The 72,089-nt window shown below is 45.5% G+C and overlaps 1 protein-coding gene, 1 long non-coding RNA gene and 2 pseudogenes across 2 annotated transcripts; all 4 read right to left on the reverse strand.

Moving 5' to 3' along the window:
* Positions 1-5,893: 5,893 nt before the first annotated feature.
* On the reverse strand, positions 5,894-24,646 carry LOC146201502 (uncharacterized; annotated as a pseudogene).
* LOC146201503 (uncharacterized) lies at positions 8,392-10,497 on the reverse strand. The gene has a single exon (XM_084587374.1). It carries the CDS (start codon positions 10,495-10,497, stop codon positions 8,392-8,394), a length of 2,106 nt encoding a protein of 701 aa, XP_084443500.1.
* A 1,163-nt stretch (positions 24,647-25,809) lies between the features above and the next one.
* LOC146201504 (uncharacterized) lies at positions 25,810-28,253 on the reverse strand (annotated as a pseudogene).
* Positions 28,254-37,047: 8,794 nt separating this feature from the next.
* LOC146201505 (uncharacterized) lies at positions 37,048-37,757 on the reverse strand. Its single transcript, XR_014701649.1, has 2 exons — positions 37,636-37,757; positions 37,048-37,190 (listed from the first exon to the last, which is right to left on the reverse strand). It is a non-coding gene; the product is annotated as an uncharacterized LOC146201505 (long non-coding RNA).
* Positions 37,758-72,089: the final 34,332 nt, after the last annotated feature.

Genomic DNA, 72,089 nt, shown 5'->3' on the forward strand with positions numbered 1-72,089 from the left:
AGCTGTACCCTGACCCTTTCAGGACCATTCGTGCCTATTATTATGGCTCTGGCCAAGAGGAACACAATTGTCTATTATATTTTGCATGATCCTGATTGGTCCAGGGCACCGCTGCCTTTCACAGTGCTACACTCATAGTGAGACAAAGTATACTAATGACTTGAATGTTTTTTCCTTTATTGGTCGCATGTGTTTTCTTTTTTTCTCACTTCGGGCACCATCATTTTTAGCACTACTGTTTCTTTTATCATTCCTCATGGAAAAATCAAGCTGGACAGGCATTCCGCCTGGGTTATAATGCCACTTTTTACATTTTAGACCATGGGGAAACATATAAATCACAAGAAATCCTTCAGATCTTCCTGATAAAGAAGCGCAGATATTCTTGTGTGAGTACACCCTCTATAACAATGACAGATAAGAAATCGAATTTTGGATAATTTATGTGTTTATTTCTCTTCCTGACTTTGGCACATTCATGGCTGTGCTAGTGACTGGTACCCTTGTCTCAAGTACAAATCTAGTTGTTAGTCCACCCATTGCGTTACTCTCAGTTTAGTGCATTACTTTTTAACATGATAGTTTTAAAAGCCCTGTTCTGCAGAAAAACCTACCATTGCCAGTCTTAAGAAAGAAAAATCAGAAGCATAACTCTCCTACAGGTGGTAGTTGGGTGACATGGTCATTCACTGATCGATTTATGAGCTGCATGAATTTACTAAACAGCATGGCAGAAGCTGCCAACCAGGGGTGGATTAAGAGTGATTAGGGCCCAGTTCAAGAAGAAATTAAGAGGGCCCCTATTACTCCCCCTCCCCCCCTTCTGTTACCCTACTCTGCCCCACGCTGTCATGTTTGAAACTTGATGCATTTAATTTCCTACAGAGAACACACCATATTCACTCGAAGGATCTGCAGACTGTTTATGAACATCGTCTAAGCATGTCCATTTCTTCAGAGCACACAGACAGACTGACATCTAGACTGAGCTATTCCAGGAAATTACAGGACACATAAGACCCTCTCCCAAAAATAATAACGCGAAATTGCGAAAAATAGTTTCATCGAGTGGTTATATTCTTTGCTAATTCGATAGCGCAAGACGATTTGCTGCGGGACCAGCTGAAACCCAGGCAGGACCAGTTCAAATCATTTTGGATTTGTTTTTTTATATGGGCGAGTACAACGCTTTATACTTTGACTGGCGAAATATGAGGCTGGCGTTAAAATTAACTGTACGATGTAACGAACAGCTTTTGAAGCATTCCACATTGCAATACATAAGCTCTAACTTTACTTTAATCATGGGAAATCAGGAAGATGATTTCACTATTTATCGGACCAAACCTCGAAATCTGCCATTTTTTCCATCTCTCGGGGGGTCCTTGAGAACGGAGAGCCCGGTTCATTTGAACCCTAGATAATCCGGCCCTGCTGCCAACTAGGACTTGTCATTCAAGACTGGGAAATGAGATGGCAACTGAGCACTCCTCCGTGTTCATACCCTCTCCCCCGTAATCTCACTCAGGAGGAGGAGGTATCTGTGCACCGGATTCGGGCAAGAGCGGCTCTCGCCCCTTCTGTGCGTCATCGGTGGCGTGACAAACGCTTTCAAGGGACTGAAAAGTGCCCGCACTGTGGTGCTTCATCGGAACTGTGTGATGTGAAGCATCTATTGTGGACCTGCCCAGCTATGGCATCCGTGAGACAGTGCTGCCTACGGAAAGTTGGCCTGCGGTGGGACCTTGATTGTGACTACACGAAGTGGACATTAAACAATCAGTTTATCAGCAACCTATGCGATTATTTAAGGGAGACCTGTTTGCACTCCTTCTAGCTTTCTCCTACTCCCCACACTCTTTTCACTCTTTCTTTTAACTTCCTCCTACACCCCGCTCTCTTTTCACTATGCCTGATGGCAAACTTCTCGAATAAAAAAATGCACTCCAGGATCTCTCGGCGAAGAATAAGGCACGCTACTCTTAGGACACATGGGCGCATCCATGTGGCTTGGTCAAAGCAGTGGTTTACACATATCTATGCAGGTAGTTTTTTTACATAATTTGGCAACTTATGACTGTATGCTAATGAATATGTGTGAGATATCAGAGGCATATGTGAAGGGATTGCTAATTAAACAAGTTGCTGCATGTGCGCAGACAACAACCTGCAAGAGAAGCGGCAGAGAGGAGCTGTTAACGCTAAGCTGTCGCATCATACCCCTAAACCCTTACAAAAATGAGTTTTGAAACTCTGTTGTTGGACTATTGACCGCCGTTTGAATTTACTGAATTTCGATAGACATTCAACCCCAGCTGAATGCAAACTTTACAGGGCCAAGAGAATTTTCATTGTGTTCTACCCAATAGACTTTTTGTGCAATTTTTTCTATGTGCTTTTTGTTGTCAGTTTTCAACGTTCACGAACAATTAGCATGTACTGTTCATGCTGACCCATGTTTTTAAGTAGTTTTAGGCACAAATGATAAGAGCATGATGTGACAATTTCGTTATGAATTTTTGGTCTCACTTGTAATCAACTATTGGCCACATTCTGCAAAGGGAAATATAAGAGCAGCATGCAGTTGCGTGCTCGTTCATGTTATATAAAAGTACATATTAACGGTGCACACTTAGCTCAAGCTTCGCAACACAGTGAAAATATGCCCTAAAAACTTCATGATGGCAAAGCCTCTACTAATAATGCAAATACATCGTTGAATGTCAATCAGAATCCGTAATGGATCAGCTTCTGTATGTCGCAGAAGGTAACTTTAGTGGTAGGACATATTTTATATTTATCATAAAACAAGTTCAGTGAGTCATCATACTAACAAACAGGATCCTAGATTGAACCTACCATGTAGGGCAGGACAGAGCTTTTTTTAAACCAGTTCCAAAGTTCACTATATATATGCTTCAGGGTCTGATATTCTGCCCAAGCCTAGGTATTTTTGCCCGTAGCTTTTGCCGCAAAATGAGGTGCAGTCTGTATTGGAATCCTCCACCGCTGTATGTCTTTGGAGAATTTTACTGTTATTTTTTTCTTTTCCTTCCTTTCTTAAAGTGGACACCATGCTAAAATGAAGTCACTTTAAACATTGAGGGGTTCTAATAATCACGGATTGATCCCGCGCATACTATAGAGTCAACACGCATAGCAAAAACATTCGCGTATGAAATAAAAAGAAAAACAAAAACAGGATTCCACGCGTCTTCTATCGGCGACTCTTCTTTTCAAAGAAGCATTCGGCCGCCGCCTTGCTCCTGTCCGTACCCACTTCCCCCGTGCCCCGCGAACGGCGCCAGCATGTCCGGAGGGGTCTCTCCCTGTCGGCTGGGGGGAAAAAAAAAGGGGGGGGGAGGGGTGCTCCCCGCTCTCTGCCTTCTCCGTGGTTTGTCTTCACGGAGATGACCTTGGCAGCGGGGGCGGCGTCTTCCCCTTTTCACCGAAGCTGTTCTGCGCCCCGTTTTCTTTGCACGCAGACGCGGGTACGCTGAGTGCGGCGATGTGCCAGTTGGCGTTTTCCTGCCACCGTGGTCGCATCTTGCACTGTGAACGAAGCACCGTATGTAGGTTTTTCGCTGGTGATTATCACGAAGATCGTTTTGTTCAAATTGGAGCGCGAACGTACGCATTTAAGTCTTCGGAGGAATCCGCTCTTGGGTGGCAGCTTCTGCGCAAGGAGGACGTGTTTAAGAAGTTCAACAGTCGCAGGCGTTTTGGATTCTAGGCGAAAAGCCGGCGCGGGCGGAGGGAGCGTCTGCACTTTGGTGAGTGTTTTACTTTTTCCTATTCGTGTTTGTGCCAGTCTTGTACAGTGTGTGCTACAAGGTGAAGCCCGCATGTAAATATTTCTAGCAGACAAACCAGCCTCGTCGGAAAAAAAAGGAGGGAGAGAGAGAGAACGAGGCTTGTCTCTGCGCGGACGCTGGGGCCGATGGAACGCCAGCTGGCATGGCGACATTTTCTTTCTTTTTTTTTAACCGGTGACCGTTTTTGACGGATTGTTCGGCACAGTGCTGTACTCTTTCGATACGCTACTCGCGCTGAGACGGACACATTATCGAGATCATAATATGCCTCTGTCACACATTGTGGATTATTGAATCTGTGCAGCTCCGCCATTTTTGCAGTGTTTGTTTTTGTTTCCACTCATTTTAGTGCCTATAGTTGGTAATTTTGCTTCACGTTTTCTGGGTAGTAATGCTTGTGACCTGCGCTTTGCTATTTATATTCACAATGGGACCTTTGACGGCAGCATATATTGTTTATCAGGGAGAAATGAACGATGTGGTAGTGCTGCCGAGCTGTGGAGGCGGCGGTCGATGCCGTCTAAGCAGTGAAAGACAGTGACAAATCATTTTAGACAAGAAATTTCTTGAGCTATGACGTGGAGCAGCGCACAAATGCCTTTGCTCTATTTTTAGGTTAGTATATACCGCAACTTAATTATGATTTATATTGTTTATTTCAGCATCACATGCGAGGAGTTCCCGGACGTATCAGCGTTTTACGCAAAGAACAGCCTGGCGTCATACCTTGCACATGAATTGAAATAAAGCAAATAAACAACCCAGCTCATGTTATGGGTTCACCAAAGATGCATATTTTTTCTTTCTCATTAACGCGCATTTTTTATTCTGTGTTCCCTTTCCTCTGCGGATTAACAGAAAATGCTGCGTGATCAACGGTTAGCCAGGAGCAGGCACGACGTGGTTTACATTAATGCAAAAGTAGCACAGCACATATCCTTGCTGCGGTCAGTCAACACATTCTATGTTCTGCTCGACCAATCAACAATTTAGTCAGTTTAGTGTAGGTTAATGAGTGAGTAAGTATAATGGGGCTTAAAAAATCAAGATCTGTTTTGTTCTTTTATGCCTCACTGTGCTTAGCATTAACCAGCACTGATCAGACAGGATTGTTGATTGGTCGGGCAGAACATAGAATGTGGTGACTTATCGCAGCTAGGAGATGTACTGTACTACTTTTGCATTAATGAAAATCACCCCGTGTCTGCTCCTGGCAAACCGATGGTCGTGTACTATTTTCTGTTGTTCAGGAGTGGAAAGGTAGCAGAAAATCAAAAAGCGTCACTTGCAGAGTTTCTGAAGCATTTGAGCCTGAAATCAACAGAATTTCAGTTGCGCGAATTCCAAAAGCGCTCTTAAGAAACACATGGGCCACTATTTCATAAGCGCTCAACAAGAGGTCAACACTGCATCATCCAAGATGTTGACGATTATCGACAGACTTTCAACAGCGTGTATTGACACAACGTTTTCGAATTTCTATAGTAACCCTACATGCATTTTTGTAAGGGAAGGCAGAGGTTAAGTGTCCCCCCACTCTGTTTACTTATTCAAATATATGTAAATAAGATAGTTCATCTCGATAAAAATGCCCATTATGTAATGTACGCAGATGACATTAGTTTATCCTTTAAAATGACAACTCTGAGGATTTAACTAATCAAGCTAATGATACATTGTACAGAACAAATTCATGGGCTCAAAGCAATAGTTTAAAACTTGGCCTTAGTAAAACCAAAGCTGTCCTATTTCATTCTTGTCACAGGCATATTGAGTTACTAAAACAACGTGATATATGAGATGAAGTGGAAGAAATGGGACGACACACAGCCCTCCTCTGGGCATACAAAACGGTTGTGCTATATCCTTTGTTCTGAGTGGTGGAGACAGACACGTTTCTACAGGCCTTACCTTCGCGTCCACTGCAGCCTTGCGAAAAATGAGCAGCAGCGAGTCCGGCTTAATCTACTGCACACAGTATATAACGGAACCTGTTCACATCCCCTTTTTTTCTTTTAGAATATTCTTAGTAGCCAGGAAATGAACTCAGGGCCATATTCTCATGGTGACGACACTGGTCACTGATGGTCATAAACCTAAAAAAAATTGATATGCTGCTGCAATTGCTCATTACAGTAGTTGAGAGGATTAATACTGAACTGTACCTGAGGCTTCTCATTTCGCTCTGCAAGTGGTCCTGGCGGAGATTTTGGCGGAGATTTCGGCAACTGGCACACATCCTCCATTGCCTCATCACTGCATGTGGACATGCAAGCTACTGGAGTCGCATCCACACAGCCTGCTGACATCATGGGAAGAAACAATTCTAGCTGCGGGCAGCGGTCTCCCAACGCCAGGTTGTCCAAGCTGTCGGCGATCTTCAGGAGTCAGCTTTGGGCTATTCAGGAAAAAGCCACCGAAGGCTTTCTGCATAGCAGGCTGATGCTTGCAAAACGCTCCTTGGCTGCCTGTCCAGCAGCTGCAGGTGCCAATGTCGGCGTCTACTTCATAGGAGCCTGTGCCGGAAGAACAAGGAACACTATACGAAGTGCCATCTAGCTGGACTATCGACTTTTCAAAATCACTGGGCAGCTTCTGCAGCAGATGCTGGAAAGCAACAGGGTGAGATGCATCTCGATTGTGAGCATGCCTTAGCAGCCGTGCCTCAAAGTAGCTCTCCCACGTCGTGATGGTGAACTCCACCAGGGCTACTGCATTGTATGCCTTTGTGCGGCACAGAACAACATCTTTCAGAATGCGGATGGACGCCTCGGAATAGTTGTTTGTATTGTGCCCCCTAGTCATTGTGCCCGCACGGTAAAGGAGCACCCATTCTTGTTCATTATTAAGAAAGGTATTGACCCTCTTAACAAAAGCTTTATGCTTCAAACTGCGGAGTTCTTCCTTGGCTTTCTGGAGCTGCTCTGCTGTTTTCGCATACAGAATCTGAAACCGGAACACAAAAAGTTACACAAAAAGTATATGATAAACTCACTTGTGAATAGAAGGCTTTTACCCCAAACAGGGCTAGACTGATCAGACGAGCAATTTCCTGTCATATGAACAATGGTCATAAAAGGTTTTTGAGGGCTACATCAATTTAAACTGTGAAGAAAACATTTTGTTAAAAATCTGATTGATGGCACACTACACGTAACAAACTGCACAAATTTGTCTGGGCAAGAAAAAAGGGAAATAATAGTGTCCAGTCTGCACCGCCTAAGCCACAATGGGCTTTGTGAAAAACTGTAGGTCGGATACAGCTCAAGAACACAGTGGCAAACACCTCTCAAAGGTAGTCGTTAATGGCAATGACCGATTTTACGTCACTGTTAATCTCATTTGAGGGGCCCATCTGCCATTCACCTATGATTACAAGCTACATAAGCACCCGCACTCTATGCCATTGGGCAGAGGGCCTCCTTCGAAGGGCATTTTTCGTTGCATTCTTGAGCTGTATCCAACTAAAGGTAACTTGCATTCGTGAAGAGTAGTTGGTCTGAAACCGTAAATAAACCAAACATTTTGAAAATGAAGCAATTCATACTTTGAAAGTCAATGCAATCAACAGAGAGGCGGTGAGAGGCAACACTGCATTTTTTTATAGGAGCATTTTCTTTCCCTACAGGTGCTTCCACACACAATTAAAATTTGTTCTCTTAGGTTTGCTGTAATACTAGCTGGGCTTTTTCAGTTTGTCGTTATGAAGCTTGCCAGAAGGTTTAAATGGGCAGAATGCAAGGACATAGCACAGAACAGAAATGGTGTTGCTTTGAATACTACTGGGAACCTGAAGAGTTATTTTCGTGACCGAATGAAAAATAATTTATTAAAGTGCTTTTATGGTCTAGATTTTATAAAATAATGAAAGGAAGATATTTATTCATTGTTTTAGTCATCTGTCTTTCTTCCATTGTATAGGACCATAAGTCTTTTGAGGGCCTTTTCACATATTTAAGTTTGATGGTCAGTAAAAAAAAAAAGCTACTGTTTGGCGCTGCCTGATCTCCATCCAATTAATTCAGTGGCCACTGAATCAAGTGGCAATTACACTGCCTACAGGAAGTGGCATATCTTTGCTTTATTAGTCCAAAAGCAATAATTGCCTAGCAAAATTGTCTAATGCTTATATATCCACCTGCTGTGTTTCTCACTGAAAAATAAACAAATAGCGAAACATTACAGCGGAGCAGATTCAAACCTGGTAATTTATCTTGATAAGTGATTGCGAAACGCCATGGCTATCGCCACAGCCGATGACCCCTCATGCACACCACAATGCACTCTTGCACTATGCATTGCACGTCGTCATCTCCATCAACTTCAATCTGTGCACAAAAGCTTTTCACGTCCTACTCGTCCTGGTTCTGTCTATGCGCTATTTTTGTTGACATGTATTACCAACAAGCCCAAACTACCACCTTAATAACTCAGTTTCAGTATGTTAAAACCATGTCACTTTTTTTACCACTGTTAAGCTATACAGTATTCTTTTCATGCCATTGTATGTTTATGTCAAGATGTGTACTATAGATGTCAGAAAGAGAAAGAAAAACACTTTATTTAAGAGCGCAAATTAAGCACTCAACATATCCTTCGCCTGGTTCACCAAGGCAAGCTGGTCTTCCATCTGTGCCGATGACAGCCAGGCACTCCAGGAGGGAGGAGAAGGGAAGGGGATGTAGTGACTGGACTGGGCGGCTGGACAGGAGTAGAGGCAGTGTTCTAGATTGGCATACAGCGAAGGACAGTTGGAACAGGAAGGGTCTGAACGAAGACGGAAATGGAATTGTCGGGAAGGTGTAGTAAGAGTGTTCATTTGAATACTACGGAGTATATGTACTTGAGCAACGTTCAGATGCCGATGGGGGCGGGGTACGTGCCTAAATGACGTTTTTAGTTGGCGGTAGTGTTCCTTAATTGTGAGTTTATAGGCCAATGCATCGTCCCACGCCGGAGGGCTTGACCAAGGGATCACAGGCGCCCGGATGTGAATATCGCGGGCTAGCTGATGAGCCAGCTCATTTCCTGTGATCCCTGCATGGCCAGGGACCCACTGTATCGTGACTGACGATAGAGCCAACGAGAGTAAGGCGTGGTGTAATGCTGTTTCTAGGTCCGAAGGAATTAGCCGACGCTGCAGCAACCGAATAGCCGCCATTGAGTCAGTGTAAATGGTGTACGAAGAAGTGCGAGGAAGTTCAGAGAAGTACATGATGGCATGAATGATAGGTACAATCTCTAGAGTAGCGATGGGGGGAGGATTGCTGTGTGTGCCGCATGTATGAAGGGAAGGGTCCGCCTCCAAAGGGGTGAAGATTACATATGCCGCAGAACCTGTGTCCAATATGGTGGCGTCTGTATATGCTACTGTCTGTGTTGATAAGGGAGGACAGTGGTGAGCTGCCTGAGCTTCCCTGCGACCATTATTCACACAAGGGTCCATATGACGGGGTAGAGGGGCGAAGCGCACGTTGGAGGGAAGGGGTGCAGATGATTCTTCGATAGGCAGGTTGATAGGAGACAGATTTGCTTTCTCTAGGAGCCAGCGACCCTGCAAAGTGCCAGACAGCCGAGCCAGCTGCCTGTCTCTGTAGAGAACGAGTAATGTGGGGAGGGGAAGAAAAAGGCCTGGGTCGTAGAGCCTCTTGTTTGAAGTGTGTACAGGGAGGTTAAGGGATGCTTTATATAGGCTGTTGAGCACTGATGAAGCTTTTATAGTTTGCGGTTGTGTGAGTTCAAAATAAGGAAGAGCGTATAAAATTTTGCTTAGTGCTAGTGCGTGTACTAACTGACTGGCTTGTTTTTCTTGCAATCCTGCTTGGCGTTTAACAACACGCTTGACCAGGTGAGTAACGGAGCGGCACGTGCTAATCGCTGAATTGACACTTAATTGATTGGACCTTTCATGAATATTAATGCCTAGAATTCTGCATGAAGAAACCTGTGGGATAGGATGGTTGGCTAAATGAAGAGATATGTGATGATTGACGGATCTCTGATAGCGGGTACGCGATAAGAGGAGGAGCTCGGACTTTTCTGGTGCTGGCTGGAGCCCAGCAGAAGTCAGAAACTGGGATATAATATCGAGGCCTTGTTGAAGTGTTGCCTCAACCTCCCCTGGGGAGCCTTGTGTGCACCACAGCGTGAGGTCGTCAGCATAAAATATGTGAGACAAGTTTGTAATTTTTTGAAGTTGGCGTGAAAGTGGGGCCATACCAAGATTAAAGAGGGTGGGGGAAAGAACAGCGCCTTGAGGGGTGCCACGGGTGAGAGCAAAGGGAAGGAAATTCTCGCCTGCTATGCGGAAACATGCAGTGCGATCTTTGAAGAAGTTGCGTATGTATGAGTAGAGAGTGGACCCACACTCAGTTTCTTGAACACAGCGGAGTATATGATCGTGGGAGGTATTATCGAATGCTTTTCGCACATCTACTGTGACTAGGGCATGGACTTGGGAGGAGGGCGGTGAAAGGAAGGCATGCTGGAGAAGCAAAAAGAGATCTTGAGTAGACACGTGGGGGCGGAAGCCAATCTGGTTATGCGGGAGAAACGATGTGGTTTCCAGATGACGTTGAAGTCGGTCCAACACCATCCGTTCCATCGTCTTGCCCACACAAAAAGTAAGCGAAATGGGACGGAGGTTTTGCAGTGTCGGTGGCTTGCCAGATTTTGGGATCATGACAATAGTAGAGGAACGCCATTCCTGGGGGAAAGTTCCCTCTGACCAATGTGTATTGATGAAGGAAAGTAGTTGCTCCTTGTCGTGCTCAGGAAGGTTCCGGAGTAATGTGTAAGTGATTTCATCATCTCCCGGGGAAGATGTTTTGGAGTTTCTCGCGAGAGCCCAGTCCAGATCTGCCAGCGTGAATTACTCGTCGAGGTCTGGGTTATCTGGCCCTGAGTACGAGGGGTACGAGCATAGCAGTGGTGGGGGCATATAATGATCCTGCAGTGTTTTAGTAAGCTGTGCTGGGCCATGTATGGTTAGGTGCTTATCTAGAGGCACGGGGGGCGGTTGCGGACCAAGTAAAGCACGAAGTAGGTGCCATGCAGATTTTTGATGCAAGCTACCGTCAACCTGATCATATATTTTTGTCCAGTTCGAGTTCTCAATGGAAGCACAGTGCTGACGGACTTGAAGATCCAAATATTCTATTCGCTCCCTAAGCTGGTAATTTTGGGGCTCCTCCCTGATCCGCCTCAGGATCCGTTTTTGGCGCTTCCACAGGCGGATCAGATGCGGGTCTGGATGCTGGGCAGGGGCCGTGGTGACCTCCTCTTTAGTTGCTTGTGCCTGCGCCCGCTTTACAGATTGAACCCACTCATCATACGATTCAGTGGAGCTATTTGAATTCACAAGAAGTTTGCGGAACGCATCCCAATTGGTGTGCTTGACTTGAATTTTACGTTTCCGAGAGCACATGTCTAATGAAATAATGATAATGTAGTGATCGCTAAAAAGTTGTTCTTGAGTGTGAGTCCAGGATACATATGCAGATCCGAGAAAGAGTGTGAGGTCAGGTGAGGTAGATAGCTGACGACCTACACCTTCCCTGGTCGGGGTATCAGGATTATTAATTATAGTGAAATGCTGCTGCGTGATATACGAATGCAGAAGCCTGCCTGGGCGTAGGGTGCTCCGATATCCCCAGCTGACGTGGGGGGCATTGAAATCGCCGCCCAAAAGGACCTCATACTTATTGGCGAGCTCTGCAGTGAAACTGAAAAGGGCCTTGAAGAGTTTGTGTTCTTTAGGAGGATTGTAAAAATTTAGAAAACAAAAAGGTTTACGTTTTGGGGAGGGGTAGAAAGCGAATGCAGTCAGATGATTTGCAAGAGCTGCGGGAGGTTCTAAAGGTTCATACTGGAGATCCCGTCGAATGAATGTGGACACGAGTGGGGCCTCGTTTGGTTGAGCATGAAGGGCGCGATACCCAGGAATATTCATCGCATGTCGAGTTTCTTGTAAGATAACCTGAGGAAGGAACGGGAGGGTGAGAATCCACTGATGAAGGGGTGTGCGGTTGGATTTCAAGCTCCTACAATTCCACTGGATGACGCTGAATGCCGATTTAACATCCATTATGAAATATATGAGGATCCGGTTGCGGGGGAGAGTGGAGGGGGCGGCTGTGAAGGAGGAATGCCCGGCTGTGCGGGCTCAGGCGATCGAGGTCTTTTGAGAGATTGAAATGTTGCTTCCATAGGTGTTTGTGATGCTGAGAGAGCTGAAAAAGTCTTTTCTAACGAAACTACAACTTTGGTGAGCTCTTCTATGCGGCAGACAAGGGGGTTAACCATATTTAGAATGTTGGACACCATTTTCTCCAAGTTTGTCATGCGTTCGATGAGTTCAGCTATATGTTGTTCACACGGAGCTAATCTTTCTTTCAGCAATGTGAGTTGTTGGTTAATGTTCGGATGGTTAAAGGGAGCTTGGGCTATGGGGGAGGAATGAGTAAGGGGTACTGGATAGGGGTGAGGAGTACCTGGCAGATTCGTTGGCGGAGAAAGTCCAGGCGGATTTGCGGGCAGTGAAGTGGACGGCGATCGTGCGTCCTCGGTGGGAGCGTTGGAAGCCTTGGTATCAGAAGTGGGCTTCGGAACTCTTCCGACTGGAGGCTGTAGAATGGCCGGCTGGAGAATCGGTCGTTGTTGGGTGCACTGCTGTGACGGTTCAATAGGCGTTGCAGGAGGTGGAGACACACGTCCCCATACCGATGTTTGTGGTAGCGTTGATGTTTGCACGGACGCAGATGCTTAGTGCTGAACTGTGTGGCATGATGTGTCAAGTCGCTGATAGTGCGGTGCCTGCTGGTTCGCATTTGTCTTGGTTGTTGGCACTTTTCGCAGCGGCTCTTTTTGTTGACTGCGACTGTCGCGCTTGGCGGGTGATGGCGTCCGTGTAATGGCTTTTTGAAGGTTTTTGCGGAGGTGTACTCGCTGGTCGTAGGCTGCCTTGATACTGGCTTTGTCCTTTTGTTGTTGCACTGAGCATGTAGGATCGAAAGAGGGATGTTCACCGCCGCAGTAATAACACCAGGGAATGCATTCATGTGTTGTCTGATCTTGATGCAAAGGAGTAGCACACGTAGGACATCTCCAGAAAGTCGGCACTTGGGGGCAATTCATGGCACGATGTCCGTAGGTCCTGCATCTTTCACATTTTAGGGCTTTTGGATGATAAGGGCGGCACCTGTACGATGCTCGCCGGAAAAGCACTGTATGGGGTGCAGTGGTGCCTTCGAATGTTATGAGAACTGATTCGGTCTCACCCATCATTCTCGCCGTGATGATGGTGGCTTGATAGCTGTCCAGGCAATTCATTAATTCAGTGGTGGAAAGGCCCGATCCACTCCGTGGATAACACCCTTGCACGAGTTGAGCGGTGCGGTGAGGTACGGCGTGACTTGATGGATATGGTTGTTCATGCGTATTTCTTCCACTTGGGCGAGGCGATTCGCGGCCACTGCATAGGCAGTTTTCAGGATGATGACTCTTTGCTGCGGCCGAGTCTGGATGGCCACTTCTTGGCGAATGTGGGGTGGAAGCGCTGCCTCAGAGATGAAGGCGGATAAGATGGCATACGGTTTGACGGCTTCAAATCGCAGGGTGTGGGAGACGCGCACTACGATGGTATGTAGTTCGTGCCTGGGGCGCGGAGCTAGGCGTTCTTTCTTGGTCTTACTGGGCGTTATCCACCCTTCTTCTGTATTGGGATCGCAGTTGTCTGCAAATGCAGCTTCATCCGAGTCGACATCAATATCGGTAGTGCCAGAGCAATGGGCAGGAGGTGGCGTGGAAGATGGCAGTAGCGGCGACGCAGCATCCGTCATTACGCTGCGGGATGTGGATGCTGGTGTCGAAAAAGAGCTGGCAGCGTCTGGAACCCGAGGCGAACTCAGGCGACGAAGATCACGGGACGGAGAAACGGCCGGGAACGCGGGGCTCGCCTTGCAGGCGCGCGGCGTCCCGGGAGGCCCGATTTTGGGGGCGGCGCGGTCCAGAGATCGCGTAACGGGGCTCGGAGCGAGCGAAAGTCACGTCCGTCCGCTCTCAGAGCCGCTGAAGGAATCCTATAGATGTCAAGCTTTGAGATGTAACATACTTTGTTGATAAAAACAAACAAATCGCTAGTGCTGTGCAGCAATGTGGATGCAGAAGTAACCACTGCTGAAAAATAGCTGAAACATTTTGTTTCTTCCCTCCACTAACTTCAGACTCGTGACGTAGCACTGCAAAGGACTCTGTGACGACTGTTTACGAGCGATGGCAATGTTTCATAGCCTCAGAGATTGTCACAAACCCCCGCCTTTACGGTCAAAAGAGGTGCGGGATCCCCTTTACGATTACTCGTCGTTCCTCTATGAGGGTTGTGAACACATTTAAAAGTTAGGCCGGTCAACCCGTGAAGCACGTGTGTCGGTGTGTGATTGAGGAATAAGTACAAATAGGTCACTTTCTTTTACAAACAATTGAAGGTTTATAAATAGCAGACCAAAATTACACTGATAATAATAGAGTACAATGAAAGAGAATACAACGCCACGACAAGATATTGATAAAGACGAAGAAATAAATGATAAGAGAAAAAAAAATAACCCGACAATGAACAAAACACTGTGATAGAAATATGAAGACTATAAAGATAATAAAGCAGGTATTTCAGATATTATAAGTATGAGCAAAAGTTACATAAGAACACAGCGTAAAATACTACTAAGTCAGGTCAAAAGTTAAAGCGAAAATAATGTTCGATTGAACAACAGTCCGTGGCGAATGAAATTCTCACGTCTTCTTGTTTGCTGAGGCGTCGAAGGCTGTGTTGCTCGGTAGCGGCGGCCGTACAGGTGCAGAGGACGATGCGTCGATCGCGGGCCCGAAGAACACAATACGCTTTCGGAGCACCGCGGAGTGGCCGGAAGTTTGAATCTTCCCAAACGCACTGGTGAGGGCGTGCTGCTGTCGGTTATTTTATACCCTCGGCCGACTATGCAGCAGCCGCGTCAAGGACAGGCGGTCGCTGCCCCATCGGCTTGTCGAATCTTGTCCAGAGGAGCGACGGAGTAACGTGAATTTCGCTCTATATTACAGCCATAAGCTCCCGCATCTTCCGCTGTATAATAGGTGAGGCAGCTTGTGACACTGCCCCCCACTGAAGAATATTGCCTCGGAATATTCTAGAACTCCACAAGCGCCGAGAACGATGTTATTACGCCCCTATAGAGGGGTGCAGTAGATTGGGTCCGTTCAGTGCACTGAAGATCGTTCGTCACTCACTACCGTTCATGACGCGCACCATATACGCACTGATCTGAACCCGCACACACCACAACACTGTAGTTCTTCAGTCATGTCTTGCGCACATGTCACAAGTCACGGATCACTGATAACAATCAAGTGCACATATATACAGGCACATCGTGTACGATTTTCATTACACAATCAACACAATGCAGCTATGCAGTAGTGCAAGCTTAACAACTATTCCAGCCGGCTCATGTAATCTGCGCCCACGTTCTCGCTGCCTTTAATATACTCGACACGGAAGTTGTATTCCTGAAGCTTAATACTCCAGCGAAGAACGCGGCTGTTTGCAGATTTTGTTTCTTTTATGAACTTCAAAGGCTGGTGATCCGTCTGAACGAGAAACCTTCTCCCGTAGAGGAAGACTTGAAATTTCTCGATTCCCCAAACGAGCGCTAAAGCCTCTTTCTCAGTGGTTGAATAGGCTACCTCTCGAGGGAGCAACTTGCGGCTCGCATAGGCAACTGGGTGCAGGATTCCGTCATGCGATTGAAGCAGAACGGCTCCAACACCTCTATCAGAAGCATCTGTTCGCAGGACGAATTCCCGGTCAAAGTCTGGCAATTTCAGAATTGGTGCCTCAGCCAGTTTTTCCCGCAAGTTCTTGAAAGCCCGTTCTTGCTCGGGGCCCCAGCTCACGACTGAAGGTTGACCATTCCGTGTTAGATCTGACAGAGGACAGGTTAGGTCAGCATAGTTCGGGATGAAATCACGGTAGTAACCCGTGAGTCCTAAGAAGGATCGGACCTGCTTCTTTGTTGTCGGCCGTGAAGCTTCTTGTATCTTCTGTAGGGTCTTGGTGAGGGGTGACAATTCTCCGGACGCAATTTGGTGGCCCAGGAATGCGACGGTTTCCATTCCGATCTCGCATTTCAGCGGTTTGATGGTGAGACCAGCAGCTTCAATTCGAGCAAAGACCTCGTACAATGTTTGGAGATGCTGTTCCCATGTCGCACTGGCAATGAGAACATCGTCGAAGTAGTACGCCACGTCGGGAATATCGGCCAAGATGTTCCGCATCAGCTTAGTAAAAATGGCTGGCGCCGTCTTAATACCGAAGGGCATATATCGGAATTGAAAGCGCCCCGTGCCAACCGTGAAAGCAGTCATCGCCTTTGAATCGGGTGACAACGGTACTTGCCAATATCCCTTGGATAAGTCCAGCTTGGAAAAGAATTTCTTGCGGCCTACCGAGGCGATAAGGTCGTCCGCACGTGGTAAGGGCTCGGCGTCGTCTGCGATGACTTCGTTTAACTTCCGAAAGTCAATGCATAGCCGATGCGTCCCGTCGGGCTTGCGTACGGCGATCACAGGGGAATTGTAGGGCGACTCCGATGGCTCAATGATGTCTAATCGGAGCAAGTCGTCCACTTCTGATGCAATTGCCTGTCTCAAAGCGTACGGTAGCGGATATTGTTTTACATTTATCGGCCGGTCGCTCTGTAACTTCAGTTGGCACTCGATTAGCGTGGTCTTTCCCGGAAGGTCCGAAAATATACCTTCGTACTGTTGCAGAAGTTTCTTGGCTTCATTCTGCTGTACGTGGCTCAATCTCTCGGAAATGTGTACATCCCCGATAGACTGTGTCTGGGAGGGCTTAGGAAGCTCAATCTCTCCAGCGTCTGTGTCTTCTTCTGCCGATATTACTGCACCGACAGCTGCAACAATGGTGTCGTCTTTCCTTTGCTGGTATCTCTTCAGCATATTGATGTGGAATATTTTTGTGGCATGGCCCAAATCCACTTCATAGTCGACATCGCCCCTGCGGCTGATGACCGAAAAGGGACCCTTCCATTGCATGAGCAGCTTATTGTGCTCTGTGGGAAGAAGAATAAGAACCTTCTCTCCCGGTTTGAGTGAGCGTTTGCGGCTCTTGATGTTGTAGTAGCGGCTGTAACGCTCTCCTGCGCGCTCTAGCTCTTCGTGGGCAAGTTTACAGGTATTTTCCAGTCTGTCCCGTAGAGCAAGCACATACTCGTACGTCGTTCCCAACTCGTTAGGGATGGTTGCATTCGTCCAAAGCTCTCTAAGTACAGCCAGGGGTCCACGCACATTTCGCCCATATAACAGTTCGAATGGGGAAAAGCCGAGGCTTTCTTGGGGCACTTCCCTGTATGCAAACAAAAGTGGAGCCAGGTAGCGATCCCAATCGGTTGGTCTCTCTTGACACATGCGCTGAGCATTTGTTTAAGCATGCCGCTAAACCGTTCGACTAGGCCGTTCGCTATCGGGTGGTAGGGAGAGGTATGCAGCTGTTTTACTGACAACAGACGGCTAACCTCCTTCATTACTTCGGACGTAAAATTCGTGCCCCTGTCACTGAGGACCTCTCTGGGCACTCCTACACGGGAAAACATTTCGACAAGTGCTTCGGCTACCCTTTCGGTCTCGACGCTAGGAAGTGCGACTGCATCAGGGTACCGAGTGGCATAGTCCACCATGGTCAGGATGTACCGATTGCCTTGAGCGGACTTCGGGTTGAGTGGACCAACGATGTCGATCGCCACCCTCTGAAACGGTGTCTCAATGACGGGCACTCGAACCAAAGGCGCTCGTGTGGTGTGACCCTTCGGAGTTGTGCGTTGGCACAGATCGCAAGAGGCAACGAACCGCTTAGCGTCAGCCTGCATTGCTGGCCAGAAGAATTCTGTCTGAAGCTTCAGTAGGGTTTTCTTCGCGCCTTGGTGGCCTCCCATCAACCCATCATGTGCCAGCTTGAGAATAGCTGATCTGTACTTTTGGGGCACAACAACTTGAGTGTACTCCCCGCCCGACTCGGCGAAGTATTTCCTTTGAAGGACGCCGTTAGCAATGAAAAACTGGTGGCTACCCTTTCCTTTCTTCGCTTGCGGCGGGCCTACGCGATCGAAACACGAGCGTAGGGTCGCGTCATTCTCTTGCTCTTGAACCAACTCTTCGCGGCATATACTAGGGAGGCCTTACAGGACTTTAAGCTTTTTCAGCGTTTTATCCTTGCACGCCTGCGCTCTAGTCACTACCGGACAAGCTTCAGCGGCATCCGAAATGGGTGCGGGGCTCTCGGTGTCAGGCGCTAGCTCTTCAACTTTTACTGCAGTGGACTTCGTAGTCTCGCTTTCTGTTGTCTTGTGCCAGTTCAGATCGGGGTCGTCTGCTGGCCTAGCACCTTCCACATTTCCCAGCACCAAATCGTACAAGGGATTCTCCATACACTTAGCGAGAAGTCGTCCCTGAAAGTACGGGGTGTCGACATCGACCCAAGCTTCTGGGAGCATTAGGACTGAGCGGTCAAGTAGGTAAACTGGAGACTTCGTATCGGTGATATCTTCTTTCCGTACTAAGTCCTTTCTTACCACCACCGTGTTGCAGCCTGTGTCTCTCAGGACTCGGACTGTCTGGCCTCCGATCATGCCGGCTACGACAGGTAAGCATTCCCTGACGGCGCATTCTTTACTGGTGAACCCAGCGTTGATGACGGGGATCTTCCCTCCATCCTTAAGTTCGAGGTATCCGTTCTCAACACATACTGCAGCGGACTCCCGATTTTCTTCTCTCTGTTTCGGGGCCCCATTTGCCCAGCATCTCCAGCTTGTATGACCTGGTTTTCCGCATTTGTGGCATTTCTTGGGCGGTCCCGATCCGTCGGATGGGGCGGCCCGGCAATTTTCGGGGCGGTGTCCCGTGCGTGAACAAATAAAACATTTCTTTTCATCGCTGCTCTTCGCATCCGATGATTGAAGCAAAGTTTCCCTTCTCTCGGTCGTCTTGGAGACGGCGTTTTCTGCCTTATTCTTCGGGGTGCTTCGCTTTCCGAAGTTTGACCAGCCATGGGCCTCCACATACTTTTCTGCCCTTGCTACTGTTTCAGAGAAGGATGTGTCCTTCTTTTCTTTCAAAAACATTTGTAGCGGAGTGGCGCAGTTAGAAAGGAACTGTTCCTTTAGAATCAGGTCAAAGAGATCTGCGTACTCTTTCTTTGTGTCCGACAGCTCTATCCATCTGTCTAGGAAGTTCTGAAGACGCGTCACGAACTGTGAACACGTTTCCTCGTTCCGGGGACTAGCAGACCTGAATTTTTCTCTGAACCCTTCCTCTGTCATACGGAAGCGAATCATGAGTGCCTGCCGGAGCTTGTTGTAGTCCAAGCACTCGGACGCAGACATGCGACTAAAAACGCTGAGCGCTTCGCCGCTTAAACATAGACTAAGGGCTGTAGCCCACTGGTCGCGAGGCCAATTCTGACTCTCAGCGACGCGCTCGAAACGCATGTGGTAAGCGTCAAGGTCGTCCCTGCCCTCATTAAAAACCGGCATCAGCTTGTGCGGGCTTATGCGTTCGGGCCGAGCAGCTTGACTCTCCCCCGTTTCTGAGCAGCTTGACTCTCCCCGGTGCTGTTAGCGTCAGTTGCCGGATTATTAGGTAGGTCTCGTCGGAGCATCAGTAACTCCTTTTCTTTTTCCATCTCCGCTATCCGGAGTTGGGCTTTCTGCGACTCCTTTTCTTTCTCCATCTCCGCCATCCGGAGTTTAGATTCTAGTTCTGCCTCCTCTTTCCGCCGCGTACGTTCCTCATTGCGTTCTTCTCTGCGACGAGCTCGCTCCTGATCTACCCATTTGAGGAGCTCTTGACCCTCAAAGCCAAAAGTTCGGCCATACTCAACAAGCCGTTCTAACTCTGCATCAGCCATGTTAGGTGGAAAGCGTTATGCAGTGCTATGATACAACACTAAAAAAATTGCACCTACTCCTCTCTCCCTCACCGACACTTGGTTGACCAGTCCTGTTCGCGGACGCCAATTATGTCACAAACCCCCGCCTTTACGGTCAAAAGAGGTGCGGGATCCCCTTTACGATTACTCGTCGTTCCTCTATGAGGGTTGTGAACACATTTAAAAGTTAGGCCGGTCAACCCGTGAAGCACGTGTGTCGGTGTGTGATTGAGGAATAAATACAAATAGGTCACTTTCTTTTACAAACAATTGAAGGTTTATAAATAGCAGACCAAAATTACACTGATAATAATAGAGTACAATGAAAGAGAATACAACGCCACGACAAGATATTGATAAAGACGAAGAAATAAATGATAAGAGAAAAAAAAATAACCCGACAATGAACAAAACACTGTGATAGAAATATGAAGACTATAAAGATAATAAAGCAGGTATTTCAGATATTATAAGTATGAGCAAAAGTTACATAAGAACACAGCGTAAAATACTACTAAGTCAGGTCAAAAGTTAAAGCGAAAATAATGTTCGATTGAACAACAGTCCGTGGCGAATGAAATTCTCACGTCTTCTTGTTTGCTGAGGCGTCGAAGGCTGTGTTGCTCGGTAGCGGCGGCCGTACAGGTGCAGAGGACGATGCGTCGATCGCGGGCCCGAAGAACACAATACGCTTTCGGAGCACCGCGGAGTGGCCGGAAGTTTGAATCTTCCCAAACGCACTGGTGAGGGCGTGCTGCTGTCGGTTATTTTATACCCTCGGCCGACTATGCAGCAGCCGCGTCAAGGACAGGCGGTCGCTGCCCCATCGGCTTGTCGAATCTTGTCCAGAGGAGCGACGGAGTCCCGTGAATTTCGCTCTATATTCCAGCCATAAGCTCCCGAATCTTCCGCTGTATAATAGGTGAGGCAGCTTGTGACAGAGATCTACTGTAAAAGAATAGGTCTTTACGTCTCTCTATTTTCCTTGTGAAATGTCCATGAGTGATCTGTTTAATTTTTATTTGTTTATTCTCGCTTTTAAAAGCTATGGTATTGATGAGGGCAGTCACTTTGTCATTGATATGCAGTGATGTGTTTATTAATGCAACCCAATTTTGTTTTCTGTTCAGCATTCCTTTCGTAGCATTTTCTTAGTTCAAAGGTCATTGAATGCTGCACCCAAAGAAAGCTTGTTTTGTGCGTAGAGTGCATGTCTTTTTTGTTTGTAGAATGTGTTTTAAGGAGTTGGTGAAATGAAAGCTTTTGCGTTACCTGCTGGAAGGCCCTCATGAAATGACGTCGCTCATCTTTTGGCACATGGTTTTGCGCAGAGGTCAGCCAACGCCATTCGGCCTGCAAAACGTGGAAATGGCAGAGTAGCTGCCTTGCGCTGGGCCATGTTGCATGCAACGCATCTTTTTCGGGCCTGGAATTGTCCGTCATGAACAAAGCCGGAGCCTGTAAAGATAACCAAAATCCACCAAAAGCATGAATCAACATGCTTATGCACTCAGCACTGCATTATAACATCATGTCCATAATGGTTAACTTGCTTCCCTGTTTTTTTTTATGAAGAATTTGAGGGACAGTCAAGCTCCATATCTCCATGCAGTGTTAATGGCTCCCGTCTGTGGCTCCCCTTGTGGATCCTCGTTCATGTACATGCAGTTATTTGCTAATATTTTATTTCCTGCTTTTGTTATTTTGCACATACTCTTTAGCATGCAGTTGTGAGCTGTCATATTTCATATAAAGACCACGTGATGTGATGCCCTGATTTAACCAAGCCATACGAACCTGCCTGCCTAGAGCAGCTTGTCTGAGTAGCTTAGAACAGCTTGTTTGATTTGGGAGACAAAGCTTCCGGGTTGAATTCCCATTTTACCCTTCCATCTGAGTTTGCAGCTCCTGCCAGCTTGACAATGTTGTGGTCATGTGACATTACACTACCTGCAAACCAATCGGCGGCTGGCCATGTCACCTGCCATCTACCCACCTCCCAGAAGCATGCCCATGATTTTTCGCTCACAACACTGACCAGATTTTCACAATATGGGGCTGTCAAATAGATATGCTGCCCATACTGTTGCAAGAGAATTGGAAAAAAAATATATGCCTACTTTTGGCATATACATATGCCTGTGGATGACAGGTTGGTGAATAGCACAAGCGCCAATAACTCAAAGCTTTCAACATTGCAGTGTGGCATATAAATATTGTGTAGACATTAACAGCAAAGCTAACCAGCACTTTGATACTTTAGACGTGTATACAAAAGCAGTCAGTACTGTTACCAATTAACTCAGATTTTGCAGAAGTTGTCAAACATATATCTGCGTAGTCCCCATTCCAAACATTGTCTTGTCAGAATGATCATATTTTTATCGCGGATAGGTATTATACAGTAGAACCCCTTTATAGTAAACTCAGTGGTACCAGCAAAAATCTTTACTATATCAGTTGTTGGTGATAACATCATCCTGAAGATGCTGTCTGGTAATTAAATGGCTATTTACTGAACACATCTGGTTGCTTAATAAAAAAAACACTCTGAAATACCTTCCATCTCTCTCTTATCACCTCTTTGTATCGTTTTTTGTTATAAATTTTTTGTTTACATCTTGTGGAAGTACCTCTTAAGCATGAGGACAATGTGGCAACGAATACAGCCAGCTTTGATTTTAGCGGAAAACGAAAACCTCGCATGAACACAACTAATTTTCTGCCCGTTCCTTCTTGTAGAGGGCAATAGATGATAAATGTGTAATGGAGTTGATGTGCCGCAAGACCGCCCACACTGCGCTCCACTTCTTGCCTCGTGCTTTGTGCTGCACGTTTCTTCCCCTTCCCTATTTATTGTTGCACTTTTACTCTACTTTCTGAACAGACCGCGCCGCCTTCTTTCCATGTTTGTAGATAGCCTAACATTTTTTTTTTCAAGGTGTATGTGGAGTTGGCTTTTTGTGAATGCTGCTAAGTCTAGTGGCAAAGCCATTTAAAGAAACTTTTTTTTTTCAGAAAAAAAAAACAAAAAAAACAATTCGCTTTGCGATTCTAAGTAGGGCGTGCGCGGTGATGACATTTCGTGAAAAGTCCTCGTCGTGGCCAGACGCACTTTACTATAACCGATTTTTACCAAAAATGTCTTTACTATGGGGGGGGGGGGGATTGCACAGTCGTCTATGGAAGATGAAATAGGACTTCGGTTTCACTTTACTATATCCGCGTTTTTACTATATCAAAGTTTACTATAGCGGGGTTCTACTGCATATTCAAGAACATATCCCACTGCACAAAATTTTTCTTTCTTACTTATGTAACTTGTAACAGCAGACTGTAGAGAAGGTGTACTCTAATCCAAAGAAAAAGGAATGATAGCCTTGATTCAGCAATAATTTGCAGCAATTCCCTGCAGTAAAGCAAGAACAAGCTGGTGGAATAACTGGAAGCATGTTTTTCTTTGCACTATGTTTCCTTATTGAACTTCTGTGGTGGAAACATACTTTGCAAGACAGAAAGCAGTCAAGAAAGTTAGTTTGTACATAGTTTAGCTTTTAACTAAAAAAATGCAAACTTCTACTTGCAGCTGTTCATCTGTTTTGTGTACTGGCTCTTATCCTAATCTTGCCTTCCAAAAAAGTTGGTAGCTGTTCTCCTGACATGTTTCAATTCTCTTTAAATTCATATACTAAGCAAGCATACCTGAAGATTACTACAAAACACTGCTCATCTTTTGCAGTGGGTTTTACTAATCCAACTTCTGCAGACGTATATGGTTCTAGACATCATGCCATATCATTCCATCACCACTATCAAAGTTCCTGATAATAATAAAGTTATCCGCGCTTAGTGAGGAATGTTCAGAAAAGAAACTGCAGCTCTTCATAACATAGCATGATTAACAGTTCAGTCATGTCAGACTTTTTGTGACCCTATAAACCAAATCAAGCCGAGCTTTCTCCCACTCTCTCAAATGTCACGTAGATTCATCTGTCCTCGAGGATGCCATCTAGCCATCGCTTTTGCTGCCTACCCCTTCTCCTGTGTTCCTCAATCTTTCCCAGCATCAAAGTTTTCTCCAGCGACTGCCTCTCTTCACATCAGATGACCAAAGTAGCTGAGCTTTAACTTTAGAATTTGACCTTCTAATGAGCAGCTAGGGTTTATGGCCACCAGTATCGACTGATTTATCTTCTGGCAGTCCAAGGAACTCTCAAGAGTATCCACCACCACCACAATTCAAAAGCGTCAATTCTTCAGTGGTCAGCCGTCTTCGCAGTCCAACTCTCGCATCCATACATCACAACAGAAAAAACCATAGCACGAATTATGGTTTTTGTTGGCAGTGTGATGCCTTTGTTCTTTACTAGGGGGTTAAGCATGATTGACACTAATATTTAAAATGAGTTGTGGGAAGTTTAAGAAAGCAAAGCAAGGCTCACTGAAGTACCATTGCTAAGCCATTCACACTAGCAGTAGATTCGTTATGCTGCTAGTCACTGTTGCTGTGACTGCCCCAAGGCAGTGACGAATTTCAATCACCCAGTACACAATTTGTCAAAAAATGAACCTTATTTGCATTTGCTCATAATTCAATAAAGCAACATACCGGGTTGGTTCCAAAGCATGTTGGACATTGGTGCTTCAACAGCTGAAAGGCCTGCTCGTACCCCTGCGTTGTTTGCGAGCTGTGTATCAGAACTGCTATTGGCATAGCTCCAGCTTTTGTTGCTGTCAGCAGCACCGTTATGGTGCTCCTAGTTTCATCACATGATGATGTGGAGTCTACAAATATAATATCTTGAGCTGACTCCAGCTGTTGGGCTCGGCGCATGGTGGGTGTCACGACAAGTACTGCCCAGCTGTCATCTGTGACACTTGTGAAGGGGACGTCTACTCCTGCAAAGCAAACAAGCAAATCATTAAACAGGCAGGAAGAGAATGGCATAAAAAGAGGCTTGTTCAGGATACCTCACCTGTTCCATTTCTCCTTATGCCCAATAAACAACATTCATTACATTTTTATGTATATCTACTACAGGCTGTGAGCTACAGCAGTAGGGCAGAAAAAAATCTATGCTTGAAACACAAGTTTTCACAAGTTATGTTTGAGCAAGACCTTGTCACTAATTTTTACTCTACACTCATCCCGATGCAGGTGTTGCTACAGAGCATAATGCAACTCTGTCTAGAACATCATTTGTATTGCTGTAAACATTCTTTTCACTCAATGTTGCTTTTGATAACATACTGTTGTTCCAAGATATTTTTTAGATGTCTCTGCATAGTGCATTATCAAAGAAGTTTGATATTTCATGAACAAAAAAAATAGGAGGATGGTGTAAGTATTGCTTTAAGAGTAAATGTGATAATGCCTTTAGCAGTGCCTTTTTATTTCACAAATTTTTGGCATCAAGAGATGGGCGCGAAGTTTGGCAAAGTGTTTGGAAAATTTTGGTTTGGTTTTGGGGGAAAGCTGCAGTATCTTACAATGAACTGCATACCATTGGAGGTATATGTCATCAGTTAGAATCTCTATTGCAAACTAGCCTCAAAGTTGACTAGCAGAGCTAGGGACGCTAAATGGGAAGTGATGTGATTTGACAATGCCTTGAGTGCAGCACAAAGGACAGTTTCATTGTAGTTTTGATATAAAATTGTGTATAGTTTAGCCCACATCATTTTTCTCAATTCTGGGTTATAGCGATGCCTTTTTGACCTACCGAGCTGTATACGCATAACGTAATATCGATTCGTCTTGCAATGTATTGACAGCGGACCAGTCTTTCACTGCTGTCTACCACAGCAAACAAAGCAACAAAGGGAACAATAAAGATGTTTCCATGCAGTCTAAAAGAGATTGTTCTTCAGCCATGAAAATGACCGTTCTAGTATGATACATGACATGAGTCTCTGCATAACTTTTTCCTGACTTTTGGCAGCACTTTGCAGAGTTTTTACTTAAACCTTATCCAGCACCTTTTATCAGCAGTGAGATCAAGCAGCTGTAAAAGTTATTGAAAATAGTCACAGATTAATCATTTTGCAAGGTGTAATGTTACCAACAGCACTGACTCCAAAACCTGCAACTGCATATTGCTTAGAGTTGTTCTACACTGCATCTGTTAGTGTCTTGTTTACATATGGTGCTTCCATTATCGTGTCTTGCATTGGTTATTTTGTTTCCTTGAAATATTTTAACCATTATAAGAATCCATGGTAGAATGAGACAAAGAAGATGGCTACACAGTATGTAAGGCCACTGAACAAAGGTTGAGGGGAAGCCTTAGTTCCATTTCGACAAGAGGACTTGTCTTCGCTCAGGCAAGACACCTTGTCAAAACATTGACTCGGCTTGCAAACTGAGGCTTCCTCTCAGCCATTTCAGTGCCCTTTAACCATTATAACTATTATAAATACCGCTACATGAGCTGTTGGGTTTAAAAAAGAAGAAAGCCAAAGCCCAGATCACATCTGAATCCGAACTGTCATAATGCATTTTGCTGATAATAAACCTGAAATCTTTGCATAGAAAATAATAATTTCTCACCCAACCCCCCAATATGAACCTGATGGTCTGGAATACACTCGCAAAAAAAAGTGTGCCAAATTTGTCAAAAATAAAGCAAAAGTCCAACACTTAATGATACTGTCCAGAACTGTTCAAAGGTTACAGTTTTGATATGTGATGGTGTGTACTTATTGAGACTGCTAGCCAAAACAAGCCTGGAAATTTCACAGAACGATGCTCGAGTTCATCAAATAATTCTGCTTACCCTGGGCTGAGTACTTGGGCTTGTTTTCTTGCAACTTTGTTGATGGGTTGCCCTGTGGGCCATATTTCCTGCTCCGAAATTCTTTATGCCACCTATAAACACTCCTGGGTGGTGGGTTCACCATTGAATTTGCCAGTAAGGTGGGCCCATTTGGTTTCCCACCAAGAATTCTCTCATGGTGGCTTATAGCTTGCGCTGTTCCCATTCCTTCATCGAAATATCTTTCAAAAACAGCCCTGGTTTCCTCGCTTGGTCGAAGAAGTTCAAGAGAGTCAGCTGATTGCAGGCTATGATTGTGATCTGAAATCTTTACAACAGCCTGTAGAGGCGTTTCTCGGCACAAAAATAGATCATTTTTTTTGTGTGTCACGGTTCACTTTTTTAATTTTAATGTCCAGTTTCGCTGGGCATGAAGTGTTGCGGCTTGATGCTTTTTCACGTGGATTATGCTGACACTTCCACACTTTGTGGAAGATCATCCTGCAAGAATAAAAAAAAATGATAGCAGTGCACAGGTGTATAGCCTATGTGTTGAACACATTATACTTTGAGTCATTTTTATGAATAAGCTGGCTTGAAGAAGTTTGTTCATGGCTATAACAGGATCTTCCTTATATTTTACTAAGCAAGCAAGCTAAATTCTTTGAAATCAGTCCGCAAAGTTTCTCATCATTACATCCCACATCACATTAATATTTTGTCTCGAAATGTTTAAAACAAGCGGTGCACACTATGGCATGCATGGACAGCTGGCGATTGTCTAGAAAGCAAGCCTTTAATGGCGGTGTTGGAATTACAGAAGTATACAAGTGTACCCAAAGTCCGGCAAAGCCTACAGCTTGTCACCGAAGCTGTCGTGGAATTGGCGCTAGAGAGGATTTTTTTTGAAACAGTAACTTTACAACAATGGAACATGCACTAAGATTTTGGACCCATACCAAGGGCTAGTGTTGGGTCCATACAAAGTACAATACAATGCAGTATAACTGTAGCACATGATATCTGTGGCCATATGTGTAAGGCATACCATGTAAAAATTGCGCATGTTCGTTTAAAAATAGAAGAATTTGATATAGCCAATAAGGCGTGGACTATGCGCAGACCCTTGCTGCAGCAACACCAGCCACTTGCGTGTATAGTGGCGAAGCCTACAACTTGTCATTGGAGCAGTAATGCTGGGGGAACAATTGATATCCGCTTGATTAAGAATACGGTATATGATGTAAAAATCGGTTACGGAATTCGTTTAAAAAACATTCTGAAGAATTTGACCAAGGCAATAATTTGTTAAATTTCCGATAGATCTTGGATCAACTCATTCTCACCCCCCCCCCCCTATTTTTAATGCATGCTCATCATGACTTGCATGGGCGATGGTACATTGAAAAACGGGACTGCCAAGATCAAAATGTACGATAGACAGGTGGTTTTTGTACGGCGGACCCCTATAATTATATGTAACGAAGCGGCAGATTTTCTCTCTATGCAGCGCAATGCGTTCTATGTCATGACATTTGCTCACCTTGTGCACTTGGTTTGAATCTTCTCGCAAACCCAGGAGGTGTTCGTGTTTGCGCTGTATTGCCGCACCCACATTTCTGCGGATTTCCCATTAGTCAAGTTGCAGCGAAGTACCTCCACATCAGCAGTGGATGACTCCCCTAGCAAAAAAATCCAATAGAAAACTAATAGCCTATCAGATTATTGATATTGGTTTTATCAGTCTGCCAGAGTATTGGTCGTATGGGTATCCTAGCCTATTGGTTTTACAGGTCTGCTGGAGTATTGGTTTTATAGGTCAATTGTTTACTGGTCGTATAGGTTATGGTTTTATCGGTGCTATGGTATCTGGTAAAACGGATAGGTCTGTAATGCTAGTACACCCATAGCTGTCAATAATCTGATAGACCTACAAAACCAGTAGGCTTCCTATTGGTTTTGTAGGCCCTATGGAATATTGGTCTCATCGAGTACCTGCGTGTGTTTACCTCTCCGGACACCTGAAGGGAGAGGGCAGCTATGTTCCACTTTCTAGGGATGAGTTACGCAGCAGGGTCATGTATACACATTTTATTCCGCAATGACAGCGGCAACGCATACTGGCACATAATCCAAACATTCACTGCATCCAGGTAGCCCTCGATTCCAAGATTGCGGACTTCGGCCCGAGGATGTAGTCTCTCCAATACTAAGGCACCTGAAAGAAATAAAAAATTGCGGTACAGCTTGAAAAGTAAGCGATTTCAAGAGCGCGACACCACCACCACTTCAAAAAATCGGCGCAGATATATACCGGCAACCGCGATTGCGCGCGTATTCATGCGGAGGCAGTTGGGGGCGCGCCGCCATTATTGAACGCCGAGGTAGCTGCTGAACCAACCTTCCGTCTTGCGCCTCACCATAGGTTCTGCCACTTGAACACAGTGCGCACGACATTCAAAAATAGATTAACGCTAAAAAGGTTCATCAATACTTTCAAGAAATCGTGCCGACAACTTTCAAACTCGGCGCTGCGTTATATCACACCGCGCGATTCAAATTCCTTTGTTGGCGTGCAGGCAGCGGCATTCTGCAACGCAAAGCCACATCATACACTGACAAAGTATAAACGTCAGCCCGAAGTTGCAAGTGATGCACACGCACCTGATCAAAAGCTGAACGTGCGCTGGAACGTTGATATCCTCGAGAAGCACCCCGAAAAACGGCGAAAACGTGTAAACACAGGGCACCGACCGAACTGCCGCCAGCCCGATCAGCGATCGCGCCAGCTCCAATGCCTCTACGGAGCTCCCTAGCAAAAAAATCCAATAGAAACTAATAGCCTAGCAGATTATTGATATTGGTTTTATAGGTCTGCCAGAGTATTGGTCTTATGGGTATTCTAGCCTATAGGTTTTACAGGTCCGCTGGAGTATTGGTTTTATAGGTCAATTGTTTACTGGTCGTATAGGTTATGGTTTTATCGGTCCTATGGCATCTGATAAAACAGATAGGTCTGTAATGCTAGTACACCCATAGCTGTCAATAATCTGATAGACCTACAAAACCAGTAGGCTTCCTATTGGTTTTGTAGGCCCTATGGAATATTGGTCTCATCGAGTAGCTGCGGGTGTTTACCTCTCCGGATACCTGAAGGGAGAGGGCAGCTATGTTCCATTTTCTAGGGATGAGTTACGCAGCAGGTACATGTATACACATTTTAATCCACAATGACAGCGGCAACGCATACTGGCACATAATCCAAACATTCATCCAGGTAGCCCTCGATTCCAAGATTGCCGACTTCGGCCCGATGATGTAGTCTGTCCAATACTACGGCACCTGAAAGAAATAAAAAATTGCGTTACAGCTTGAAAAATAAGCGATTTCAAGAGCGCGACAACACCACGACTTCAAAAAATCGGCCCACACATATACCGGCAACCGCGATTGCGCGCGTATTGCGCGTATTCATGCGGAGGCGGAGGCAGTTAGGAGAGGCGCCGCCATTATTGAACGCCGAGGTAGCTGCTGAACCAACATTCCGCCTTGCGCCTCACCACAGGTTCTGCCACTTGAACACAGTGCGCACGACATTCGAAAACAGATTAACGCTAAAAAGTTCCATCAATACTTTCAAGAAATCGTGCCGACAACTTTCAAACTCGGCGCTGCGTTATATCACACCGCGCGATTCAAATTCCTTTGTTGGCGCGCAGGCAACGGCATTCTGCAACGCAAAGCCACATCATACCCTGACAAAGTATAAACGTCAGCCCGAAGTTGTAAGTGATGCACACGCACCTGATCAAAAGCTGAACGTGCGCTGGAACGTTGATATCCTCGAGAAGCACCCCGAAATAACGGCATAAACACAGAGCACCGACCGAGCTGCCGCCAGCCCGATCAGCCGCCAGCGATCGCACAAGCGCCAATGCCTCTACGGAGCTGCGCATGCACGCCCAGAGGAGAGGTGGAAAGGAGGATGAGAGAGGCCAGCACGGGAACGCTCTCGCGGGAGTGGGAGTGAGAGAAAGGAAACCTACCTCTCCGTTCTCTCCGTTTACCTCTCCGCTGCGAACACCGCCGGCATCACGCTACCGCGTCGGCAGCCCGATCCGTACTCGTCGCGTGCCCGATGTCGACTCCTCTCGCTTCGGCGGCGGTTGCAGTTGCTTGGACGCGCGCCTCTCAATCCATTTCACCGCCATTCAGTGATCCAGTAGCAACAGCATCGCGCGTCTTGCGGCTCCAACCGTACGTAGATTGTTGAGACCTCGCGCAGAATTAAGTGAGAATATTTTGTGTCGCGGCGTTCTCAATTGTTATTACGGCTAATATTGTACGTTACGGCAACACTCAATAAGCGGGATGAATGCGTGAGTATTGGGGATGTTCCTAGATGGAAAAGGAAACAATGAAAAAGACCTAAAATCTCCAACTGACTGATCCTGCATGTAAGACCCATAAACAAAGGCATACTGATGTATCAGACACATGAACCAATATGTAGTGGTCTATAAGACAAGCATGTATCAGCCTATAAGATGTATGGGCTTCTGCACTGTCTGATACTTTTCTTATACAACCCACAGAAAAACCTATGAAACCAATACTATTGCTTATAGGACAAATATGTACCAGTCTATAAGATTTATGAGTTTCTGTATAAGTCCCATAGAAATGCAAATACAACACAAAGAATACCTACAGAACCAACACCGAATCTTATAGAACCAATAACACTCCCTATTGGTCTTTTTTGCTAGGGAAATTTTGACCGTGTGCGTATGATCTCTGATATCATACCCACACGGTCAAAATTTCTTATGACTTGATACTATATACAACAAAACATGCACAAGTTACAGGCGTTTGCTATTGCACTCTTCGTAGTGCGGCCGAAAATCAACCACAAAAATTAAGTTGCAAACTAACTGATCAAGCTCCAATGCAGAAGTGCAACGCACGTTAGCCGCGAAGGCAATCTCACCGAAGGGCCTACAATTGTCGCTCTCAACGCTGCTGCCCTTCGCTCTCATCTCTATCCGACAGCAAGAAACATGTGAAAACAGGTGCCATTTTCTTTTTTGTGCCTCATGGCGTAACGAACCGCACCACAGCTTGCAGGAATATCAGGAATTATGCTCGAAAACACAGCAAGCGCCGCGCATCCGGTGCAGACTGCTGGGGCTTTTGCCTACATCCCGAAAGTCACTGCTATCGCCAGCACCGCCACACCTCCACTGACGTCACAGGCTGACACTTGCCTATACAGAACCTTCAAACAAGACCTCTGGTGCCCTGCAGATCAGCTTGATTATGGAACCTCCTTATGCCTCCCTATGACTTCTTTGACACTCTCCCCACCGCACCGACAGGTAAATCTCGCTGACAACCTCACTGGTAAATCTCACTGACAAGTTGCCGCTACGCACTCGTTGCCCTCTTGGACGCGGTGTGAACGTGTCGAGCATCCAACGGCTGATAGAGCGTCTTGGGTCTCGTCTGCTTCAAGGTGTCCGTTCTGTTGCAGAGCCATTTCATGCACCGGAGCAACTCATCTGGGCTTGCGCAGTCTCGAACGCTGAGGGTCTGCACCAGATCTTCGTCGTTGAGTCTAGTGATGACATACTCGATACATGCCGCTTCACCGATGTTGCAGCGCCTTGCTTCTGCCAGTTTGTCGTAGCAGTACGCTTCGACACTTTCGTGGTGCTCCTTTCTCGAATCCATGTCCCGGAATGTACGTTGAAAACTGGATGCCGAAGGAAACACCCTCTTTATTTCAGTTTTCCAGTCGGCCCAAATTCATTGGACATCTGTGAGACTATTGTACCATGTTTTTGCGACACCCTGGAGCTTCATGAGGGCGAAGCAAATGGTCTGCTGGTCGCTCCAACTGTAAGCTGCAGCCAGATTGTCCACTTTGTTGAGCCACGTCTCGACCGTTGGCTGATCGTGCAAAAATGGGTCGAATATTAGCACAAGTTGTGCGCTCCCCGTGGCCAGTCTTCCATCCGCGACGCCCGATGCACCTGCCGATGAGTGGTGCAGTGGCGATTAGGCCGATTGCATTAGTTGGGCTGCTCCTTGCAATGCCTCTCGTACCGCCATCTGGATCGCAGCCTGCATCAGCGCCTGGAAGTCGAAGGCCCTGGGAACGGGCACTGCTTCGTTGGGGCTATCCATGTCGTGACAGCTTGCCGTTGCAGCATTCATGAATCCCCTTTCGACGTTGGGCTGCGTCTCGTCTTCGTTCTGTACGCTGTCGTCGTTAGCCGAGTGAGCCAGTCGTGGTGATACCTCGCCCTTGGGTCCTCCATTCGTTGTCTTTGAATGTAGCATCATCGTGGCTTTTCGTGGTCAAATCACTTCAGAGACACTCGCTGAGGAGGGTAGCTGGCTGCAATCCCACTTCTGAAAAATATTCTGTAGTCGACACAGCCGTTAACATGGAACAGATTCATTGTCCCTTCGTTTGACAGCACTCGCTCGAACGGCGTGCAAGACACACACTGCCCGAAAAGGGTCCGTTTCGGTGGCGGCACGGTCCATTCGGTCCCTTTCAGCACACCCTCTCCCACCAGATGTCCGAGGTCGGAATGGCCGAGTAACCCGAGGGTGGCTTCACAGCGGAGCAGAGCACCCCCCGTAGAGTCCGAGGTGGGAGCCCGGAGAGGGTCTGAGCGCATTCCGTTCGTGGGCCGAATGTGCATGGCGTCTCTGTTGACAACAGGTGGAAAAAGAAGACTGGACAGGAGCCGTGTGCCATGAACGCTCGGGTTTCGAGTTTGTCTCGGAGGCAGAAGAATAAAAAGCGATTGATTCGGGTCCTGTCTCGTAATTATGTTCCATGTGCTCTGGACCCTATCTCTGTACCTTTAACTGCACACCTGTGAATACAGTTGGCTTAGATATTCTCACGCTTGATGACTGAAGCAGGGAAGCAAAAAAACAGGTGAAGGCTTTCAAAGGAAACTTTATATGGTGTACTTAAGTGTTTTGAGATTAATTGAACTTGGGGTGGTTGCAGCAACAACAAATGTGCTCAGCAGTTATCAAAGATCAGAATGACCATCACTCAGCTGGTCTGAACATAAAAGGTTGCAATGACACCCTAGAGGTAAAGAGAATATCTGCAACACCTGTGATAACTTCAGACATGACGTCTGACAGGTGACACAAAGTTGTACGCCACATAGTTACTTGAAAACGCATTTATTGACATATCAGGTTACGTGCCCACTACACTGTGATGAATAAAAAATAAGGGAGCCACTTAATGTCCACCTTTAAGTGTGGGACATGATGGTGTTACCGCCTCCCATCTGCAGGTCTCATTGCAGGCTCTGGCTCATGTACATGCACTTTGCCACTTGCTTAATCACTGTTTTAATTTTTTACTCTGTTCTCTCACATATATTCATTGGCACGCAGTCATATGCTACTACATTATGTGAAAGATCACCCAACAAAGATATAAAGGCCCACTTTATCCAACCATGCATTGTGCTTTCTTAGCCTTTTCTTTTCTTCTCAACATGCAAAATATTCTGAAAAATGTCTGGCTAAGCAAATGGGAAATGGGACACTGCATATGAAGGCAGTGTTGCTTTTCATACTTACTCATGCAGCTCTAGAAACAGGTGACTATAACGTAAGTACTGGTGTGAACGTTTACTTATTGTCCCTTGGCTTGCTTCTGGTCCATGGTGTGTTATTCATAATGCTTTACCACTTTGTGTGTGCCTTGTTCAAACTACTGTACTAGGCTTTCCTTGTGAGAAAAATGGTATTAACAAGAATGATCATAAGTAGTATAACAAATATGTTAATGCTTTAAACTGATGCTGTCATCATTATCAGAGATGCCTGGCAAATTTACTGAATTTACGTTCCCCACTGGTCTTGTATTCACCCGTTCTTCAAGAGTCTTATCAGGAACCTATGTATAGCTTCTCTTCTTTTTTTTTTACATGCAAAGGCTTTGTAGGGGAAAATGTGTCGCACGGCCATTGCACTTTGCTGAGGAGTGCCAGCCTTCTATCAAGCATGTCAGCTTTGACTAAATGCCCTGCGCATATTTTTGTGCACATGCCCGATGCCTTATCGTTACAATATCAGTGCTGATAGTGGTGCTGCAGTTCTTTCTTTGACAAATTGGAGCATAATTTGCTGCTGAGGGCCATCTATCCAAATGCTAATCTGGCAAGCATGAAGCTCCTTTGCAGTTCTCTGGTTCACAGTAGCATTGAGCTGTAGTGTAGTGAGCCTTCATAACATTTTAAGTGGGTGATCGACAGTGGTGGCATTTCTTTTCTCTTAGACTGAGCTTAGTCCTGGCCATGGTAAAGTTTCATTGCAGGCAATATGCAGAAGTGCTTTCTTCTGATATTTTGGTATTTGTTTTGCAATATTAAAATCGGCCCTCCACTGTGCTGTCTCTTGGCCCATATGTTATTTTTACAGATTGAAATGTATTTGTCTTTTAATAAATTATTGTTAAATTATATCTGCTTGTAACAGATTCCCATGACAAGTGTCCTTTACTATTTTGGTAAAATTTGTCTTTGACTGGTCAAACTCCAACTATGTTTCAGGCAATGCATGAGTGTGTTTATTTCTAAATCTGCTCACGCAAAGCATTTTGTCGAACTAGTTGGTGCATGTCAAGAAATATAGAAGCGCCAACACAAATGCAGACAAGACAGTGACATGGACGGGCACTTGTCTGTGTCACTCTTGTTTTATTTATGTTGATGCTTCTTTATTTCTTCAAGCAGCTGTTGGTCAATGTCATTCAAAGGCAACAGACCCCTGCCTCTTAAGGCACCGTAAAGGCTGCTGTGAGGTTGAGTCAAAGAATTTTTACTGTGCTCTTCGATTCTTTCTCACGTACTCTTAGACGCTGCAATTTTTTTCGCATCTTATTCATTACAGCAGGGTTTACCGAATTTAATATATCTTAGTGCTGCCTCCTTCAGTCATACCAATGGTTCAGCCTTGCTTAAGACGACATTGAACTTAAGAACACGCACATGCTGTGGGTTCTGTGCATGGCAAGTTTTTCCTCTCCACTAGTAGTTACATGCCACTTGTCACATCAACTGAGATCGCATTCAGTTGTGTTCTAGACGAAAAAAAACTGGCATAGTTATAATGACATGCCACCACTATGAGGTGCGCAGCTTATGCTGCTGGGAAGATTCCTTCTTCTCGCCAACAAACACCCCTGATCATTAAAAACACTGTTACTTCATGAGGAAAAGTTTTTTAGCATGGAAAATGAGTAGACGTGATTCTTGTATTCTGTGTTGTATCTGACACTGCGCACAGTAGGTGTGGATTGATATGCTGTTTTGAGTACCCAGAGGGGCTCCATGGATAAGGTCACACTCCTTCAAGTTGCTTCTAGACAGTGGAGCTTCGGCCGCATGCTGAGTGTTGCCTTACTTGGAGCACAGCAAAAAAAATTCTCGGCTTTGCCATTCACTTTCAGGTCGTATTTCGCTCAAAGGTAAAATTTATTGGTAATATTTTTTTATGCTGTCTGAGCGCAGTGCTTACCTGATTTGATTCAGTCAGATTTATTTTTAAATCTTATTTGTTCAGCAAGGCTTCCTTTGTCAAATGCACCACCTTGTTTGAAGCATTTTCAAAGCTTTGTAAGGGGTATGTCATCGATACACATCCGTCTGCTGCATTCCTTAGCCTGCGATTGCCTGCAATGACATGATTTTTTGTGTACAGAATCATAGTGATGCTGCATCTTTTTTGGTGATGTAGAACATTTCCCTATCTTCTGCCAGGAGGTTGGAAACCACAAGGAGCATGAAAACAACGATGTAGATAAGTCACCACAGGGTATATATGTGAATCAAGCTACCAGTTGCCAATTAGCTATTGTGTAAGAGGGTTGTACGCAGTAGACATTCAAGTGAGATTTGATAAACAAGTGTTTGGAAAACATTAGAAACTGAAAAGAACAAAATTCAAACGCATCTGCCACATGCCAAAATTTTGCTCAAACATAAGGTGCTCATTTGTGCCTGTTGCAGCCATAAGCTATGTTTCTATGTGCACCCTAGCAAAAAAATCCGATAGAAAACTAATAGCCTATCAGATTATTGATATTGGTTTTATAGGTCTGCCAGAGTATTGGTCTTATGGGTATCCTAGCCGATTGGTTTTACAGGTCTACTGGAGTATTGGTTTTATAGGTCAATTGTTTACTGGTCGTATAGGCTATGGTTTTATCGGTCCTATGGCATCTGATAAACTGATAGGTCTGTAATGCTAGTACACTCATACCTGTCAATAATCTGATAGACCTACAAAACCAGTAGGCTTCCTATTGGTTTTGTAGGCCCTATGGAATACTGGTCTCATCGAGTAGCTGCGGGTGTTTTACCTCTCCGGACACCTGAAAAGAGAGGGCAGCTATGTTCCATTTTCTAGGGATGAGTTACGCAGCAGGTGCATGTATACACATTTTAATCCACAATGACAGCGGCAACGCATACTGGCACATAATCCAAACATTGACTGCATCCAGGTAGCCCTCGATTCCAAGATTGCGGATTTCGGCCCGATGATGTAGTCTCTCGAATGCTAAGGCACCTGAAAGAAATAAAAAATTGCGTTACAGCTTGAAAAATAAGCGATTTCAAGAACGCGACACCACCATGACTTCAAAAAATCGGTCCACACATATACCGGCAACCGCGATTGCGCGCGTATTCATGCGGAGGCAGTTAGGAGGTGCCGCCATTACTGAACGCCGAGGTAGCTGCTGAACCAACATTCCGCCTTGCGCCTCACCACAGGTTCTGCCACTTAAACACAGTGCGCACGATATTCGAAAACAGATTAACGCTAAAAAGTTTCATCAATACTTCCAAGAAATCGTGCCGACAACTTTAAAACTCGACATTGCGTTATATCGCACCGCGCGATTCAAATTCCTTTGTTGGCGTGCAGGCAACGGCATTTTGCAACGCAAAGCCACATCATACACTGACAAAGTATAAACGTCAGCCCGAAGTTGCAAGTGATGCACACGCACCTGATCAAAAGCTGAACGTGCGCTGGAACGTTGATATCCTCGAGAAGCACCCCGAAAATCGGCGAAAACTTATAAACACAGGGCACGGACCGAACTGCCGCCCGATCAGCGATCGCGCCAGCGCCAATGCCTCTACGGAGCTGCGCACCTGCGCATGCGCGCCCAGAGGAGAGGTGGAAAGGAGGATGAGAGAGGCCAGCACGGGAACGCTTGCGCGGGAGTGGGAGTGAGAGAAAGGAAACCTACCTCTCCGCTGCGAAGCGCCGCCGGCATCGCGCTACCGCATCGGCAGCTCGAGCCGTACTCGTCGCGTGCTCGATGTCGACTCCTCTCGCTTCGGCGGCGGTTGCAGCGTTGCAGTTGCAGTTGCTTGGACGCGCGCCTCTCAATCCATTTCACCGTCCTGCTCTGCACATGTAGGTGATTGTGACTGAGCTGGGCCCCGACAGAACCGTGCTATATCCGCGTGCTTTCCCATCTCCATTCAGTGATCCAGTAGCAACAGCGTCGCGCGTCTTGCGGCTCCAACCGTACGTAGTTTGTTGAGACCGCGCGCAGCGTTCTCAATTGTTATTGCGGCTAATATTGTACGTTACGGCAACACTCAATAAACGGGATGAATGCGTGAGTTTTGGGGATGTGTCCGAGATGGAAAAGGAAACAATGACAAAGACCTAAAATCTCCAACGTACTGATCCTGCATGCAAGACCCATAAACAAAGGCATACTGATGTATCAGACACATGAACCAATATGTAGTAGTCTACAAGACAAGCATGTATCAGCCTATAAGATGTATGGGCTTCTGCACTGGTCTGATACTTTTCTTATACAACCCACCGATAAACCTATGAAACCAATACTATTGCCTATAGGACAAATATGTACCAGTCTATAAGATTTATGAGTTTCTGAATAAGTCTCATAGAAATGCAGATAAAACACATAGAATACCTACAGAACCAATACCGATTCTTATAAAACCAATAACGCACCCTATTGGTCTTTTTTGCTAGGGCAGCCCTCTTTTGGCATTTGCATGCATGTTTGTGACAGCACCATTTCTGTGTCTATATTCTGCACTGCTGATTTCCAATTCTTAAAGGGTGCTAGCATTGTCAAATGGTGTTTGACTAAGCACTGCGAGCTTTGAGCCGTTTTTGATCATTACTACTGCCAATTTTTTGAAGCCAAGACCAAGTTAATTTTGATAATTCGACTTTGTGATGGTGCTCGGGCAGCCTGCCCTAGGTATTTTCGTAAGCTGGAAGTGTGGCGAGGGACCTACTTTTTCCTTAGAATTTTGCCTCAAGGAAACTAGGCGACAGTGCAACGGTATGCTTGTACTTACTGGAAACTGCTTGTTACCTGGCACTGGCAGCACTAGGTGTCAAACCTTCCCATGTGCAATATACTCGCACTGAAACTGTCACAAACCCCCGCCTTTACGGTCAACACATGCGTGGGATCCCCTTTACGGTTACCCGTCACCCCTGTGAAGTTTGAGAACACAGTTAAAATTTAGGCCGGTCAACCCTGAAGTATGTGTGTCAGTGTGTGATTGAGGAATAAGTTCAAGGAAGTCAATTTCTTTTACAAACAATTGAATGTTTATAGATAGTGGTCCAAATTACACTGCATAATAATAGAGTACAATAAAAAAATTAATAAAATGCCACGACAAGATAGTGATAAAAGACAACTCTTGACAATCAACAAAACACTGCGATAAGAAGACTATAAAGATAACAAGGCAAGTATTCATATATAGTAAGGGCATGAGTTACACAGAAAATGCAGCAAGAAAACTACCAAGACAGATCAAGGTTAATTAAACAAAGGCAAAAAACAATATTCTATTAGCCGACAGTCTGTGGCAAAAAGGAATCCTCATGGCTTTTTTGTTAGATGAGGCGTCAAAGTCGCCGAGTTGACCGGTAGCAGCGGTCGTACAGATGAGGAGAACGATGAGTTGATCGCGAGCTCGATTAAACAGAAGACACTTTCCCATAGCGGCCCGGAAGACTGAATCTTCGCAGAACGCAGTGCTGCAGGTGTGCTGCGGTATTCCTTTTTATACTCTCGGCTGGTTGTGCTGTGGCCGCGTCAAGGACACACGGTCACTGCCCCGAACATCATGTCGAAGCATGCTCGGAGGAGCGAGGAGATCCCGTAAGTTTCGCTCTATATGCGAGGCAGCTTGTGACAGAAACTTTTGTGCTGTTTCAGTTGAACCGATTCCTTTACTGCTTAGATTGAATGCAACAGTTGTTGCTGCCCATCGCAGATTGCAAATTGTTTGCACGAATAAGGTTGTGTTCCTGCATGCTAGGCATTTTCTGTGCATCAGATAGCTCTGGTGGTGATAAAGGGTCTGGACAGTATACACAAACAAGCCCAGTCCTTACATGTAATAATAACAATAATAATTGGTTCACAGGAAAGGAAAGGCCCAGTATCTGTCACACTTGTTGCGTTGTCACACATCGAGCCGGGAAGTGCGATGGCCCGTAGCGCCCAACCCAGCATTAATCTCACTCGCTTTCGCCGCAAGCGCACACATATCGTTGCAATGCTTAGATGGGATTCTGACTTGGAGGCGTTCAGTCGTAATCCCACGGATGGTAGCTTCACACCACTGGTCTCTCGACCCGAGCACGTGAACCAAGTGTACGAATCTGCGGTTCCTCTCGTACTGAGCAGAATTACTATCGCAACGACCAGTCATTAGTAGGGTAAAACTAACCTGTCTCACGATGGTCTAAGCCTGAACCCCCCTTCCCCCTCTTTTGCCTTAAGGGAAGGGAGAGGGTGAAAGTGGAAAGAGAGAAAGGGGTGCCATAGTGGAGGGCTCCGGCGTAATTTCGACCAGCTTTAATGTACACTGACATCGCACAATATATGGGCGCCACTTCATTTCTCCTCCACTGAGACGCAGTCGCCGGTGGTCGGGATCGAACCCGGGAACTCCAGCACAAGTAGTCCAGCGTCTTACCACTGCACCACTGCGGAGGCATTGATTATAGTGTCTGCTAAATAGTAGAACCACGTGAATCTCAATAGGCAGGAAAATATATCAAAACCATGTCACACTTCCTTTCAGATAGCCAATCTACCTCAACCTCTATGCTGGCGTATGAACCTCTGTGGCGACATCGCTCTAAAAAAAGCATCCTATTGTCTGTCTTTGACTGATGGATGATGCGCTGACATAAACCAGACATGTGCTATGTCATCTGTCAGTCTCGCTAGCACTTTTCTGACATGAAGAAGCTATTTAGTTGTTTGTACCATTACATATATGTTTCTGCATGTCCTATATGCTGTGCCTTTTGCATAACCACATGCTTGGAAGACACACACTAAAGAAACAGAGAGAAAGGTTAATTTGTTCATTATTCTAAAATGTGCACCTTCAGTCTCTTACAATGGCTGCCAAACAGATGCTAATGATGCAATTCTGTAAGTTATTTAAAGTTAACATCCATATGTTTATCAGTAAATCATTTCTTTCACACCAGTTCAGTGCTGGGAGCATGATCAAGCATGCAAGGTATTGAATTCAATTTAACTGCACTGTCTGTTGCATTGTGTCAGTAGCACCAGATGTGCAGAGTCGATCACACTTGTCGAGCTATCGCACAGTGTGGTGCGGAAGGAATAACCTGAAATTCTAAAGGAGCTACTGGCTTTCCCTGATAATACTTGCACTCGCAGGCAGCCGAAAATACTTGTGAACAGCACAGATACAAGCTCCTTGCAAAATGGAAAAAATCCTCTATAATAGTTCACTTAATTTGCTCTGCAGAGAACTCTCCTCGAGTGCTCTAGACAAGTGTGATCGACACTGAATACTGCCAGTTCAGATACATATAATCATTTACATCAATTCATCTTCAGTACAAATACAAAACATATATTCTTGCTTATTATTCTCTTTTTGATTTAACTGCTGCAATTTCACTGACTTTCAGGATGATATATGTTGCTTCAAACAGCAGCTGTATCGAACTTATGTCAAGCTTGTTAGAAGTTTTTAGCTACTACTGATGTTCGACGGGCACACTCAAAAATAGGCAAAGAAGGGGCGGGCACCTGGTTCCCTTGCTTTGTGCTGCCCTTTGCTGGAGTATGTTGTATGTATTATTACGGGCCTCGCTGCCTATGACCCATGACCACAGTTAGCCGCGATGTTACCTCGGGCGTAATACCTTATAGTGACTGTAAGCAGCTACAACAGCCGTGGCCAATACGCTAGCGCAGTCGTACGTAGTCATGATAAGCAATATAATGATGCGCCCATTATCGGCAAGAAGCATGCTAGCATCTTGTAAATCGCAACCTAAAAACAATCTGGCACTACTGACCAAACGACACACAGGCGCGGGCGATCGGCAGCCTGGCTGAGAGTGGTCAGCGCTGGTAGAACATCAGCTAACACGCACGACGCAGCACAATCACAGGCTTACACTGATCGTAAAAGAGCAAACGCGGCGCACAGGCGCGAGCGATCGACAGCCTGGTTGAGAGTGGTCAGCGTTAGAACAACAGCTAAGACACGCTCGCCGCAGCACAATCATACACTGATCACACGGGCGCGAGCGATCGACGACAGCCTGGTTGAGAATGGTTAGCGTTGGAAGAACAGCTAAGACACGCACGGCGCAGCACAATCACGGGCCTACACGGTTAACGCAGCGGAGGTCTGCCATTATTATGATGGAACCCACCAGCGCATTATCCAGCGAGTTGGCCGGCGCCATTTTGCTTAACCCAGTTGTCAGCTGGTCAGCTGTTGTCATATATCGGCCGCGCCATTGACAGCACTTGTTTTTACATCTCCTCAAGTCTTAGTTTTAAATTTCATATTTGAAATGTTCTTGACCCCTAAGGAGGGCGCCTTTAAAAGCGGAAACAGAATTGCGCCGGAAGTGCGTCATAGCACTGTGCAGCCAATAGCGCGATAGCGCGCTGTGCCGGCTGCATTTGGCGAAGGCGCCTCCTGGTGTTACGGTGTTACTTCCCGTTCCGGGTTTTGAAAATTAAATTAGGGCTATGCAACTGTGGTCGCTGTGGTGGTGCCACGTGGTGCGGTGATTGTGATGCTGATCTAACTGAATTAACCAACGCAGGTTGTGAAAAAGAAGACATCGTTTTTGCCAGCAGGTGAGCAAGATTTCGTTCTTTGTTCATTATGGTGCTGGATGTGCGCGGTGATTGTTTCTTCCGTTGACCACAGTCATTGTTCAATTCACCCCTCAAGAGCCTCTACCGTAAAAGGAATTTGAACCAACGCTGTCACTTAATTCGTTCACTGAGATAACCTATAGCGAATTTTGCGCAGCCTCTCTTAACCATTCATCGTTTAGTTATCGAGGTTTCCATTCGTTTCTCAAACCCGGCAGCGGTAACGAACATTTGTTTGGACTATGTGCGGGACTCGTCAATGCTTCGTAAAAACAGTCGGTATGGGCGCCTGCTTTAAAAAGCGTAGAACAGGTATAAATAAACGCATGAGCGTGATATTAAAGCTTTAGTACAGGCGTATTTAGGCCGACATTAAACTGCTTAGCTCAAACCGAAATCCATGGCGAAAAAAAAAAAGCAAAAGCTGGGTCGATCGGCTTCACGTGACTGTCATCTGTTTTGTTGCCGGCGAGACTGTCGGATTCCTGCAGCCTAACACCTTTTCTCTATGACTTAACGCTCTCGGCGCGAGCCTTATTTTTTTTTTTTTTTTGGTAGTGCTTCTCGGTCTGAAGCGCAACCAACGCTGCGCATAGGATGGGTTATTTAACTGGCAGAGGCATATTTTATATATTTTTGGGGAGCCTCACCATAATATATGTCTACCGTGCCTAATGTTTCTTTATAATTTTTCGCTCGTTTCAGGCCCTCGGTTCTTTTATTTTTAATTTATTTAGTTCGCAATGACTCATTTCGGTGCAGCCCCCCTTAACTTTTCTTTTTCAATTTATGTTGTGAGAGCCATAAACAAGAAAACTGTGGCACAGGTTGTGGGCAAAAAAGTTGGCTTTAAGCGCGTCGGACGGACTGAAAAACATTTTACAGGTATGTTCTGTTGATCCAGTAACTGTGATTTCAGGCTGTACTACAGGCAGATTACGCAAACGTGGTACGCTCTTCTGTGCCATTACGTCCTACAGGTTGAAGCAGTATTACAAAATCTGACAGATATCACAACATTTTCCTTTAGGTACGTCACTCGAGGCAGGGATTCCTTTCATCAGCTGTAGATCTGTTAAAACAGTGCAAATTTAATGGAAAAGGGTTTGCGGGCATAAAAAAAATACAAACAAACAAAACAAATAGACATGTCACCATGCAAATATGCACTGCAACATTGAGATGGGGCCATTTTCGCCTAAGTTTCACCAACAGTGAAAACAACAGGTCGTTAACCTATTCGTTTGCACTTACGCTGAACCGTTGCGTTTTGAGGAAGCTTCGATCACCACACGGTCATAACAGAATTGTCCCTGCAGTGAAACATCCACAAGATGTGACGGGGCCATTTGTGAAGAGGCACCACTGCTACTGCGGCGTACTGCAAAAAGCGCCGTTCACTGACGATTCTGGTCAACGTAGGTTGTAATCAGTGTGGTTTTTATATGCATTGATGCGACATCGTACCCAAGTGTAAAAGTAAAATGTAAAGCAAAATGTCTGAATGTGTTTTATCCCAGTAAAATCGGAACCGAAACTAAATGCACTTTGTGTTTTTTATTTCTTCAACGCCGTTGTTAAAGCACTGGGCCCCGTCACTTTAGTCATTGCCTCGTCTTGCTCGACATGCCGGACGTCGGCGAAGTTCAATGTTTGTACGAAGCGCTTCTTCAATAGTGAACCGTCATGAAGTGTGCTGCGTTCAGCGTGCGAATACAACTGTAGTGGGACGTTCACTCGTGTAGTGCTGTCGAAATGCAATATTCCATGTAAAGGGCTATTTCGAGTCTTGCTAACTTTTCAGTGTGTGTGCTTCATTGTGCTGTGCTCTGTCTAAAGGATTGGTGTTCTGTGTTCAGTTTGAAAGGATCGGAAGGAGGAGGCCTGGACAGCTCTATTTAATGTGACTACAAGTTGGACTTGCCAAATATGCAGCAGTACTTTTGCTGAACCTGGATAAAGGCAAACAGTTGTCTGCATGACTACGCAGTTGTCTTTGGAGGTAAGCAATGTTTACAACCTGAATTTAAAGTACTTGTGCACATTGCGAAGTAAGACAATTTAGAGAAACGAGGTATTGTATCGTACTGCTGCAGTTTGTGTTTACAGCCTCTAAATAGTGTTGTAGGCGCTTTATTTCAGCTGCCGTAGAGGGGTCACGGCTCCTGTGGGTTGAAGTCTCGGTGATTTGTTGTGAGAAGGCGTGGTGCAGAAAGGCCGCAGCATGAGTATAGACCCAGTCGTTTTGTATTAAGAAAAAACGCTACTGTGCGTGGAATGGTTGTGACTTTAGCTTCAGTAGGAGGCAGATTGGGTCTTTTTTTTTTTTAATTGAAATGCTTGAATTTAAGCAGTAATTTGCCCACGTCTGTGCTCCGTTCTACGCATTTCAGCTTGGGCTAGTTCCCGTATTCTTGTATGTGTGTTTATGTGTGTTCATGTACACCCGTGCTAGCTCAAATTTATAGTTGGTGATCAAGATAACAGCAGTATTTTGTGAACACGGGTACTCAGATCACTTTAAAAGCATGCATGTTTTTGGCTGTGTCTTTTTACTGCTGGGTCCATCCAACCTAGGATTGCGATCCTGTTGATATTACAAACAAAGGTAAATTTCTCTGCGTCTGGATTTACGTTTTTCATCGCATGAACATTTTCTTTTTATGCTCATCTTGTGTCTGGTTGCCTAAACTGTAGGTTCTGACATTTTGATTGTGCCGGATTTGTTATTTGCTTTGTGCTTACTATGGTTTTGGACAGGCATTGACAGATTTTTCTCAGCACGATGGTCGTGCTGCCCAGACAAAAACAAGTCCCCTTGTCGAAATGTTGGCTCGACTTGTGAACTCAGGCTCCTTACAACCTTTGCTCAGTGTTCTTTCTTGCCGTAGACATCTTCTTTCTCTTGTTCTACCTTTGTTTTTAAAGATCACATAAAATGTTGAGTTACATTTCTCTCTTTTTTTTTTAATTATTGCTTGAAACAGATTAATACAGTGCAGTAGTGATAGGGGCAAGGAAGCCTGATGCAAACAAAGTGCAGGGGTGGAAGGGCTGCTCCAATTGCTCCATTCTGCTCCAAACTGCTTTCCCTGCTTCATCCTGCTCCAAAATGCAATATTGCTCCAAAACTGCTGCAAACTGGCTGTTTTGATGTTCTGTCATCAAATTTAGCAGAACACAGGAACAATGTCACAGCACCAGGGGCAAAGATATAAGGCATCTTTCACTGGGCTTAATACAAATGAAAGTTTTGTAAGGGAAGGAAGTATGGAGCATAATAAATATTTATTCGCAAGTAAATTTAATATGAGCCACCGACGATTGGAGATAATTGCTAAAAAAAATGCACTGTGCATGTAACGTAGCACCTCGTTTCAGCCTTTTGAAGCGCTGGTAGAGAGAAGCGAGGTCAGCAAGCGAAGCAGGTAGCGCTAACTGCTGTAATAGGAAAGAAACTTGTCCAACTGCAAAAGCTGCATGAGTTATTCTAATAGTTTTGCTGTGAAAACAAGCAGGTACTTCACCATCGAGCCTCTTTGTCAGTGACAAGCTTGCCAGGCCTACGGCAGACAAAACAATATTTCAAGCATTATGGGTTGGTATGCTAAAGCTGTCAATCAATAGAAAGCTTCTCAAGAGTGTTAGAAAGGCATACGAGGTATATTGCCAAAATATTAACAATAAGTCCCAGCATTGCTGAAGCAAAGAATGATGAACTACATGCAGGAGGTAGTAAGTAAAAAAGCTGTAGGATGGAAAAGCTACCCTTCAATGCCATCTGTCTATATCCCAAAATTTCAAAATGCTCGAGTCTGCTTTCACCCCTGTAGACCTCTGCCATATTTACAAACGGACAAGACGATCGAGGTCGTGCTGCAGTCGTCTGCAATCCCATGGTAGGCAAAAAGCACAGGAGTGGCACTAGCGCCAAGCTTGTCAAGGCGCATTATTGTGGTCTAAAGAAAGAAATATTTGAAACTATCAAGTCAAAATAGGTAGGTCAGACTAGATGTTCAGTTATGAAGCGTACCAGCAAGCACTACGTTTTCTGCTAGTCTGTTCCAAGTTTATGCTAAGGTCGGCCTGTGCTATATATCTTCACATGCTTTAGCCGTTTGTCATGTCAGAGATGAGTGCAAAGTTGGAAAGGCATTGAACTTGCATAAAACCGGAGTCTGATTGGAAATTTTGTATTTCAGAAAAAGAAAAGTGCATTTATCAAAGGTGTTTCATCTTGGAAGCGTGCTCCAAAACTTAATTCAAATGCTCCAAAACTCTTGTTTCGTTGCTGCAAAGCTGCTCCAAAATGGCTTTACTACTGCTCCCAAAGCTGCTCCAAAATGCTTGAGCCTGCTTCCACCCCTGAAAGTGTTAACGCTGTTTATAGACTTGAACTGGCTTATAGAGCCACCAGTTCCAAGACAATACAAAGAAAAGAAACAACAAACATGTCATTCAACTGTTACATGATTACTTTGTTGCTCCAGTTCTTCCCTTTAATGTTTAACATGTATGTTCATGGGCGTTTAAGAACCACCCTTTTCCACTTGGGGGGACACGGGTCTTTCGGACCAAAAAATCGCGAAAAAATCACTTTTTAGAAAATGTGATTTGCGAAATCAGTAGCTCTTTATCTACCTATCTGCTAAGTTTTTCATCTCTAGGGTCGGTATTTTAGTCACAATGCCAATTTATATAATCGATGTCGCCCAAATTTGGGCCGAAAACGACCCCCGAAACAACCATTTTCCGCGAGGCGTAGCTCCCATTTTGTGCGCGGCACCGTAGCCATCTTGGTCTCATTCGAAAGAGCCGCCTTTCGTCTTCAAATTGCCGCCTCTGCTGTTTACATTCGCCCATTGGTCGCATAAAAAATAGCAAAAAAGAAAACGTGGCATTTGCAATCCCATTGGCTTTCGGGGTGCACATGACGATAAGGCGTCCCCGCATTGGTGGAGCTGGCTGACGGCGTCTGCTCGGCGCGGGGAGACGGCGGAGACGTGACGCCGGCCGCGCTTGGTTCCGAACCGCGAGGTGCGTTCATGGCAAGAATTTGTGAAAAAAGTGAAAAAAATAGTTTAATAATCATCTCAAGTGATGCCCTGCCCCGGCTGTGCGCGCTCAGGCCGACGAAAATCGTGCGCCGAACGAGCGTGTGTACGAGCCTGAAGTAGGCCTAGCGTGTTCCCCAGCACGGGGGACTGCTACTGCCAGCGGTCGCACCCGCCGCGACAGTGATAACGCAGGCCGCAGATGAGCAGAAAGATAAGCTCAAAACAGGAAAAGCTTGAACTCGCGCCAACTCCAGCAACGAAGCGGTAGACGGATTGTGTTCGTAACGATGACGGCAGCGCGGCGGACAGTCCGCTTGGCGATGCGGAGTTCACGATCGTCAGATCTAAACAGTTTGCCGAGATTGGCGAAGCGTAAAACATACGGCGGCGATATTGGCATTTAAAAAAGTGAACGGGGATAAGGAATCACCGTCAAACTTATTCTCCAATGCGTAAACTGCGGGACACGTCGTCTTCGTAGAGCTCGCCGCGCGTTTGCGCCGATCGGACCTCGTTCATAGTCCTAGGGAATTCACTTGCTTCCAGTGCAATGCAGAGCACTGGGAAGCAGCAAACAGCTCCAAATTACATTTCTTTTCCGCAATAAACGTTCCTCACCGCGGTCTTGATGCGAGGACGTAGCAAAACGACGTACGTAAAAAAAAACAAAAAAAAAAAAACGAAAAAGTGACAACTGAATGTGCTGCAACTGCAAATCAAAATGAAAGAGGCGACACTTGGACGTTGGAAAGCAAAGAGACTACATTCCTGGAGGTTTATAGCCATTTTAAATTGTAAACGTGTGCATTGCACCAGTGAATGTCTGAGAGCAGAGAGGAAGCGTGCTTCCTCTGCAGCTTTTCAGACTGCAGCAAAACGAAAGCAGAAGGGCAAACCCAATGCAGATTACTGTCCAGGAGCCTTCTAGGCCACAGTGGCCTGCATTTCTACAGTTTTTGTTTGATTAAATTAGTGTTTGACATTGCAATTCGTTTTTTCCATTTTTCTCAAAATGAAAATTTTGCCTACCCTTCTATTTTGCGGGTGGCATTGTGGCTCTCCTACTCGTTAGATTGTAATGATTGTTTTTTACTGGCTCGTGAGTGTTAAAGGAACACAATAAAGCTATTATACAAGGTCTCAACTGCATGAAACATTTTTAAACATAAGAAGATGTAGAAAGGGGGTGGTTGCACTTAAGGAGCTGAAACTTAAAACTTCCATAACGTTGGCTTGTAGTAAGGCAGGAGCACAAAACTTGTTTTATTGTGTTCCTTAGACATTCAGGAACAGATCCATGTGCATTTTAGCAATTTCCCTTCAGTAGATATTTTTACAAGCTTCCCGCAAGTCTGGAAAAGCAAAGTTGCTGTAACTACTCAGCAAATTTTTGTAGAAGAAAACTAACAACATATTTGAAACCAGCACAAGAATTTACATAAACCCTGCAAATTTCATACTGACAGGACAAATATTAAGAACATTTTGCTCAAGACCCATGTCCGCCCTTAAAGGGAAGCTGCACCGGTTTTAGAATTTGATGCGCTTCAGAGGGTCGAATCTGCAGGGTTTGTATGTTAAGTATACGAAATATTTTGGCTTTAGCTTTTGAAATAGTGACGTAATCATCGATTAAAGTTGCTACCCCGTTCAGGCTTCTCCGCAGTGCACAGCGCTGGAGGTGGGATGTCAGTAGCAGACGACAGGAGTACGACAGGCGGTAGTGACGTCAAGGACGGCATCTACCTCTCTTCCGCTTCTTATTGCCCCAGCAGGCCGTGCATCACCTGTCGCTTGCAGGCTACGCAGTGCAACCTTTTTCTTGTGTCGCGCTTACCGCAAGCTTTTTCAGTGCATCCCGCACCGTTCTTCACGAAAAGAACGACCATGTCGTGGTTCTGCGCAGCCTATGGCTGCACGAACACTGGCGGCAGAGAGGATGTCGCGTTTCATAAATTCCCCAAGGAGCTCAAGCTATCGACGCTTTGGGTTGCCGCGGTCAAGAGGAAGGATTTCAAGCCAACAAAATCGTCGGTGATCTGCTCAGATCATTTTCGCGACAGTGACTATCACCAAAGCTTGTCGTTGATGCGATCTTTTGGGATACCGATCAAATCTACGCGATTGAAAACCGGTGCTGTGCCTTCTGTCTTCGCACCTCTCCGCCGCCAAGAGCTGCTTTCGCAAAAAGAAGAAAACTCGAGGTAAGAGGTCCAATACATCATATTGCTCTTCTGTTCTGTTTACGTTTTTGTTCTGTGGGGCAGATGGGTGGCCGGGCAGATGAAGGCACAGGTGAAAGTAAAACTATTCAGCATTGGCGCCCGCTGACGCGGCTGGAAAACTGTGAGAGAGTAGGATTTTTTTTTGTTTTTTTTTTTTTTGCTTTCATGATTTGGCTATCGGTGCGATGCGGAAAGAGTCATCACACTGCTGAATTGACGAATGGAAAGGCAGCCCTTATTTGCTCATGAAAAGTTTTGTTCAGGAAAACGAGCAGTTTTGGACCTCTATACGTTTTGCACTTGGCGATCCGATTCTGCTTGCACATGCCAAGTATGAACTTTTTAAAATGGAAGTCAGAAACCTATGTCATAAAGGAGAACACACATCCTAAACTTGCCTCTGCTTTGTTAAATTAAGTTTCTTATGTCATGTTTATATCTTATGGCCATTTTATTATTTTCAGGTTCTTGCAAGAACCTGAAATAAAGAAAATGGCCATAGAGCTCCTGGGAAATTCAACTATCCCAATTAAGAAAAGAAATCGGGGCAGCATGATGTCTGTGGTAGAAGTCGCGATGTTAAGCGCAGCTAAATGAAGTGTGCTAAACTCGCGACATGGCAGCGCGTGACTGCCGATAGCTGTCCTAGCGTTTCGGTATTTTTACCGGTGTTCTAAATGGGATTACGCGCGCGCAGCAAGGTAGCGTTCTGGCTTCTCGTCGATACCACGCTCCCGCGTTAATTTGCTAAATCCAGCCAGATTAAAATGTATACGTACTCGAGGTTGCGGGAGCTGAGAGCATGACTTGCTGCTCTTGCTGACATATAAATGACTAAATTCACGCAACAAAACTGGGGCGACGGCTCGTCTGGATGAGTTCATTTGTTGACATATAGTTCATTGGTTGATTTTGCCCATATGACATATACATATGGGCGAAATCTGTTAACAGAAATCTGTTAACAGCTTGTATGCATGAAACCTTAAAAGCTGAGATGAATTGGCGCAACAAGGAAATCAGGAACACTCTTGCACATATTTTATGTGAAAAGGCGATGCGCAGTCCGTCTACAGGCAAATTTAACACACCGTGGGCGATATATTTCATCTGCCTTAGCACTGGGTAATGATTTGCAATCTTCCAATGCACGCTAAATAAGATATTTTACTAATCAGGCGTGCCGTTGATCGAAAGTGCGCCTAGCGCGACAACCACGCGAGAGCAGATTAACACAAGTCTCAAGAAAAAAAAAATAAGCTCAAGTGATGTAACTTGCTGCTTCTTTTCTTCTACGCCCTTATTTTAATTTTACGTACAACAAGGTAGGGATGGGTTGCTCCTGAGCGAGCTGGATCTTCGGAGCCGCTCTTTTCAAGGAGCGGGTGAGCCATTTGGCTCTGCAAAGTCGGCGCCGGATCCGCCGGAGCCGTTGGATCTGGAGCGGCCGGAGTGGTCGGAGCCGTCAGATCTTTCAGAGAGCTGGTTGCTGGTTCTCTCGCTCAGTGAAACTTTCCGTCACAGGCGGGTGCGACTTCCGTGCCATCTATTAGCAATGCAAGAAAGCAACTTCCGCCCTTTCTCGCAAGATTCGCAATGATGTCCTTGCCCTCTGCTGTCTTTTGAGCAGAGTGTGCCATTCTTTTGGAAAGCGAGTGAGGTGGTTCTTTTGAAAAGCTGGTTTTCTCTCGTTTAGTGAGTCTTGTCTGTCAGAGCCGGGTGAGATTTTTCAAAACGCAAAGCGAAAAAGCAATTTCCTTGTCAGTGTCACAACCAACCCATTGCCTTCGGATCTTCTCGTAATTACCGCGGGCGCACTGCTGCTGGTTCCTGCTTTTTTTGTCTTGCAGTTTTGTGGTTTCGTTCCATGCCGACGAGTGGGGACCGGTACTCGTACTTGTCCGCTGTGTAAAGTGGTCCACGGCAATCTCTTTAGCTCTGTATGCGTAATATAGTGTGACACCCGATGCCACTGAAGGGGGAAGTAAAGAAGTCTTAATTGGCAAAGAATGGCGCCGTTCATTGCCATGATGCTGTTCGAACGATGTCTCACGACACTCATCGGTCGTGCATTGTTCGCTGCTGCAACAACTATATTTGAAGACGAAGATGAAGTCTTTCGTGTCTCAAAAGACAATCGAATGTGCAGTTCACTCTCTTTCAGAGGGATATGAGCAACATGTTGGCTCTGCATGAAGAGAACGCATGCGCTTATTTAGATGATATAGCCGTCTTCAGTCAATCTCTAGAGCGACATTTGGAACATCTGCACGAGGTTTTCACTACTTTAAAGAATGCAGGATTGCGCGCTAACATAGAGAAGTGTAAGTTAGCTCTGGCTTCAATCCACTATTTGGGACATATTGTGGGCTCGGGCAAGCAGCCCGCAATGTTATCGTGGACAGGATAGTGTTCAGCATTTCTTTGAACGTATTAAAGTTCATCGACATTCTATAATTCGTCTGGTAAGAGCTAAGGCTGTCTGCAGCCGAATATCTAAGACAATTCCAGTCAGCTACCAAACGCACAGGCGAGACTTGGAAGGCGTTCACGACGCGTTTGTGCAGTTACGCTAACATTTACGTACACGCACGTGGCGTGAAATATTTTGAGAAAATTATGGAGCTTCTCGTTGCTGACCAACAGTAATGAATAGCTGTCTTCGGCAGGCAGTGAGGAAACAGTAGACGATGATCTGATGATGGTCAGGAGGAGATATATATTTACAGAAGCAAAATAGTATACATAGGCAAACTAAGTTACAGTAACAAGAGTCACACAGACAACTGCAACTTAAAACAAAATAGACTCTCACACAGAGAAGTCACTCTACAAGCCCTTACTTTTCTACCGAGCATTTCGGTTAAAGCCTAGGGACTGTAAATACGTGCTAAGCACGGAGCCTCAATCTTGACTGTCGAACATGGTCCGAGGACTGCTTTTTGATACCAGACATCAACAAAGGCCCAAGGGTGGTCACCTTAGGTGATCCGCCCCGAAAATGAAGCAGCCAATCAAATTATTTAAAAACATGCCACAACCCCCATAGGTTGGGAATAATCTCGGACCCAGGTCCTTAATTACATCAAATAAAAAATACAACATTCAAAACACACACTCTTTCCACTCGCTGGTCCACAAACCCTCTCACACGGCGCCTGTCTTTCCTTCCTCTCTCCGGCGTGTTTGCGACGCGACCTTGCAGCTGCCGCCTTTGTGAAAGAAGCGCCGCGGGGGATCCGGAGACCAGGCCATCCAGCCGTCGCGTTCAAGGAAAAGGGGGGGGGGGGGGGGCACTGTCCCAGAGCAGTGTACAGTCGCCGTCGCTCGGACCCAATGTCTCGCGACACAGCGGTAGGCCGCTGGGCTAATTGCCTACTTGGGAGGGCCGAGGGTCGCGCCCATTGTCGCCTTCTGCAGGACATTTAGTGAGCGCTTGTGGCAGTGCAAAAAGCTTCATTAACGGCGTCTCCTTGCACCCATGCTTGGCGCCACGGCGGGAGATCGCTGAGATTGCTGGACGAGCTGGCCGTAAAGTGGTTCGCAGAAGCGTGCCACTGTTGTCCCCGGCTGATAATTGGATGCGTCTGTCGTTCGCTTCTTGGCGACGCCTCAGGGCGAAGGACGAAACAAACCAGGCCTCCCATGCGCCCGCGCCCAAGAAAAGGGGAGAAAAGAAAAAAAACAACAGCGCTCGCTCCTTGGCCTCGGCGCGTGGGGGTTCGACCGCCAGCTCGACTCCACGTGCGAGTCGCTTTTCACTGCGGCCTTACACCAACTAAAGGCTGGCTTAAATGAAGCCAATAAGTACGTAAAGCTTCGAGAAGGCGAAAAATGGTTTAAGGCTGGCGAGCTAGCTCGCCTTTTGCAACCTTGGAAGAGGCTGCAGGAGAGGGTAGCGCACGAAGGAAGGGTAGCACTCTTAGACCAGTTGAACCAAAGGGCACGGCTAAAGCTAACTTCACGGTATGAGAATAATTTAGGTGATGACACTGCAGCCGGCGTGCCGTCCTGGTTGTGTTCGGTGCCGGCGCTGTTTCCGTTTCCCAGCGACAGGTGGCGCTAGTAGGTGGAGGCTCTCGGATTCGCGCTGCGTAGGCTATTGATGCTCAGCGTTGCTCGTTTGTCGCGCTCGATATCGGGGTATATATAAGAGTATGCACAGGCATTAATACACCGGGATTCTGCAGTAACACGACTGATTATCTAAATGAATGTGCAACTGATTTCTCGACGGCGTTTTTGTAATAGCTCTGATAGCTAGCATACGTTGAAGCCAGTATATCAATCGTATTTTCTGGTTGCGCCCGCCAATGTTAGCTTATTAAAGCAAAAATAAATAAATTGTAGGAGGATTTTCGGGGAAATAGCCTAAGGACAGCTAGCCAAAATGCCGTTCCGAGCTTCGGTCGTCAACCCAGGGATCTCTCGCTGTGCGCTGGCGGTACGGCTGCCGCCGCTGCTCATCTGCCTCTTTAAAAAATAAATGTCCTCAAAGCACCTTGAACCATTGCACCTCTAGCTTACACATGTACTTGGTTACAAACTTTCTCGACACGCGACCCCTACGCAGACTTCTGCTCAGTGTTAAGGCGATGGCGGTCATACTTTGTGCCAGTACAGCAAGCCGTGCGCAGTACAGCTTGATGAAGGGCATGTCATACGGTTAAATCCACCGCAACTCTCAAAGCAGTATATCTTGTGCTAGTTGCCCATGAATGGGCATAATTTTTCTATCCTACTCTGTCATTTCAAGTGAACAATGCGCGCTCTTATGTCAGAAAAAAAAAAAAATGTCCGACCTGAAGTAGGTCTGGTGGTGAGTACAGTGCTCTTACATTTATGTGGAATATTAGGAATGGTATGCTGAAATGGGGGCTGAACATGTACTTTATTCTGTCACAAAACTATACATTACATGGCAAAAACTGTCTAAAACATACATTCACAAAAAATCTAACAAAAATTAGTACATTCTGTAAACTTGGCAACAGGATTCAGGATGAACAAAGTTTTGCAAGCTTTTTTTTTTCTTGAGCTTGTTTTTTCAAGTTCGTGGTTGCAGCTTTGCAGTGCTGCCTCATTCTCATGGTTAAGAAATAGTGCAGAATTTGTGCAATGACCTCCTCTATGTGCTGAGCACATGGAAAAATCAAGGTCTTTGTGTCAAGCACATGCTCCACTGTTTCCCAGTATACAGACTGACTGTCGGCATTTTTTGCAAAGTGCTCCTCAGCTGCTCTCAACAGCTCAAAGAGATTCACATTGGGGTGCAACAGTCCACCCCTGTTCTTTGTGTTGGTCAGGGATGATTCAGCAGAGCTGTTTTCCGGAATGGTAAAATCAGACCGGCAACAATCGCACGTTGTGGCTTTCATCAACTTTCTGCTCAAGAATCCAACCACATAGTAAAGAATGCAGTCAACGACTTGCGCTGTATCCTTTCCGTTTACTGTGATAACATCCTCACATTCCCAGTCCTCAACAAGAATCAGTTTATCAAGCTTTTTTTTAGCTGATCAATGAAGCTAGGCGAAGAGTTGCTTGCACTGCCTAGTTCGATCAGGGCTCTGAAGTCTGATGCGTCTAGTAATGGCTTGTCATCGACCACGCAGCAATTCCCAAACTCGGGAGGCCTCAGAAGGCTGTAAATGGACGTTATATTGTACAGTTGCAAGAATGTTGGCATTGAAGGATGGTCATTCTGGCTTCCAGCAAGTCTTATCTTGTCAAAGAATCTTTCGATCGGATCTTGGTTAATTTTATTTGTAAGAACGTATCTGAACTCGTACTGATGCAAAAGAACCTCACAAAGCTCTTTAGTTGATCTCAATGTAACTCGGAGCCCTTCAGAGGTGCTTTTTGTCAGGAACATATCTTTCGTGATATTTCCACTCTGCAGCTCTTTTTCCCAGTTATCCAACCATTCTACCCCACGTGACAGAATGCCTAGGTCAGAGCCCTGCTTTGTGACACCTTCATGAGGAAACCGCCGGTTCAAGGCATCGAAAAGATTATTAAGAAACAAAGTGAATTCTTGCGTGGCTTCAGTGTCTCCCAGACTGCGCACACCACGGTTTCTGTAAAATTCAATACCTGCTGCCATCGAGCGACTGAACACTTGCGTGGCAAGCTTTACCTGCATCTTTTCACAGTTGCTTGGATAAATGTGGGAATGTGTTATTTTTGGACACACCTTCAGAGCTCCAACATTCGCTTGGTCTTCTTTATAAACTGCTGCATAGTCCTCCCACCTTATCCAACGTCCCTCCTTTTTCAGGTACCTTTGTTGCAAAAGGCGGTTTCTGATGCTTTTAAAGAGGTGTAGAGAATCAGAAAATGCAAAAACTTTTCGTGTGGGGTCGCTTGGATGTGTGAAGGAGTTCTGGCAGGCTTCTAGTGACCCACTTATACCCAGTGTTCGCCACATAGTCCTGTTTGTCGAAGCTCCATCACAAACAAACCCATGAATTTTTGCTCCAGCTTCCTCCATAAGTAAAATTGCCTGAAGGAGCAACTGTGCAAGAATAGTACCCCACGTGGCATCTTTTGCTGCAAAAACACCTTTAGGCTGAGCATAACTTTCACCAAAAGGGCAGAACATAAAAACAAGAGCATGGTCTGCAAGCTCGCTACTGTTTTCAGTCTCTGATGCCAGACCGACGTAGGTCACTGTCTTTGAGTTGACAGCCTAGCTTTTACGGACTTGCATCTCATCAAAGATGATAATACCGTGCCGCTTGAAGTCATCTTTCTTTTCAAGTTTCCTTTTTAAGGCTATGAAGAACTTACTATCAAAGCCTGTTTTAAAGCCCACCAATGAGATGTAGCGGTGTATTGTTCGTACTGAAAGCAAGCGAGAATTTCACTCTCCATCAAGAATCTGTATCCTGCAGGTGACCTAATATGGAGGAGAAGGCAGAGCAAGATCCAGTCGTCTGAGTATCTTGTACCGTTTTTTGAGCGAGCTTTGCCTGCAGCTACACACTCTTTCAACACCAGCTTTTGTGCTTCAGGAAGGTTTGCTTCTCTGGAAAGGCGTTAGTGTTTCATTACCGATTTCTAGTAGTTTTGATTTGCAGTTAGCCAATTCTTGTTCAAGATTATGTTTTTGTTTTTGAAGCCGCACTTTTGACTTGTAGCAAGCAATCCTGGCGCGCCGCAACATTTCAATGCGTGTTTTTTTCGATGGACTGGCCGGAATGCGAATGTGTTTCAGTTGAGAATTCTTTTTCTTTCGTGCAGCATGAATACGAAGTACATCTTTTAACTTAGCACATGCCTTGCAACTTGTACTCTCTGTCACTAGTAGGCAACTGTTGTGCCGCCAGGTTCCACATTTGGCAATATATGCGCTCTCAGGGCGTATATTGTACATTTCACCACTGGGACCACCTGCACAAACATGCATTTCATGAAAGATCCGCACTGCACATTCTGTATCAGCTAGGGAATTCATGGGCAAACCAGAACTTATGGTCTGTACGTTAACAATACGGCCATAAACAAAACATTTCACTGACAAGGAGTCATTATGTGATGTGGTTACTTCTAGTACTTTTCTATGAAAAGGCGCCTGGTTACTCTCTTTCGGCAATTCTAGCTCACTGAAAGCAACAGATTTAACTCCAAATCTGTCAGAAACTTGGACTACCCAGGCTTCACTTGGGAGTTTAAGGCTGGATGCACAGCATGACAGAGCGGAAATTGTCATTTGCTGTCCTCCGTCCTGGAGAAACAGGGACTCGGTGGGTCGCTGCTCTTGCGTTGGTCCATGACTTCTCTCTTACTGCGTAGTTTTTTCAGATGAGGAAGAAACTTGTTGCTGAATGAAAAGATATGATAGAATCAGGAATGTTTTTGCCGTCCCAACTAAGGCAAAGTTTCGTTTGCATCACCTATATTATGTCATTACTTCTCTTAAACAAGTCGGTGTTATATGTTTCTTGCTATTTTATTATTTCTTACTAATCTAAAATTTTCCTGTTACCAGCCTCTTCTTTAACGCCTGAACGGCGCTGAAATTAAATAAATGTTCACTTTCCGGATGCCACCTAATAGTGAGCAAAGCTTATGCGATTACTAGCACACTGTGCTATTTGATGTCCAGTGAGATCCTGGCTAATTAATTATAATCAAATAAATATACTAAAGGAAAGAATCGTATCGTATTTAGGATAAATTCCGCTCAGTATTTAATGTAGAACAATATCATGATTTGTTGCGCCTAGTGAGCTTAGATGAGGCGGCTGGAGGAATGCCACCTGAATTTAAAACAGGAAATTACCTTTTCAGCTGTATGACTAGGTGCGTCGGCAGTGCATGTGCCACTGAATGTGTCAGTATCGTATTGAAAAGTATCCTCTTCTTCACGTGGAGGGGGCGCGACGCTGTTGAAATCCAAGCGTGGCCTCTTACAAGGCGCGTCTGTTGATTCGGCATCAGAATGTTTTGAACTCGTGTCAACCAGCAATAAACTTGGTGTATTTTCAACGGCCAGGTGTAGCTCTTCAGAAGCATTCGACGCTTCTGGCTGTCCTTGCTTCTTAGGCTTGTGAGAAGTCGGCGGCAGAGCCTGCCGTTTCCGCGGAGGTTTTCTCGTTTTTTGCTGCACAGTCAAGTATCCTGGGCAGTTCGGGAAAATGCTAGGCACAGCGTCGGGTGAGAGCACAGTTTTTTTTTGTGCGTGTAGAAGGACGTTCCCCTTGTATTCCACGTGAATTGTTGCAGAGATCACTTCATTCGGGAAGTGCTTTGCGCACACGTGGTCGGTAGGCTGCAAAATTCTATCTGCTCTCGTAATCGCCCGTCGCCACTTTTCTAAACGTTCGGGTTCACGTGGAGCCTTGAAAAGCGACACACGCTCCGTACAAGTTTGATACCCCGACTTGCAATTCGGTACAAAGTGCTTCTTGCCCATTTTGAAGCGCAGCAAGGCTGAGCGCAACTAATTGCTCTTGGCGTCACATGCCGCGGCGTGGTATACGTTGAGTGAATCCCAGCAGAATACCAATCAGCCGAACAATGCACTCACTGGACTCACAGGTACAACCAAACACTTTTTGAGAACCCTGAGAAGCCTTCACACACACACGTGTTTCAGCAAGTACACCCCGCGCATAGCATGAAAATTTCCGAACGAACGCGAGCGGGCAGCGTGGGCCCCTGGGCTCCCATACTACAGCACCGTCTGTACACTTGTGGCTAAAACTACCGCTGATTGAAGGTCATCTGCGAACACAATCTGCCCGCGCCTTCTCTCTACGGGGAGCAGCGAGTGTCAGCACCTAAATTATTCTTACATCGTGGGTAACTTGAACAAACCGCTCAATGCAAAAGGGAACGCTAAACCTCTAGATGAAGAGCCACGACAGGGCAAATTAACCAAGGCAGCTCAAAAATTATCCCGACGGGGTGAATGTTTTCGGTGCGGTAACTTAACCAATTACGCCGCACACTGTCCACTTCGTTGCGAGGAGACTGTAATCAAATCGGTAGGCCTCTAGAAGCACATGACCTGAGGAGCCCAGGGCGGGGGTTAGGCCTAAGCAAAGGTGGGGAAAGTTTTGCAGCCAAAACCTCACTTCGGCCCATCCATCATTGAAGCTCTGTAGGTGAATAGGGTGATGAAACTCTTTCACCTCTGTAATCATGCCTGTAGTTTCGTAACTCACGTTGCGGGAGTACGCAATCACTGGCAGCCGTCGTTCCGCAGCGAGAGCCAGCAGTTTTCTCAAGAGTATCTTCTGTATCTTTTCGAAGCGGGTCGTATGTTTCTGGGAAACGTCAAGTCCTATTCTCCCAATGGCCACTGCTGCGTTATGGCCCAGGACGTGCACGAGGCTATCATGGACTCCGTCGTAGTACTCGTCAGCGTAGAAGGGGGCACAACCAAATGAACCCCAGATGCAGTCTTCTTGCAGGATAGTATCCCATCTGGACAAAATATTTAGGAGGTTTGGTCACGTTGGAACATTCGCCGAGTTCCGTTTAAATCAGCGCCACACATTTCTCTGTTAACCGCAAGAGTAGCCATAGATGAGTCCTGATCTCTACGTACTACCCTGAGGGATGTAAAACTAGATTGCAGCGGCAGGGTAATATACGCCATTGTCGACACCGGCACCGATATCACTGTGATACGCGAAAGCAGTGTGCGGGAGGAGCTAATAACACCGCACGGCAGCATAGAGCTGGTGTCAGCGTTCGGTGAGAAAGTTAGTGCTAAGCTAGCACTGCTGCCTCTAGCTTTAGTTGGTGAAAAATCACCAATATAGGAAGTAGTGGAAGGGACACAAATAATGTGCACTCTTACTAACAAGCTTAAGTGCACCAATTGTTTATTATCCGGTGATGCGTGGAAGCAACTGCTTGACGCATGCCAATCCAAAACCAAGGTAGGTGCTAGCAGCGGAAGAACAATACAAGGGGATGGAGTGCGAAAGTGGTAGGCTGGAGACATCCGAGAGAGCAGAGCACAAAAACACGGCTGGTAACGTAACAGCTCAGTCAGAAGCGATAGAAGAAGTACGGAACGTGGCATGTGAAGCTGAGCCGGTGCAAAGCAGCGACGTGCACAAGTTCTGCGATGAACAGCCGAATGACGATTCCTTGCGCCAGGCCTCGCAAGATGCAGAATAGAGCAAGGTAGCATCGATGAGCATCATGTTTCATGATGACAGTGACTTCGGGGAGGTGGAATATACCCCACGTGCAAACGAAGGCGAAATGTCACGCGTAGTCGTCTGTATGGAAAAGACAGCACATCTCGATGCCCCGCAGGGGGCATCTGCTAAAGCAGATGTTTGCGTGTACTGTGCGACACCACGGACCCCGAGCACCCACGCTTAGCCGTGCGTGGCATCGCCGTGTCTGGGGAAAAGGGGATCCTGGTGGTTGAGCCGATGCCGAGTGTTTGGACCTTTAAGGCCCCTCGGCGGAGGCAACACACCACTTTGGCCCACGCTTCCCACAGACGGCACCTCCGGCCTGACCCGACCGTGGGAAATCGGCAGTCGCCTTTTCCTGTCCTCCCCTCCATCTTTTGCTTTCCTGTCCTCTTGCTTACAACTTTCCTGTCTCCTCCTCTTTTCTTGGATTTTTCATTTTCCAGGCGGCAAGGGTTAACCTTGTGTGGCTAACCACCCTGTGTTATGCCATATTTGGTTATAGTCAGGGTGTAAGGCTGGCGTGGGCTGGACTTTCTCGGAAGCTCCCGTCCCGTCCCCTTGTTGGGCTCGGTGGTGGGCGGCCGCCACCCTGGCCGAACGTCAACATTATTTTATGACTTCTTTACTCTCACATGATCGATCCCGAAAAAGGGGTCGCACCGACGAAACCTCTAAATTCTTTCTGAAAAACCCAAACAGGTTCCCACGATTTCATGTAGTACACAGTGACAACGCTGAGAAAACGGCTAGACAAATCTCACCTTTCATAGTGACCAAGACACTGACAGAAGTAATAGGTCAGGGTTACAACGTAAAGAAACTTCCGAACGGAGACCTTCTGTTGGAAATCTTCTATAACCATCAACATGAAAAACTGTCCACATTAAAGTCTTTTGGAGAAATCCCAGTGACCATCAGTCCACACCGTTCTCTGAACACTGTCCGCGGAGTTATCTCTGACGATGACCTCAGATCCTTAACCGAAGAGGAACTTCTAGAAGGCCTCAGAGACCAAAACGTAACAGATGTTTACAGAATAAAAATGAGGCGCGATGACAAAGAGATTCCGACCAAGCACCTTGTCTTGACATTTGCACAAAGTATCCTCCCCGAATCAGTCGAAATAGGTTATGTGAAACTTCAACTCAGGAAATATATTCCAAATCCTCGCCGCTGTTTCAAGTGCCAACGCTATGGTCACGGCTCCCAGACCTGCCGTGGCCAGCCGAGATGCGCAAAATGTGCTTCCCATGAACACGATTCCCAAAAATGTGAGGTTCAGACACACTTGTGTGCCAACTGTGAGGGTAGTCATCCTGCCTATTCACGCACATGCCCAATATGGAAACAGGAAAAGGAAATCATTACCATCAAGGTCAAAGAAAACATAACTTTCCGGGAAGCACGAAATCGTGTTCTGTCAAAAAAACCGGCCTATTCTGTTGTGGCACAACAGGGCACTGAGCCACAACAGACTCTGGCACCTGCCCAGGTTTCACACAGTGAACCGGGAGCAGGGCCATCCGTGCCCTTGGTGGCTGCGGCCAGCGCTGCACCACCACCAGAAAAACAGGCTGCGCAGACCCCCAGGTCAGCCGGCCTCAAGGCCTCCCACCATGCGGTGAGGGGAAATACAAACGCACCTGTGCGGTCCGCACGGGCGTCCAGCGTGTCAGAAGACGCGATGAACACAAGCCAAGGCAGTCCTGTGCCGTCGACGTCAGACGGACGGCACAGCTCCTTGGATAGACAAAAACGAGAAAAGCCCCGAATCAGAGGGCCTGAAAACAAAACTTAACTTGCTCTACTCATTTAATACAAAATGGCTTTCTTACAATGGAACTGCAGAGGACTTTTAACTAATATAAATGACATAAAACACTTATTGGCCACTCACTCACCACTAGCCTTGTGTTTGCAAGAGACAAATTTAGGTCCCAAACATAAGAACATACTCAAAAACTATACAGTCTTCCGTCGCGACCGAGAGCAAGCTCTCAGGCTCTCAGGTGGCGTTGCCATAGTAGTAAAAAATGGAATAGCAGTTCGAGAATACAAACTAAAAACTAAGTTTGAAGCTATAGCGGTAACCTTACAGGCTTTTAAAACTATAACTGTGTGCTGCATATACTTAGAGCCGCACCTTAAATTTAGTAGTTATGAATTAGAAGACCTTTTAAAGCAGCTTCCAGAGCCATTTTTAATAGTAGGAGATTTTAATGCACATTCCATCCTTTGGGGCAGTAGAAAAACAGATACGAGAGGCGAAATCATCGAGGATTGTATACTATGTAATAATATCTGTCTTCTTAACACCGGAAAACCAACCTACTGTTCATCTAGTTCAGGCAAAATGAGCTGTATTGATTTATCCCTCAGCTCACCATCAATTTTTACAGATTTTAAATGGGACGTTTTAGATAATCCACACGGAAGTGATCACTTACCTATACTAATCAGCTTAACATCTTCACCACAAATCATCCCATCCAAGCCGCGACGCTGGAAGCTGCATTTAGCCGATTGGGCACTGTTCCGAGAGAAGGCCAGCCTAGAAAAAATTACTCTAGATAAATATAATATAGATGAACTAAACGATGCTTACACAAATTGTATCCTTACTGCAGCACATATAGCAATTCCTCAGTCCTCAGGAGTGGTGAAACAAAATCACAAAACCTGGTATTCAAAAGAATGTAAACAAGCAAAAAAAGAACAAAACAAAGCATGGGGAATTTTTCGCAGATACCCAACACAGGACAATTTCGTCAAGTTTAAAAAAGCAAGAGCAAAAGCCCGCTACATCCGCCGCCACGCCGAAAAAGCCTCCTGGCAAAACTATGTAACTTCTATAAATAGCTCAACAACAACAAAACAAATGTGGGAACAGGTTAGAAAGCTAAATGGCAGCTACTCTCCATTTACCATTCCCCTTCTAACAGCCCCCGGAGTACAGACAACTATACAAGAACAGGCCGACATTTTAGGTGAATACTTTTCTGAAGTTTCCAGTTCATCACACTACACTCAAACATTCCTAAAACACAAAAACACAGCAGAGAAACAAAAACTCCCTACAAGTAGTGGTACAAAAGAACCCTATAATAGCTTGATTACACTACAAGAAATAAAAAATGTCCTAGCTGCCGGTAAACAAACTGCACCTGGTCCTGACCAAATTCACTACAAAATGCTCGCCCACTTATCCGAACCTGCCATAGAGGCACTATTAAATTTTTTTAACAAAATATGGGTCCTAGGAAAATTGCCAGAGGCGTGGAAAAAAGCTGTTGTCATACCTTTTTTAAAACCCGGAAAGGAGCCGACATCTCCTGGTAGTTATAGGCCCATTGCTCTCACCAGCTGTTTAGCAAAATCATTTGAAAGTGTTTTAAACATCAGACTAACTTTTGTTTTAGAATCTCATCAACTTTTAAACATTCATCAGTGCGGTTTTAAAAAAGGATGCTCAACAACTGACCATCTCGTACGTCTTGAAAACACTATCAGAGAGGCTTTTATACACCGACAGCATTGCCTTGCCGTTTTCTTTGACCTTGAGAAAGCATATGATACGGCTTGGAGGTATGGGATATTGCGCGACCTAGCAGATCTAGGCATATGTGGCAGAATGCTAAAGGTTTTAAGTGACTTTTTCTCACATCGGTCGTTTCAAGTACGTCTTGGGACCACTTTATCAAGAACCTTCCTGCAGGAGAATGGTGTGCCCCAAGGGTGCATTTTAAGCACCACACTTTTCGTGGTAAAAATGAATTCGATCAGTAAAGTAATACCAAATTCCATAATGTATTCACTCTATGTGGACGACCTTCAAATAGCCTACACGTCATGCAACATGTCCACATGTGAGAGACAGATCCAATTAACAATAAATAAGCTAACAAAATGGGCCAGTGAAAATGGGTTTAAATTTTCCCCGCAGAAGACAGTGGCAGTTATGTTCTCGCTCAAACGAGGCATACAGCCCAATCCTACCTTACACCTAAATGAAATCAAATTGCCCATAAACAATAACCATAAATTCTTGGGCATTACTTTTGACAAAAAACTCACTTTTCTCCCTCACATACAAGCACTAAAGAAGAAAGCCTCCAAATCCCTAAACATCCTAAAAGTCCTTTCACGCAAACATTGGGGATCTGATAGGGCATGCCTTTTGCATATATATCGCTCCGTTGTGCGCTCCTCCTTGGACTATGGAAGCATAGTCTATGGAGCAGCTAGGCAATCATATTTAAAGAAATTAGACCCAGTGCATAACTTAGGCCTCCGCCTTGCTTGTGGTGCATACAGAACGTCTCCTGTGCATAGCCTCTATGTTGAAACTAACGAGCCTTCTCTGAAAGATAGACGAGCTTTACTTACATGCGCATATGTCCTCAAAATAAGGACACGGAAAAAACACATCTGTTACCCGATTGTCACTACTTGCCCCTCCCGAACAATATTCTCAAATAAGCCTCAGACAACAAGACCATTGATAATGCGATTTCAAGACATTTGCCGTGAGCTCCATATTCTGGACACCTTGCCTGATGTCGCTCAAGAAAATAGGCCCCTGGCCCCATGGTACAACTTTCCAACAGTCTGTGACCTCACTCTTACACAGTTCAAAAAGAGCGAAACTCCTACAGAACATATATTACAAGAATATCACGCACTAAAAGAGAAATACAGCAAATGCACAGAGTTTTACACAGACGGATCAAAAACTGCCTTCTATGTGGGCTGCGCTGTAATGGATCGGAACTCCGAAAAAATTATTCGACTTCCTCAATGTGCATCAGTATTTGCAGCCGAGTGTTATGCTGTCCGGGTAGCTGTAGCAAAAATTGTGTACGAGGGTACTGAGAACAGTGTTATCTATACAGATTCACTGAGTGTGCTCACAGCTCTAAACTCCAGAAATGCAGTCATGCCATTACTCGGTAACATAATACACGATGTAATAAAGATATCAGCCCAAGGACATAACATAATATTCTGTTGGGTTCCAAGCCACATGGGCATTGAAGGAAATGAGAGAGCGGACGTGTGTGCTGCTCAAGCAGGCAGGAAAGAAATAGAGAAAGTAAACATACCTTATAAGGATTGCATAAAGTTAATTAAACGAAAACAAAAGGATATATGGCAGTCTATATGGAATAACCAGGAAAGTAATAAATTGCACCTCGTAAAGCCTATAATAGAAGAATGGGAAACAAGCACTCATCAGGAACGCTTCATGGAGGTTACAGTATGCCGTCTGCGTATCGGGCACACACATCTCACACATAATTTTCTACTAATGAAACAAGATAAGCCTACGTGTGGAGAATGCGGAGAAGTACTCACAGTCAACCACATCCTGATTGCATGCCCAAAACTAGAGACACTACGGAGAAAGCATTTCACTATTTTTTATGATCATGCCATCCCTTTCCATCCCAAATTACTTTTAGGAGAAAGAGCAATAATAAACTTAACATGTGTTCTTAGTTTTTTAAAAGAAGCAGACGTTCTGAATAAACTGTAAACTTAAACGAACCTTCTTCCCCTTTTCAAATAAGAACAGATTTTAACCTTGCTCTTGGCGCATGATAGCCTCAGTTGCTTATGCGCCATAAAACCCCAATACAATACAATACAATACAGCACATCTCGATGTCGAGACGGCTTCTAGAATACGCGCTGTATTCGACCAGCACAAAGTGCTACTCGTAGCGAAACCAGGCATTGCGCATGTCGGCGCGAATCACATTAAACTTGTGGAAGGGGCCAAGCTGAAACGCAGCCGCCCGTACAGAATCGCCGACTCTCTGAAAGGTGAAGTCGCCAAGCAGATTAAGGAGCTGCTAGATTTAAATGTGATATACCCGTGTGTGAGAGTCCGTACGCGTATGCAATCGTAAGTGCACCTGTGAAAGATGGGTCAATCCATCTGTGCAATGATTACAGGGCACTCAATGCAGAAACTGAGACTGATGCCTACCCAATGAGATGCCCGCAGGAGCTCATTTTACACGTAGGAGCCACGAAGTTCATTACACTCATCGACCTAAAATGGGGCTATTGGCAAGTGCCTCTAGACGAGAGTTCACAACTCGTAACAGCCTTCGTGTTGCTTTGCGGTCAGTTGGCATGGAGTCATGTCGCTCGGCTTGAAAAATGCAGCTGCCATTTCTCAGAGGGATATGAGCAATATGTTGGCTCCGCATGAAGAAAACTCATGCACTTATTTAGATGATATAGCCGTCTTCAGTAAATCTATAGAGCGACATGTGGAACATCTGCCCGAGGTTTTCACTACTTTGGAGAACGCAGGATTGCGCACTAACGTAGAGAAGTGTAAGTTAGCTCTGGCTTCAATCCACTATTTGGGACATATTGTGGGCTCCCGGCAAGCAGCCCGCAATGTTATCGTGGACAGGATAGTGTTCAGCATTTCTTTGAACGTATTAAAGTTCATCGACATTCTATAATTTGTCTGGTAAGAGCTAAGGCTGTCTGCAGCCGAATATCAAAGACAATTCCAGTCAGCGACCAAACGCACAGGCGAGACTTGGAAGGCGTTCACGACGCGTTTGCGCAGTTACGCTAACATTTACATACACACACGTGGCGTGAAATATTTTGAAAAAATTATGGAGCTTCTCGTTGCTGACCAACTAAAGGATGGTTTAAATGAAGCCAATAAGTACGTAAAGCTTCGAGAAGGCGAAAAATGGTTTAAGGATGGCGAGCTAGCTCGCCTTTTGCAACCTTGGAAGAGGCTGCAGGAGAGGGTAGCGCACGAAGGAAGGGTAGCACTCTTAGACCAGTTGAACCAAAGGGCACGGCTAAAGCTAACTTCACGGTATGAGAATAATTTAGGTGATGACACTGCAGCCGGCGTGCCGTCCTGGTTGTGTTCGGTGCCGGCGCTGTTTCCGTTTCCCAGCGACAGGTGGCACTAGTAGGTGGAGGCTCTCGGATTCGCGCTGCGTAGGTTATTGATGCTCAGCGTTGCTCGTTTGTCGCGCTCGATATCGGGGTATATATAAGAGTATGCACAGGCATTAATACACCGGGATTCTGCAGTAACACGACTGATTATCTAAATGAATGTGCAACTGATTTCTCGACGGCGTTTTTGTAATAGCTCTGATAGCTAGCATACGTTGAAGCCAGTATATCAATCGTATTTTCTAGTTGCGCCCGCCAATGTTAGCTTATTAAAGCAAAAGGAAATAAATTGTAGGAGGATTTTCGGGGAAATAGCCTAAGGACAGCTAGCCAAAATGCCGTTCCGAGCTTCGGTCGTCAACCCAGGGATCTCTCGCTGTGCGCTGGCGGTACGGCTGCCGCCGCTGCTCATCTGCCTCTTTAAAAAATAAATGTCCTCAAAGCACCTTGAACCATTGCACCTCTAGCTTACACATGTAGTTGGTTACAAACTTCTCTCGACACGCGACCCCTACGCAGACTTCTGCTCAGTGTTAAGGCTATGGCGGTTATACTTTGTGCCAGTACAGCAAGCCGTGTGCAGTACAGCTTGATGAAGGGCATGTCATACGGTTAAATCCACCGCAACTCTCAAAGCAGTATATCTTGTGCTAGTTGCCCATGAATGGGCATAATTTTTCTATCCTACTCTGTCATTTCAAGTGAACAATGCGCGCTCTTATGTCAGAAAAAAAAAAAAAAAATGTCCGACCTGAAGTAGGTCTGGTGGTGAGTACAGTGCTCTTACATTTATGTGTTATATTAGGAATGGTATGCTGAAAGGGGGGCTGAACATGTACTTTATTCTGTCACAAAACTATACATTACATGGCAAAAACTGTCTAAAACATACATTCACAAAAAATCTAACAAAAATTAGTACATTCTGTAAACTTGGCAACAGGATTCAGGATGAACAAAGCTTTGCAAGCTTTTTTTTTTCTTGAGCTTGTTTTTTCAAGTTCATGGTTGCAGCTTTGCAGTGCTGCCTCATTCTCATGGTTAAGAAATAGTGCAGAATTTGTGCAATGACCTCCTCTATGTGCTGAGCACATGGAAAAATCAAGGTCTTTGTGTCAAGCACATGCTCCACTGTTTCCCAGTATACAGACTGACTGTCGGCATTTTTTGCAAAGTGCTCCTCAGCTGCTCTCAACAGCTCAAAGAGATTCACATTGGGGTGCAACAGTCCACCCCTGTTCTTTGTGTTGGTCAGGGATGATTCAGCAGAGCTGTTTTCCGGAATGGTAAAATCAGACCGGCAACAATCGCACGTTGTGGCTTTCATCAACTTTCTGCTCAAGAATCCAACCACATAGTAAAGAATGCAGTCAACGACTTGCGCTGTATCCTTTCCGTTTACTGTGATAACATCCTCACATTCCCAGTCCTCAACAAGAATCAGTTTATCAAGCTTTTTTTTAGCTGATCAATGAAGCCAGGCGAAGAGTTGCACTGCCTAGTTCGATCAGGGCTCTGAAGTCTGATGCGTCTAGTAATGGCTTGTCATCGACCACGCAGCAATTCCCAAACTCGGGAGGCCTCAGAAGGCTGTAAATGGACGTTATATTGTACAGTTGCAAAAATGTTGGCATTGAAGAATGGTCATTCTGGCTTCCAGCAAGTCTTATCTTGTCAAAGAATCTTTCGATCGGATCTTGGTTAATTTTATTTGTAAGAACGTATCTGAACTCGTACTGATGCAAAAGAACCTCACAAAGCTCTTTAGTTGATCTCAAGGTAACTCGGAGCCCTTCAGAGGTGCTTTTTGTCAGGAACATATCTTTCGTGATATTTCCACTCTGCAGCTCTTTTTCCCAGTTATCCAACCATTCTACCCCACGTGACAAAATGCCTAGGTCAGAGCCCTGCTTTGTGACACCTTCATGAGGAAACCGCCGGTTCAAGGCATCGAAAAGATTATTAAGAAACAAAGTGAATTCTTGCGTGGCTTCAGTGTCTCCCAGACTGCGCACACCACGGTTTCTGTAAAATTCAATACCTGCTGCCATCGAGCGACTGAACACTTGCGTGGCAAGCTTTACCTGCATCTTTTCACAGTTGCTTGGATAAATGTGGGAATGTGTTATTTTTGGACACACCTTCAGAGCTCCAACATTCGCTTGGTCTTCTTTATAAACTGCTGCATAGTCCTCCCACCTTATCCAACGTCCCTCCTTTTTCAGGTACCTTTGTTGCAAAAGACGGTTTCTGATGCATTTAAAGAGGTGTGGAGAATCAGAAAATGCAAAAACTTTTCGTGTGGGGTCGCTTGGATGTCTGAAGGAGTTCTGGCAGGCTTCTAGTGACCCACTTATACCCAGTGTTCGCCACATAGTCCTGTTTGTCGAAGCTCCATCACAAACAAACCCATGAATTTTTGCTCCAGCTTCCTCCATAAGTAAAATTGCCTGAAGGAGCAACTGTGCAAGAATAGTACCCCACGTGGCATCTTTTGCTGCAAAAACACCTTTAGGCTGAGCATAACTTTCACCAAAAGGGCAGAACATAAAAACAAGAGCACGGTCTGCAAGCTCGCTACTGTTTTCAGTCTCTGATGCCAGACCGACGTAGGTCATTGTCTTTGAGTTGACAGCCTAGCTTTTACGGACTTGCATCTCATCAAAGATGATAATACCGTGCCGCTTGAAGTCATCATTCTTTTCAAGTTTCCTTTTTAAGGCTATGAAGAACTTACTATCAAAGCCTGTTTTAAAGCCCACCAATGAGATGTAGCGGTGTATTGTTCGTACTGAAGGCAAGCGAGAATTTCACTCTCCATCAAGAATCTGTATCCTGCAGGTGACCTAATATGAAGGAGAAGGAAGAGCAAGATCCAGTCGTCTAAGTATCTTCTACCGTTTTTTGAGCGAGCTTTGCCTGCAGCTACACACTCTTTCAACACCAGCTTTTGTGCTTCAGGAAGGTTTGCTTCTCTGGAAACGCGTTAGAGTGTTTCATTACCGATTTCTAGTAGTTTTGATTTGCAGTTAGCCAATTCTTGTTCAAGATTATGTTTTTGTTTTTGAAGCCGCACTTTTGACTTGTAGCAAGCAATCCTGGCGCGCCGCAACATTTCAATGCGTGTTTCTTTCGATGGACTGGCCGGAATGCGAATGTGTTTCAGTTGAGAATTCTTTTTCTTTCGTGCAGCATGAATACGAAGTACATCTTTTAACTTAGCACATGCATTGCAACTTGTACTCTCTGTCACTAGTAGGCAACTGTTGTGCCGCCAGGTTCCACATTTGGCAATATATGCGCTCTCAGGGCGTATATTGTACATTTCACCACTGGGACCACCTGCACAAACATGCATTTCATGAAAGATCCGCACTGCACACTCTGTATCAGCTAGGGAATTCATGGGCAAACCAGAACTTATGGTCTGTACGTTAACAATACGGCCATAAACAAAACATTTCACTGACAAGGAGTCATTATGTGATGTGGTTACTTCTAGTACTTTTCTATGAAAAGGCGCCAGGTTACTCTCTTTCGGCAATTCTAGCTCACTGAAAGCAACAGATTTAACTCCAAATCTGTCAGAAACTTGGACTACCCAGGCTTCACTTAGGAGTTTAAGGCTGGATGCACAGCATGACAGAGCGGAAATTGTCATTTGCTGTCCTCCGTCCTGGAGAAACAGGGACTCGGTGGGTCGCTGCTCTTGCGTTGGTCCATGACTTCTCTCTTGCTGCGTAGTTTTTTCAGATGAGGAAGAAACTTGTTGCTGAATGAAAAGATATGATAGAATCAGGAATGTTTTTGCCGTCCCAACTAAGGCAAAGTTTCGTTTACATCACCTATATTATGTCATTACTTCTCTTAAACAAGTCGGTGTTATATGCTTCTTGCTATTTTATTATTTCTTACTAATCTAAAATTTTCCTGTTACCAGCCTCTTCTTTAACGCCTGAACGGCGCTGAAATTAAATAAATGTTCACTTTCCGGATGCCACCTAATAGTGAGCAAAGCTTATGCGATTACTAGCACACTGTGCTATTTGATGTCCAGTGAGATCCTGGCTAATTAATTATAATCAAATAAATATACTAAAGGAAAGAATCGTATCGTATTTAGGATAAATTCCGCTCAGTATTTAATGTAGAACAATATCATGATTTGTTGCGCCTAGTGAGCTTAGATGAGGCGGCTGGAGGAATGCCACCTGAATTTAAAACAGGAAATTACCTTTTCAGCTGTATGACTAGGTGCGTCGGCAGTGCATGTGCCACTGAATGTGTCAGTATCGTATTGAAAAGTATCCTCTTCTTCACGTGGAGGGGGCGCGACGCTGTTGAAATCCAAGCGTGGCCTCTTACAAGGC

This window comes from Amblyomma maculatum, chromosome 1 (assembly GCF_055883805.1).
Source record: "Amblyomma maculatum isolate TAMU_Amacu chromosome 1, ASM5588380v1, whole genome shotgun sequence".
Classification (NCBI taxonomy): domain Eukaryota; kingdom Metazoa; phylum Arthropoda; class Arachnida; order Ixodida; family Ixodidae; genus Amblyomma; species Amblyomma maculatum.

What these genes read in the sequence shown, in the direction of transcription:
- LOC146201503 (XM_084587374.1), bottom strand. Translation starts at nt 10,497, where the DNA reads ATGATCCCAAAATCTGGCAAGCCACCGACACTGCAAAACCTCCGTCCC.